Source organism: Anser cygnoides, chromosome 30 (assembly GCF_040182565.1).
Source record: "Anser cygnoides isolate HZ-2024a breed goose chromosome 30, Taihu_goose_T2T_genome, whole genome shotgun sequence".
Classification (NCBI taxonomy): Eukaryota; Metazoa; Chordata; class Aves; order Anseriformes; family Anatidae; genus Anser; species Anser cygnoides.
This window is the reverse complement of record NC_089902.1, coordinates 3168906-3239158: the sequence shown is the minus strand read 5'-3', so window position 1 is coordinate 3239158 and position 70253 is coordinate 3168906. Positions and strand designations below refer to the sequence as shown.

Sequence of the window (70253 nt, the reverse complement as noted above, 5' to 3'; positions counted from 1 at the left end):
AATTAGCTTATGGATGGGATTCAGGGAGTCTCGGTTGGTGCGATATTGCCGCCGGTGCACAGTTGTGGTAGCGATCGGCACTTGCTGTTCTTCAACCCTCAGCAACCCCACAACAGAAGGGTCCTCTGAGAGACCAGGCAAGGTAGACAACTGTTTAATGTCCTCTGTCTCCAAAGCAGCTATGCCAAAAGCCCTGTTTCTGTGCTTTCGTTTCTGTGTTTAAAGGACTGCCTGCTGGAAGTTGGAGCAGCAAACTTTTCAGAGAACCCCTTTTTCCCAATTGTTTTCGTTTGCAATTCACGTACCCGTGCCTCTAGGGTCGCAGTAGATTTTCCATCCCATTTTCTCATGTCCTCTCCATGGTCACGTAGGTAAAACCACAGGGTGGCGCGGTGTGTGTGCCCACCATATTGTCTTCCTTGCATAGATGAACGTTTACCCCTAATAGCTGAGACACTGGTTTGTACAGGTGGGGAGGAAAATAATCTCTCTTCAAGTTGGTGGATCTTTTCAGAAAGTTTCTCCAAGGTATTCTCTTTTAGCTGGTGGACACTGGTTCGTTCAGGTGAAGGGGAAGATAATCTTTCTTCAAGTTGGTGGATCTTTTCAGAAAGTTTCTCCAAAGCATTCTCTTTTAGCTGGTGGACACTGGTTCGTTCAGGTGAAGGGGAAGATAATCTTTCTTCAAGTTGGTGGATCTTTTCAGAAAGTTTCTGTAAAGCATTCTCTTTTAGTTGGTGGACACTGGTTCGTTCAGGTGGAGGGGAAGATAAATTCTCTTTAAGTTGGTGGACCTCTTCAGAGAGTTTCTCCACAGCTGAGACACAGGCCTTTAGGGAAGAGGAGAGATTTCCTTCGTACTGCCGGAGTATTTTAGTCACTTCATTCACTGTGGGATTCTCCTCCGTTTTCCAGGCTAGTATTGCCAATGAGTTGGCATATGATGATGGGGCACTCCGTACAAACTTCCGCCACATGGGTAGTGTACACCGGACTGCATCTGGATCTGCGGATGTTTGTGCATCGTCTAGGTCCTTATAAATTACTTCCCCTACGGCCAATTCCCTCAGGTACTGAATTCCCTTCTCCATGGTGGTCCATTTGCTTGGTAAACATACAAGTTCTTCCTTGAAGGGATACCTTTCCTTCACAGCTGACAGGAGACGCCTCCAGAGGCTGCGAGATTGTGCTCCATCTCCAATTGCTTTGTCAATGCCTGCGTCCCTAGCAAGGGATCCCAGCCGCCTGGCTTCCTTGCCCTCCAATTCCACATAATTGGCTCCCGTGTCCCAGCACTGGAGCAGCCAGGTGACAAGCTGCTCACCTACACAGCGACCAAAATCTTTTCGCACATCTCGTAGCTCACGCTGGTATAGAGTCCGGGTAATTACTGTTGATTTTTCGACATCCTCATCCTCATCTTCAGTCTTCTGCACCTTTGATGGCCGGTGTAGAGTCCGGGTAGTTACTGTTGATTTTCCGACATCCTCATCCTCATCTTCAGTCTCCTGCACCTTTGATGGCTGGTATGGAGTCCGGGTAGTTACTGTTGATTTTTCGCCATCCTCATCCTCATCTTCATCCTCTTGCACCTTTGATGGCCCAGCCTCGTCTTCACTACGCCCAGACTTAGCAGAAGACTGTCTGCGTTTTAAATGACCTGAGCCTCTATACCATTTTCTCACCTTGTCTACAGGGGCAACTTGCACTGCTACAGCTCGTTTCTCTGACCCAGCCACAGGGTCTGCCACAGGGGTTGGAATACCCTCTGCGGGGTCAACTTGTACTGCTACAGCTCGTTTCTCTGACCCAGACACAGGAGTGGGAGCAGCTGCAGGAGCTGGAGCGGCTGCAAGTTGGGTTAAACAACTACTCAGGAATCTCATCCGGAGATCTGTCTTGAGGCGGGATAGTTGCGAGTGGCAGGGAGTGTGGGAGGATAACTGGAACCAGGACATCCTCCTTTTATTTTTTTTATTTTATGAATTAAAAAAAATAATAATTATTATTTTTTTAATTATCCTTAATAGATAGGTTGGGCTCCAGTTAGTTTTTTGACCTTCTAATTTTGTCCCTGCACAGCCTCACAACATTTAGAATGCGGTTCCAAACAAAATGACAGCATACATGAGAAGGAAGCAGAGAAAAGGTAGAATCCAGTGGAATTCAATCCCCTATAATTCTGTGATAGTATGCTCCAGTTTTATTCCACTAAATCCTGTGTTGTCCAAATTCTCCTGCAATTGTTGATGCAGTTATCTTGTAATAGACAGCATAACCAGGGTGAGCCATCTGCCTGCAGATATTAACAGCTGAGAGAATGGAGCATCAGCGTGGAGGAACAACGAAAAAATGAAGGATTTCTCCTGCAGAAACCTCTTGACATTTGCAAGGAGAAGAGCCCAGTCCTGCAGCAGAGGAAGAGGAACCCCACACATCAGGGCAGACTGGGACCCTGCTGAGTGAGCAGTGCCCAGGAGGAGGAGGGCCTGGGCACCACGAGGGATGCCATACGAGCAGTGGTGCTGCTCCCCAGGAACCAGGCCAGCTTCCTACAGAGCTGCCTTACGAGGAGCATGGCCACCAAGAAGATCTGAGTTATCAGACTCAGCTCAGATCTGGTGTGACACCGCACAGATAAGAGTCTACAGCCAGCAGGGAAAGAAGTACAGGTCTGGGATTCCCTAGGACAGCCTAGTGTGGAGAGGAGCAAGGGATGTGGCAAGGCTGAAAGTCCCAACAGGACCCAGGTCTTTGTGTCCATGGCTCTGGCTGTTGTCTCTGCCACTGAGGCCTAGGAGGAGACAGCTTATCGGTAAAGCACCAGGGCCTCATTGCCTCCTCGCCCCCAGCCATGAACCAGGCAGGGCTCGTACCATTCTCCTGCACTTGGCCATGCACATCCCCATCTCCTCCTGCCCCACGAAGAGCCCTGAGCAGTGTGTGAAGGGAAAGGATCTCCCTTCCCAGGGGCTGGGGGTCAAGGCCTGGCCCTTGTGCTTGGTGACACACATCCAGTTCTCCTACACACCAGTGCCACCTTCACAGTGCCTTTGTCTCCTTGTCCTCACTGCCTCCAATGCTCTGCTCTAACGAGCTCCAAGGGAGGCTGTGTCAGTGCTGGCCCTCAGGGGGACACTGCAGGAAACTTGCCTCTGACTTGGACTCCTTGAGAGATGTCTTCAATTGTCTCTCAGTGCCTGAGGTTCGTGGGCTCGTCAGCAAAGCCCCCCGAGGGGGGATTCCAATGCCTTGGGCTGGGCGTGTGGTGCTGAGCTGGGCCGGGCTCCTGGGACAGAGAGAGCTCGTGGCAAGAGGGCCGTGGTGCAGAGAGACAGCTGTGCCCAGGAGCAGCTCCTGTGCACAGCGCAGCAGGGCTGGGGGCTCTGACCGCAGGTGGCACGGGGAGAGGGGAGAAGGAGAGAGGGCTTGGAGGCAGTGAGGAGCGCAGCAACAGAGGGCAGCGTGTGGCAGGACAGATCTGCAGGCTCTTGGCACCGTGAGTCTCTGGCAGCAGGGCCATGCAGGTGGGGTTGCCAGAGGGGTCTTCTACAGCTGGCACATCCGATGACTGACAGCATTTGTTGGGATAGTTGTCTCTCTGTTTCTCCAGCAAAGTGTAGAAGAAGTTATAGAGAATGGCATAAGAGGAAATTTCCAGAGGAGGACTGAGGCTTGGTTTATCTGAAAGGAAAAGATTTTTTGGACTTTGTTCTTTCATATTCCTGCAGTGGAGGGGAATCTGAATAAATCTGAGCACACAGCTTGTGGGATGGAACCTGTGAGCGTGTATGGGTAGGAGACGTGGGGACACAGAAGCGGCTCCCAACAGGGACACGGGCAGGCGGCAGGGACATGGGCAGGCGGTGAGAGGGAGCTGCTGCCAGAAATGCTGTGCGAGGGAGGGCTCAGGCACCGCCCTGCCAGCCCCTGCAGGGCAGGCGCCTTCCCTGGGACACCCTCTGCTCTCCTCTGCCACCAGCACAGCCTCTGCCCTCAAGCCCCCGCTGTCCCCAGCAGGAGCTGCCTCCTCTGCAGGCAGAGCTGCAGCACAGGAGGGTGTGCTGAGTGTCCGTCTGTCCCTCCCTGGCCTTGCCTCCCCTGGCAGCAGCACGCTGCCATTCCTCCTGGCTTCTCCACCTGGCCGTGCTGCTGCTGCTCTTGTTCCCAGGCTGCCTGGGGATGGGGGTTTCACGTGCCCATGGAGTGAGCCCTCGGGGTGCTTGGGGGAAGGGGAGTACGGGGACAGGGTGAGGGGTCTGGAGATGGGCACTTGGAGCCTGGATTCCTCTGCTCTCAGAGGCATCCAGTTTTTTTTGAGGTGCACTTCTGAGTGCAACTGCCCTGTAGATCAAAGAAACGCCAGCAGAGGGCAGCTGATTGCAGGACTGATGGACTTAGGGCCTTAAAACTCTAAAGGACTCTTGGCTGTAAGGGTACAGTCCCTTTGTCTCTGAGGATTCACAGGGTCTTACTTGGAGTGCAGGAGAGATGCCTGGACTTCTGACTTAAAAGCAGCCTTCACGTGTCTTGGGGCAGCTAGAATAAAAAATACAAAATGAAAATAAAAAATCCCAACAGCACTCCTCAGCAGTTGGTTTGAATATGAGCCAAACTGGGGCAAAAGTCTTTGATATTAGGAGTAAAGTAAAGCTGAGATGACACCAAATTCCTCTTTATGTCTGGCTGTAGGACAGGACTGTCTCTTTCATTGCCCACAGCAAAGTCTCCTGCTCCCAGGGACACCCTAAGGCAGGACCAAGTAGAACTCAGGAAAGGGACCTGCCATATGCCTGCCTGGATGTGGAGAATCATTTGGGGAGGTTTAAATGAGAAACGGTAGGAGTTTTACTCTGCTAAGTCGGTTGTACATTATTAATGTCTTTCTATGCTTTGAGCAGAACCCGATGCCTCTAAACAGCAGATGTCCAACAGCAGCTCCATCACCGAGTTCCTCCTGCTGGCATTCGCAGACACGCGGGAGCTGCAGCTCCTGCACTTCGGGCTCTTCCTGGGCATCTACCTGGCTGCCCTCCTGGGCAACGGCCTCATCCTCACCGCCGTAGCCTGCGACCACCGCCTCCACACCCCCATGGACTTCTTCCTCCTCAACCTCGCCCTCCTCGACCTGGGCTGCATCTCCACCACTCTGCCCAAAGGCATGGCCAATGCCCTCTGGGACACCAGGGCCATCTCCTATCAGGGGTGTGCCGCACAGGTCTTTTTCTTTCTCTTCTTTATAGCAGCAGAATATTCCATTCTCACCATCATGGCCTATGACCGCTACGTTGCCATCTGCAAGCCCCTGCACTACGGGAGCCTCGTGGGCAGCAGAGCTTGTGCCCAGATGGCAGCAGCTGCCTGGGGCAGTGGCTTTCTCAATGCTGTCCTGCACACGGCCACTACATTTTCCCTGCCCCTCTGCCAAGGCAATGCTGTGGACCAGTTCTTCTGTGAAATCCCCCAGATCCTCAAGCTCTCCTGCTCAGATGCCTACCTCAGGGATGTTGGGGCACTTGTGTTTAGTGTTTCTTTAGGATGTGGTTGTTTTGTTTTCATTGTGGTGTCCTATGTGCAGATCTTCAGGGCAGTGCTGAGGATGCCCTCTGAGAAGGGCAGGCACAAAGCCTTTTCCACGTGCCTCCCTCACCTGGCCGTGGTATCTATGACTGTTAGCACTGGCTTGTTTGCCTACCTGAAGCCTCCCTCCGTCTCTTGCCCATCCATGGAGCTGGTGGTGGTAGTTCTGTACTCGGTGGTGCCTCCAGCAGTGAACCCCCTCATCTACAGCATGAGGAACCAGGAGCTTAAAGATGCAGTGAGGAAACTATTTCTATACATTCTTCTTTATCATCAATAATGACTTAATTACTGTGATTATTATCATACCATTTTTGTCATTATACTTATTATCAAAATATAATATTAGAAATAATCCTAAGAGGACTACCTGGTTATTTGGGAAAATGAGATAATGATTTCGTTAAGTCTATTTTTATTAATATTTTAACAACATTTTATATTGATAGAAATAATGTTATTCTTATCCTTCTACATAACAAGTTTTAAAATTATTTTTAACCAGTCATAGAATCACAGAATCATTGCATGGCCTGGGCTGGAAAGGACCTCAAAGATCATCTAGTTCCAACCCCCCTACCATAGGCAGTGACACCTCCCAGGAGATCGTGGTTGCTCAGGACTTCATCTAACTTGCTCTTGAAGACCTGCAGGGATGGGGCATCCAATACCTCTGTGGAAAACCTGTTCCAGTGCCTCACCATCCTCTGAGTGAAAAATTTCCTGCTAACCTCTAATAGGAATTTCCCCTTTTAATTTAAAACCATTCCCCCTTGTCCTATCATTATCTACCTGAGTAGAGTCCTTCTCCATCCCTTTTATAAGGCTCTTTAAGTCTGCAACGACATCACCTTGGAGCTTTCTTTTCTGGTAGGCTGAACAGCCCCAACATTCTCAGCCTTTCTTCATAGGAGAGGTGCTCCAGCCCTCTGATCATCTTTGTGGCCTCCCTTTGGACCCACTCTAACAGCCCACACCCTTCTTGTGCTGGGGGCTCCAGACCTGGACGCAGGACTCCAAGTGGGGCCTCACAAGGGCAGAGCAGAGGGGGACAATCACCTGCCTCATCCTGCTGCCCACTCCTGTTGATGCAGCCCAGGATGCACTTGGCCTCCTGGGCTACAAGCACGCACTGCTGGCTCATGTTGAGCATTTCATGCAGCAGAACCCCCAGGTTCTCTGCAGGGCTGCTCTCAATGAGTTCTTCTCCCAGCCTATCCCCATGTTTGGGATTTCCCCGGCCCAGGTGCAGCACCTTGCACTTGAACTTTCTGAACGACTTCTTGACGCTCCTTAGGTTAACATGAGCCCATTTCTCAAACCTGTCCAGGTCCCCTTGGATGGCATCCCTGCCTCTGTTGCATTAACTACACCACTCAGCTTGGTGTCATCTGCACTCAGGGCCGCTGTCTATGTTGACGAAGATATTAAACAGTACTAGTCCGAGGATAGACCCCTGAGGGACACCACTCATCACCAGCCTCCACTTGGACATAGAGCCATTGACGACCACTCTCTGGTATGACCTTCAAGCCAACTCCTTATCCACTCAATGGTCCACCCATCAAATGTGTCTCTCTCCAATTTGGAGACCAGGATGCCATTTCTGACCGTGTCAAAGGTCTTACAGAAGTCCAAGTAGATGACATCAGTCGGTCTTTGCTTGTCGTCTGATGTGGTCACTCCATTGTAGAAAGCCACCAGATTGGTCCGGCACGATTTACCCTTTGGTGAAGCCATGCTGGGTGTCTCGGATCACCTCTTTGTCTTTCATGTGCCTTGAGATTGATTCCAGGAGGATCTTTTCCATGATCTTACCAGGCACTGAGGCGAGCCTCACTGTTCTGGAGATCCCTGGGTCCTCCTTTCTACCGTTCATCAAAAGGGGAGTGATGTTTCCCTTTTCCCAGTCACCAGGGACTTCACCCGACCGCCAGGACTATTCAGATAGGATGGAGAGAGGCTTGGCAACTACATCAGCCAGTTCCCTCAGGACCTGGGGTGCATGTCATAAGGCCCCATAGACTTATACTTGTTGAGTTTCATCAGGTGGTCTCGAACCTGCTCTTCACTTACACCAGGTGGGACTTTGACCCCCAGCCTCCATCTCTGGGTTCAGGGAAATGAAAGACTTGGGAAGCCTGACTGGCAGGGAAGACTGAAGAAAAGACATTGCTGAGTCCCTCAGCCTTCTCCATGTCTGTCATTACCAGTTCACCCTTCTCATCCATCAGAGGGGGTACACTCTCCTTGCCCTTTCTTTTCTGAGCCATATATCTATAGAATATGTTCCTTTTGTTCTTTGCATCCCCTCCCAAGCTCAGTTCCATCCATGCCTTGGATTTCCTTATCCCATCCCTGCACATCCGAAAAAAAACCATGCATGAGGGCCTGGGAAAAGAAACCCTGGACCATAGAAGCCATTCTGGAAACAAAACTTGTAGGTAGGAAGCACAGTTTTGTGGAGGTGCAGAGCTGATGGGCACATTGTGCAGGATGACCTTTGTGCCCTTTTCCCTCCTGACTACAATGCCACTTCCTTCTCAAGACTAGAGTAGCCAACAGAGGTGAGACAGATACTCTGGGATCAAGAATGTCATCAGAAAGCTGATCCCAATAAGATATGGGAGTTCAGCAGCAGCCTGGACAAGAGAGATGTGAGATTTTGGGGTGGGAAGAAGAGCTTGGCCAGAAGAAAATTATGATTTTGTAGAGGTAAGAGGGGTCATGTAATGTAGATGCTGCAGTAACACTGACTTAAAACAGTCATGTATGGCCCTTACCTTACTTGAACCAGGAATTTTAATCCCTAAACCTAAATGGTACTACAACACTCTCAAAGGAATCCGTTTTCTCTCTTGCTAACCCTGATCCCTTTCCTTAACACTAACATTAAAATGGTCTATTTAACCCTAGACTTCTTGGCAGACCTAAAAACCCTAAGCCGCAGAGCTTGTCCATACCTTAACCGCAGACTGACACCACAAGGTGAGCACCAAAGACTCCCACTAAAACTTTGCTTCATCTCTAACCCAGAAAGTGAAAAACAGGTGCCTAGGGGGCTAGAGAGAGGTCAGCTCTGCCTCAGGATCTCCTGCCCCAGCAGGAGGAATGTGACTGTGGCAGTGACTGGGAGGTCACTTCCTCACTGTGATTTGTGCTATTAGAGTGTAGTTGTCAAACATGTTGTCCTTTAACCTGGCAAGTTGCTCAGCACCACACAGCAGTTAGCTCACACCAACCCCCCAAATGCTTATGTGTTGAGATAAGGGCAGTTTAACGGACCGAAAGGGAAGAGAAATAATAACAGTAGCTTTTATGATGATGATGATTATTATTATTATTATCTTTGTTGTTGTTGTTTTATTATTATTATTATTATTGTTGTTGTTGTTGTTGTTATGTACAAAGCAAGCTGTGCACAGTGCAATTGCTCATTACTTACTGATGTCCAGCCCATCCCCAAATGGTAGAACATTGTGGTAACCACCTGCACCTGCTCTTGTTTGACCTTCAACAACTCCACAAACGGAAGGCTCCTCCCAGAGACTGGGCAAGGTAGATGTCCTGGTTCCAGTTAGGACAGAGTTAATTTTCCTCCTAGTAGCTGGTAGGGTGCTATGTTTTGGATTAGGATGAGAAGAGCGCTGATAACATGCTGATGTTTTAATTGTTGCAGAGCAGTGTTTACACCAGGGCAAGGACTTTTCGGCTTCTCGCTCTGTCCTGCCAGCGAGCAGGCTGGGGGTGCAGCAGGAGCTGGGAGGGGACAGACCCAGGACAGCTGACCCCAACTGGCCACAGGGGTATTCCATACCATCTGGCGTCATGCTAAACAATATATAGGGGTGGCTGGCCGGGGTGGGGGGCCGGCTGCTCGGGGATAAGCTGGGCATCGGTCAGGGGGTTGTGAGCAATTGCATTGTGCATCACTTGTTTCTTACACATTATTATTGTTAATACTATTATCATTATCACTATTATTATTATTATTGTTATTATTATACTCCTGTCTTAATAAACTGTCTTTATCTCAACTCACCGGCTTCACTTTCCCGTTTCTCTCCCCCATCCCAGAGAGGGAGGGGGGAGGGTGAGCGAACGGCTGTGTGGTGTTTAGCTGCCAGCCGGGTTAAACCACAACAGCCCTTTTGGCGCCCAACGTGGGGCTCGAAGGGTTGAGATATCGACAGATTTGACCTGAGTGTATTAAACTAAAATTGGTATAAGTATTGGACCTGCTTAATAGTTGCTAGTCACGATGTTGATTACCTTAATCTCCGGTCTGCTGTGCCTGTTTTCCAAATTGAGTTTTATAGCGCGTTGCTTTCTGTATGTGCTCCCTGTTGCACTGTTTATCCTTTCTGGGCCCTGGTTTAAGATTGTTATGGTACTGTGCGGTGTAACAATGGCTTATGAAATGATGAAATATCTGGTCACAACTCTAACCTGGTATTTGTACTCAGCACTGACGTCGACTCTATACTTTGGAAACCATATCTCGGAAACTATTAGCAATTACACCTATTGCCTGTTTTCGTTAGGGAGCCAATCTGTGAAGGGGACAGGGGAAGACATGTTTCCCTACCTGTTCACTCTCCCTTTCTCCTTCACCACCCTCTTATCCCCCGAGTTAGTTATGGTGGTTCTCCGAGATGTTGAATATCCTTGGGATACTCAGACCAGCCTGCTCTTGTTGTTATGTCTCCTGAATACGCTTCAGGTTTTGTTGAGGGTTAAACAACTACTTAGGAATCTCATCCGGAGATCTGTCTTGAGGTGGGATAGTTGCGAGTGGCAGGGAGTGTGGGAGGATATGGGCAGGTTTCTAGAGCAGTGGTCACCTCCAGTGTTTTGGACATTCACCCCTGAACAACTGCAAAATCCTAAAAAGCTGGCAGAATGTTTGAAAAAAGGTGTCATGACTCTGGCAGTTCCAAAGTGACACAAATCACTGTAGCGTGCTGGGGTCTGGCTTGTTCCTATCGAGCTGCAATTGATGCTACTATCAACCTAGCTCCAGCTCCTGCAGCTGCTCCAGCTCCTGCAGCCACTCCACTTCCAGCTCCTGCAGCCGCTCCAGTTCCTGCTCCCGAAGCCACTCCAGCCCCTGCAGCAGCTCCAGCTCCTGCAGCTGCCCCCACTCCTGTGGCTGGGTCAGAGAAAGGAGCTGTAGCAGTGCAAGTTGACCCCGCAGAGGGTATTCCAACCCCTGTGGCAGACCCTGTGGCTGGGTCAGAGAAACAAGCTGTAGCAGCGCAAGTTGCCCCTGTAGACAAGGTGAAAAAATGGTATAGAGACTCAGGTAGTTTAGAACGCAGACAGTCTTCTGCTAGGTCTGGGTATAGAGAAGATGAGGCTGGGCCATCAAAGGTGCAGGAGGATGAAGACGAGGATGAGGATGTCGAAAAATCAACAGTAACTACCCGGACTCTATACCAGCGTGAGCTACGAGATGTGCGAAAAGATTTTGGTCGCTGTATAGGTGAGCAGCTTGTCACCTGGCTGCTCCAGTGCTGGGACACCGGAGCCAATTGTGTGGAATTAGAGGGCAGGGAAGCCAGGCGGCTGGGATCCCTTGCTAGAGACGCAGGCATTGACAAAGCAATTGGAGATGGAGCACGATCTCACAGCCTCTGGAGGCGTCTCCTGTCAGCTGTGAAGGAAAGGTATCCCTTCAAGGAAGAACTTGTATGTCTACCAAGCAAATGGACCACCATGGAGAAGGGAATTCAGTACCTGAGGGAATTGGCCATACGGGAAGCAATATATAAAGACCTAGACGACGCACAAACATCCACAGATCCAGATGAAGTCCAGTGTACACGACCCATGTGGCGGAAGTTTGTACAGAGTGCACCATCATCATATGCCAGCTCATTGGCAATACTAACCTGGAAAGAGGATGAGCAACCCACAGTGGATGAAGTGGCTAAACAACTCAGGCAGTACGAAGGAAATCTCTCCTCTTCCCTACAGGCCTGCGTCTCGGCTGTGGAGAAACTCTCTGAAGAGTTCCACCAACTTAAGGAGAATTTATCTTCCCCTCCACCTGAACGAACCAGTGTCCACCAGCTAAAAGAGAATACTTTGGAGAAACTTTCTTAAGAGGTCCACCAACTTAAAGAGAGTTTATTTTCCTCCCCACCTGTACAAACCAGTGTCTCAGCTATTAGGGGTAAACGTTCATCTATGCAAGGAAGACAATATGGTGGGCACACACACCGCGCCACCCTGTGGTTTTACCTCCGTGACCATGGAGAGGCCATGAGAAAATGGGATGGAAAATCTACTGCGACCCTAGAGGCACGGGTACGTGAATTGCAAACGAAAACAATTGGGAAAAAGGGGTTCTCTGAAAAGTTTGCTGCTCCAACTTCCAGCAGGCAGTCCTTTAAACACAGAAACGAAGATTCTGACCAGGACTAGAGGGGCCCTGCCTCCAGCTAGGGGGAGGAAAGGGACAATCGAGTTTATTGGACTGTGTGGATTCGATGGCCTGGCACGTCAGACGCACAGAAGTATAAGGCTTTGGTAGACACCGGTGCACATTGTACTCTAATGCCATCAAGCTATAAAGGGCCAGAGCCCATCTGTATTTATGGTGTGACGGGGGGATCCCAGCAGTTAACTGTATTGGAGGCTGAAGTGAGTCTAACCGGGAATGAGTGGCAAAAGCACCGTATTGTGACTGGCCCAGATGCTCCGTGCATCCTTGGCATAGACTGTCTTAGAAGAGGATATTTCAAGGACCCAAAAGGGTTCCGCTGGGCTTTTGGCATAGCTGCCTTGCGGACAGAGGATGTTAAACAGTTGTCTACCTTGCCTGGTCTCTCAGAGGACCCTTCTGTTGTGGGGTTGCTGAGGGTTGAAGAACAGCAAGTGCCGATCGCTACCACAACTGTGCACCGGCGGCAATATCGCACCAACCGAGACTCCCTGAGTCCCATCCATAAGCTAATTCGTCAACTGGAGAGCCAAGGAGTGATCAGCAAGACTCATTCACCTTTTAATAGTCCCATATGGCCAGTGCGAAAGTCTAATGGTGAGTGGAGACTAACAGTGGACTATCGTGGCCTGAACGAAGTCACGCCACCACTGAGTGCTGCAGTGCCGGACATGCTAGAACTCCAGTATGAACTGGAATCAAAGGCAGCCAAGTGGTATGCCACAAATGATATCGCTAATGCATTTTTCTCCATCCCTCTAGCAGCACAGTGCAGGCCACAGTTTGCTTTCACTTGGAGGGGAGTCCAATATACTTGGAATCGGCTGCCCCAGGGGTGGAAATACAGCCCTACCATTTGCCATGGACTGATCCAGTCTGCGCTGGAGCAGGGGGAAGCTCCTGAATACCTGCAGTACATCGATGACATCATTGTGTGGGGTGACACTGCAGAAGAAGTTTTCGAGAAAGGGAAGAAAATAGTCCAAATCCTTCTGAAGGCCGGTTTTGCCATAAAACAGAATAAAGTTAAAGGACCTGCACGAGAGATCCAGGTTTTAGGAATAAAATGGCAAGATGGACGTCGTCAAATCCCAATGGATGTGATCAACAAGATAACAGCTATGTCTCCACCAACTAGCAAAAAAGAAACACAAACTTTCCTAGGTGTCGTGGGGTTTTGGAGAATGCATATTCCAAATTACAGTCTGATTGTAAACCCGCTCTACCAAGTAACCCGTAAGAAGAATGCTTCTGAATGGGGCCCTGAGCAACGACAAGCCTTTGAACAAATTAAGCAGGAAATAGTTCATGCAGTAGCCCTCGGGCCAGTCCGAACAGGACCAGATGTAAAGAATGTGCTCTACACCGCAGCCGGGGAGAATGGTCCCACCTGGAGCCTCTGGCAGAAAGAACCTGGGGAAACTCGAGGTCGACCCCTGGGGTTTTGGAGTCGGGGATACAGAGGATCTGAGGCCCGCTATACTCCAACTGAAAAGGAGATATTGGCAGCATACGAAGGAGTTCGATCTGCTTCGGAAGTGGTCGGTACTGAAGCGCAGCTCCTCCTGGCACCCCGACTGCCGGTACTAGGCTGGATGTTCAAAGGAAGGGTCCCCTCTACACATCATGCAACTGATGCTACATGGAGCAAGTGGGTTGCACTGATTACTCAGCGGGCTCGAATAGGAAACCCCAGTCGCCCAGGAATCTTGGAGGTGATTATGGACTGGCCAGAAGGCAAATACTTTGGGATATCATCAGAGGAGGAGGTGGTTCGTGCTGAAGAAGACCCCCTGTACAACAAGCTACCGGAAAAAGAGAAGAAATATGCCTTGTTCACTGATGGGTCCTGTCGTATTGTGGGAAAGCATCGGAGATGGCAAGCTGCTGTATGGAGTCCTACACGACGAGTTGCAGAAGCTGCTGAGGGAGAAGGTGAATCGAGTCAGTTTGCAGAAGTGAAAGCCATTCAGCTGGCTTTAGATATTGCTGAACGAGAAAAGTGGCCAGTTCTCTATCTCTGTACTGATTCATGGATGGTAGCAAATGCCCTGTGGGGGTGGTTACAGCAATGGAAGCAGAACAACTGGCAGCGCAGGGGCAAGCCCATCTGGGCTGCTGCATTGTGGCAAGATATTGCTGCCCGGGTAGAGAACCTGGTTGTAAAGGTACGCCATGTAGATGCTCATGTGCCCAAGAATCGGGCTACTGAAGAACATCAAAACAACGAGCAGGTGGATCAGGCTGCTAAGATTGAAGTGGCTCAGGTGGACCTGGACTGGCAACATAAAGGTGAATTATTTATAGCCCGATGGGCCCATGACACCTCAGGCCATCAAGGGGTGGACCTGACCATGGACACTATAGCACAGGTTATTCACGATTGTGAAACATGTGCTGCAATCAAGCAAGCCAAACGGTCAAAGCCTCTTTGGTATGGAGGACGATGGCTGAAATATAAATATGGAGAGGCCTGGCAGATTGATTACATCACACTCCCTCAAACCCGTAGCGGCAAACGCCACGTACTTACAATGGTGGAAGCAACCACCGGATGGCTGGAAACATATCCTGTGCCCCATGCCACCGCCCGGAACACTATCCTGGGCCTTGAAAAGCAAGTCCTATGACGACATGGCACCCCAGAGATAACTGAGTCAGACAATGGGACTCATTTCCGAAACAACCTTATAGACACTTGGGCCAAAGAACATGGTATTGAGTGGGTGTATCACATCCCCTATCATGCACCAGACTCTGGAAAAGTTGAACGATACAATGGACTGTTGAAGACTACACTGAAAGCAATGGGTGCTGGGACATTCAAAAATTGGGATACACATTTGGCAAAGGCCACCTGGTTAGTCAATACTAGGGGATCTGCCAACTGAGCTGGACCTGCCCAGTCAAGCCTGTTACGTACTGTAGAAGGGGATAAAGTCCCTGTAGGGCACGTAAGAAACATGCTGGGTAAAACAGTCTGGGCTACTCCTGCCTCAGGAAAAGGCAAACCCATTCGTGGGATTGCTTTTGCTCAGGGACCTGGATGCACTTGGTGGGTACTGCAAAAGAATGGGGAGGTCCGGTGTGTACCTCAAGGGGATTTGATACTGGGTGAGAATAGCCCATGAGTTGAATTGTAGTATGTTAATTATTATATAATACTGTTTGTCATCACTACCATGATTGCTATATATCATAGATGAAAATGGTGATTAATTACAAGGTATTGGAAAGAGTGTAACCTGAGCATGACATAAATGGTATGGAATAAGGGGTGGATATCTGTCCTGGTTTCAGTTAGGACAGAGTTAATTTTCCTCCTAGTAGCTGGTAGGGTGCTCTGTTTTGGATTAGGATGAGAAGAGCGCTGATAACATGCTGATGTTTTAATTGTTGCAGAGCAGTGTTTACACCAGGCCAAGGACTTTTCAGCTTCTCGCTCTGTCCTGCCAGCAGGCAGGCTGGGGGTGCAGCAGGAGCTGGGAGGGGACAGACCCAGGACAGCTGACCCAAACTGGCCAAAGGGGTATTCCATACCATCTGACGTCATGCTAAAGAATATATAGGGGTGGCTGGCCGGGGTGGGGGGCCGGCTGCTCGGGAATAGGCTGGGCATCGGTCAGCGGGTGGTGAGCAATTGCATTGTGCATCACTTGTTTTCTTACACATTATTATTATTAATACTATTATCATGATCACTATTATTATTATTGTTATTATTATTTTCATGTCTTAATAAACTGTCTTTATCTCAACTCACCGGCTTCACTTTCCCGTTTCTCTCCCCCATCCCAGAGAGGGAGGGGGGAGGGTGAGTGAAGGGCTGTGTGGTGTTTAGCTGCAGCCGGGTAAAACCACAACAGTTCCATGTTGCATTTTTGTGCTCAGTCTGTGAAGCTCAGGTACTGAGAGGAGAATGATGTAACCGCTTGAGAAGTTAAAGTGAGAAGGAAAAGTTGAAGTGACTTGGAGTATTAATGGGCCCCTCTGAGGGCTGTTACTAACAAAGCTTCCCCAGGGACTTGTTAGGGCACATAATTGGAGGCCATGATTCCAGACAGGCAAAGTGCTGTGCTGAGAAAATTCTTGGTTGGTTTTGGTGAAGCAGAAGGGCCAAGGCCTGACCGCAGCCACTGGGAGGGGAGATCCTGCACCCCTCCGTCTGGCTCAGGGTTCTTGTTGGGGTCTGTATGATGTGGTGGGCAGTGTGATTCCATGAGAAGAACGTCCTTGCGGCCTGTCAGCTAAGCAGACAGAAGTCACCTCACCAGCATCTCCCAAGCCCTGGGCCTGCTGCTGGCCTTGCAGCTTCTTGGCTAGACACAGCCAAGCCTTGGGCCTCCTGCTGTCCAGTCCTGGCCTCAAGCAGAAGGGACAGGACAAGCCCTCTGCGGGCCTTCTTTGTGTCTGGGTCCTCCTGGGGATGGAGGCAGAGGGGATCCCACAGGCAGCATGCCAAGCAGGGGCCTTCTGCTGGCCTAGCAGGGCCACTGGCAGATGTCATCCCCAAAGTGCAGATCCCAGGGAGAAGCCAAGGGTGACCTGCCACCTCCAGACACAAGGGACCTCACAGTCCCTTTGCGTGACACGTTCCTGCTGCTGCCCTATCAGCTGCAGAGACAGAAGTGACCTCCCAGTCACTGCCCCAGTCCCATTCCTCCTGCTGGGGCAGGAGATCCTGAGGCAGAGCTGAGCTCAGCAGAGCATTCCCACTTATCTCCTCCTTGTGGCCCACAAGCTGATCAGATCCACGGCCCCTCACATCCATCTCTGAATGTCATGTGACTGCACAACAACCTCACTCTTTCTGCCCTGCCCCAAGGGGCCAAGCACCTTACGTTAAGGGTTAAAAAGTGTCTGAAGGTGGGGAGGTTAATACACAGGAACAAGTGCTTTCTCTGTTTGGTGTTCAGGTTTTGATTAAGGACCTGGGCTCACTTTTCTGGGTTACAATTTAATCAAATATTTCATGGGCAGGTTTGGTTTTCTGCTTACGGTGTCAAGGTCTGTGGTTAGGGTATGACCAAGCTTTGTGATTTAGGGTTTTGTTTAGGTCTGCCAAGAAGACTAGGGTTAAATAAAGCATTGAAATCTAGTGTTAAGGGGAGGGATCAAGGTAAGGAAAAGTGTAAGGGTAAGGGAAAGTATTTTGGCTTCAAGGGTTTCTTTGAGGTCAAGCATTAGAGTAGTAGATCGCTGTTATGGTGTGGAGTAGCATTTAGGTTTGCGAATTAAGTTTACTGGTTGAAGCCGGTGAAGGGCTTCGTGTGACTGTTTTAAGTCACGGTTACAGCAGCATCAGCATAACCTGAACTTTCTTACCTCTACAAAATCCTTAGTTTCTGCTGGCCAAGCCCCTATTCCCTCCTCAAATCTCACATCTCTCCTGTCCATGCTTCTCCTGACCTCTCCATATCAGTCATCTTCTTAGGGGCACGTTAATGCTGGCTTTCATGATCTCAGCTTATCCATCACACCTCTGCTGGCTACTCTATTTCTGAGAAAAGTGGCACTTAAGACACGATGGAAAAGGACACAAAAGTCCATCAGAGCGCCCTGCACAATGTGCCCAGCAGCTCTGCACCTCCAGAAATGTGCTGTTCCTGCCTACAAGTTTTCTTTCCAGAATGGCTCCTATGGATCCAGGGTAACTTTTCCCAGGCCCTCGCTTCCCCAGGCCACACCACTCTTGCCCGCAGGCCCCACGTGTCTCTCCAACCCTCCTCTCTTCCCCTGCAGTAGTGGCACCTCACCGCAGCAGGTTGGGGCATCTCCAGGCTCAGGGGTGTTTCCTGAGGGCCTGCCCCGTGTGGGGAGTGGCGGGGAGGAGGAGAGCAAGGTCAGCTCCTGGGGCATGGCTGAGCACAGCCCAGCCATCCCGCACCGCGGGCAGGCCCCTTCTCCCAGGCTGAGGCACACACGCAAGGTGGACACTTCTCCATCAGCCCAGCTTCACGCAGGGCCCTTCAGCCCTGCCCCTGTGCTGGGACTCGCCTCCTCCTCCTCCACCCACAGACATACATTGCTTTCCATCTGGGGACCCAGGCAGGACTTTAAGGATCTGCTAAAGCCCTGAATTTCCATGTTTTTCATAGTCTTCACACAAGTCTTCCTCCTGCCATCCCCAATGCCTAGCCCTGCCTTCCGGGTGGAACTCAGTAACGTGGTGCTCAGCAATAAATAATGGGGTCATCTTTCCAAGAGAGGGTAGAAATTTCTTGGGGGCAGGCTGCAGAGATGATGAAGTATTGCGTCTTCTTCAGGGCTTTAAATAAGGTCTCCCCAATTACTTTGCAGTCTTATGGGCCTTCACCCGCTGGCTCTTCACAGCCTCCCCTGGCGTTGCAGAGCCCTCCTTAGCCTCTGGACACCTCAGATTCACTTTTCCCCCTAAAAGACTCTTCCTTGGATGGTCACTCATTTTAAGAGGTCCTAATCACTACCCACTGAGCACATTGTCCCTGCAGATCCCCTGACATCTGCTGCCAGCTCCAGATTCCTCTCCAGGCTGGAATCTGCCATCAGCCCCACTGCAGGGGGCACAGTCCCATGCAGATGAGTCCAAGACCAGTTGTCATCTGCTTGGGTAAGTGCCACCATAAAGGGAGTTCTTGGTCCAGCCCTTGGTCCCTCACAGACCGCCCTGGGACTTTCAGCCTGTGTCCTTCCCTCCATGAAGAAGCCCAGAAAACAGAAGAGCAGGGAGCAACCCCTTGGCTCTGTTCCTGATAGCACATTTGGAAGAGGTGCCCAGGCTTCTGGGTTTGCCCTGAGCAGCCCCTTTTGTTACTGTGGTGCTAGCCCGGAGGCCAGCTGTGAGCCAGGGCTGCACAGTGCCTGCTGCTGCCTGCAGCCACAGGGATGTCACTGCAGAGAGAACAGGACTGTCACCAAGGTACATGAGACCTCAAGACTAACACAGATACAAGAGCACAGGAGGAACACACTGGAAGGCAAAAGAGAGCAGCAGTTGAAAGGCCACGTCCTGCTGCTGGCCATGGCCATGGCTCCAGGGAAGCAGCAGGGGCCCTGAGCCCTCCTGCGTGCTGGGGCTGCTCCCCCAGCTCCAAAGCAGATGGGAAGAGACAGCAGCTGAGTGCAATGAGCTTCTGATGACTTCCTTATTGGGTATATCTATACAGGAAACTGGCATCTCTGGGAAAATGATTAACAAGTAGGAGGATAAAAAATATATTATTTAAATCAGAAACAAGATTTTCAGAATATAATAATACAGACAAATATTAACAAAAAATTGTCTTACATTTTTTTGAGGAAACATAGTAATTTTGATTTTATGCATATTATTATATGTAAATATATTGAAGAATTGTGTATTCTAGAACTGTCTTCACTGAATTCCTTAGTTCCTTATTCCTGATGCTGTAGATGAGGGGGTTCACTGCTGGAGGCACCACTGAGTACAGAAATGACAACACCATGTTCAGGGATGGGGAGGAGATGGAGGGGGGCTTCAGGTAGGCAAACATGCCAGTACTGATAAACAGGGACACCACTGCCAGGTGAGGGAGGCAAATGGAAAAGGCTTTGTGCCGGCCCTGCTCAGACGGCATCCTCATCACAGCCCTGAAAATCTGGACATAGGACAGCACAATGAAGACGAAGCAACCAATACCTAAACAGAAGGTGATTGCAGTAAGCCCAGCTTCCCTGAGGTATGCATCTGAGCAGGAGAGCTTGAGGATCTGGGGGATCTCACAGAAGAACTGGTCCACAGCATTGCCTTGGCAGAGGGGCAGGGAAAATGTAGTGGCCGTGTGCAGGACAGCATTGAGAAAGCCACTGCCCCAGGCAGCTGCTGCCATCTGGGCACAAGCTCTGCTGCCCACGAGGCTCCCGTAGTGCAGGGGCTTGCAGATGGCAACGTAGCGGTCATAGGACATGACCGTGAGAAGGGAAAACTCTGCTCCAAGCAAGAAGACTAAAAAGAGGACTTGGACAGCACATCCTTGATAGGAGATGGCCCTGGTGTCCCAGAGGGCATTGGCCATGGCTTTGGGGAGAGTGGTGGAGATGCAGCCCAGGTCGAGGAGGGCGAGGTTGAGGAGGAAGAAGTACATGGGGGTGTGGAGGCGGTGGTCGCAGGCTATGGCGGTGAGGATGAGGCCGTTGCCCAGGAGGGCAGCCAGGTAGATGCCCAGGAAGAGCGCAAAGTGCAGGAGCTGCAGCTCCCGCGTGTCTGCAAATGCCAGCAGGAGGAACTCACTGATGGCACTTCTATTGGACATCTGCTTTTTTGGGGATGTGGTCCTGCACAAAGAGAAAGAACAGTAATAACGTACAACAGACTTATCAGAGGAAAATTCAATTTTCTCATTAAAAGACATCAAAAAGATTGTCCACTTGCAGGCAGGTATTTTGAAGTTCCCTTTAATGACTTCGAACTGATTCTGAGTTTCTCTGCGAGAAGAGTACTCTTCTGTGGGCAATGGAAGAATCAGTCATAGCTGAAGGTAGCAACATGGTAGGAACATGGGGTAGTCTCAGATTCACTTCACTCCTGATATAGAAGAGATTTCCCCAGTTTTGCTCCTAGTTCATCACAGAGCAGACGTGTGGAGATTTACTTATTTATTTGTTTCTTTGTTTGTTTGATTTGTCCTCTTTGTTCAGCTGTCCCACCACACCTGAGGAGTGTTTCTAAGGCATAAATCCTGGGCTTTCTGCTGCACTCCAAGTGAAGCCCTGTAGGTCCTCAGAGTCACAGATACTGCCTTGTTAGAGCAGAGTGCCCTTCAGAGAGGAGAGGCAGTCAGTCCATCAGTCCTGGTCTCATCTGCCCTGTGTTGGCAGGTCTTTGAGCTCCAGGACAATTCTCCTCCTATTTTCCTAGAGTTGTAGAATCCTCTAGAAGCTGTAGAATATCCTGACTTGGAAGGGTTCCACAAGGATCATCAGATCCCACCCCTGAATCTGTACATGAACACCCAAAAATCAGTCCATATGCCTGAGGGGGTTGCCCAAATGTTTGTTGAATTCTGACAGCCTCAGCGCTGTGAACACTTCCCTGGGGTAGCTGTTCCAGTGCCTACAGAAGCTGGCTACTGCTGAGTTTTTCTAAAAGAGAAATCGTGGGCATTTCTCCTGCACTTGAAGGGAAACTTTGTGGATCCTCAGAAAAAAGGGACGGGCTCTATAGTGCAGTGTCCTTTAGTGATGACAGGCAATGTGTCCCTCAGTGCTGGTCTCAGCTGCCCTGTGAGAGCTGCAGGAAAGCTGTACTCAGTTGTTCAAATGAAAAGAACCAGGACACTGCTGAGAGCAGAGGAATCCTGGCTCCAAGGGCCCACCTCCAGACCCCTCACCCTGTCCCCGTACTCCCCTTCCCCCAAGCACCCCGAGGGCTCACCCCATGGGCAGGTGAAACCCCCATCCCCAGGCAGCCTGGGAACAAGAGCAGCAGCAGCACGGCCAGGTGGAGAAGCCAGCAGGAATGGCAGCGTGCTGCTGGCAGGGGAGGCAAGGCCAGGGAGGGACAGACGGACACTCAGCACACCCTCCTGTGCTGCAGCTCTGCCTGCAGAGGAGGCAGCTCCTGCTCATTGCAAACGATCTGTGCTCACCTCAAGCCTGCGGACACCTTCCAAAGGCAGGGCGTATCAGGGCTTTTGTAGCTCATAAAGATCACCTAGGATAAAGCCTGAGAGGACCACAGTGATGATGTTGGTGCAGTCTGTGGGCTGATGTGTGGGAAGGGACTTTATGAATTTCATTGATGACATATTGGTCCCTCACTGCCATGTTCCAGGAGTCTCAGTCTCCTGCAAAATCCTGACAACTCATTACCGTGAAACCTGCCTCCCCTCCACTGCAGGAATCTGAAAGCACATCCGACAGAAAAAGTCTTGCCTTTCTGGTAGCCCCTGCCTTGGTCTTTCTCTTGAAAAATGCAATCATAAATGCCATTCTCTAAAGCATTTTGTACTCATTTCTGGAGAAACAGAGAGACAACTATCCCGACAGATGCTATCAGGCATCGGATGTGCCAGCTGTAGAAGACCCCTCTGGCAACCCCACCTGCATGGCCCTGCTGCCAGAGACTCACGGTGCCAAGGGCCTGCAGATCTGTCCTGCCACACGCTGCCCTCTGTTGCTGCGCTCCTCACTGCCTCCAAGCCCTCTCTCCTGCTCTCCTGTCCCCGTGCCAGCTGCGGTCAGAGCCCCCAGCTCTTCTGTGCTGTGCACAGGAGCTGCTCCTGGGCACAGCTGTCTCTTTGCAGCACTGCCCGCTTGCCACGAGCTCCCCTTGGGCCCAGGAGCCCGGCCCAGCTCAGCAGCACAGCACCCGACCATGGCATCGCTTGCTCTGTGCCATTGGGCTCCCTCGAGGTGTCCCCAGTGCCTCAGGGCTGACAGCTCCCGAAGGCAGCAGGGTCTCTGCTGGGCTGTGGTGTCTGAAGCAGGCTGACATCATCGCCGACTGCTCCTCTTTGTAGAAGTCAGAGACTGATTTTTACAAGTGTGATTTGTGCTGTTGGACTGTGGTTGTCAAACACGTTGTGCTTTAACCCGTCAGCCACCTTAGCACCACACAGATGTTAGTTGACACCCACCCCCAAAAGAAAATGGGTTGAAATAAAGGTAGTTTAAATGGACAGAAATTGAATAGATAGTAATAACTTTAACAATACTACTAATAAATAATAATAATTTTTATTTTTATTATTATTATATGTATAAAGCAAGTGATGCACAATGCAATTGCTCATCACCCACTGACCGATGCCCAACCTTTCCCCAAGCAGGGGTCCCCCTGAACCTGACCAGCCTGCATTAGGATCTCCTGTGCAGATCCCTTGACCTTACTTTGGTTTAGGGCAATACAAGCTTTCAGAAGGATTAGGACTATTTTCTTCCCTTTCTCAAATACTTCTTGAGCTGTGTTGCCCCATGTGATGACGACATCAATGTACTGGAGGTGTTCAGGAGCTTCCCCCTCTTCCAGGGCAGTCTGGATCAGCCCATGGCAAATGGTAGGGCTGTGTTTCTACCCCTGGCGCAGTCCATTCCAGGTGGACAGGACGCCCCTCCAACTGAAAGCAAAGTGTGGCCTTCACACTGCTGCCAAAGGGATGGAGAAAAATGCATTAGCAGTATTAATTGTGGCAGAGCGCTTGGCTGCCTTTAACTCCAGTTCGTACTGAATGAAGTTCTAGCATGCCCAGCACAGCAGCACTCAGCGGTGGTGTGACTTCATTCAGGCACAGAAGCCCACCGTTCTCTTCCACTCACCATTAGAATTTTGCAGTGTCCATATGGGACTCCTAAAGGGTGAGCAAGTGTTGCTGATCACTCCTTGACTCTGCAGTCAATGAACCAGCTCATGCATGGGAATCAGGGAGTCTCTGTGAGTGCAATACTGCCTCAGGTGCGCTGTTGTGGTAGCGATTGGCACCTGCTGCTCATTGGCCATCAGCACCTGCACAGCAGAAGGTTCCTGTGAGAGAGTGGGCAAGGTAGACAACTGTTTGATGGCCTCCGTCTCCAGGGGAGTCATGCCCAAAGTCCATCCAGTAAACGTTTGGATCTTTGAAGTAACCTCTCCTGATTTAGTCTATGCCAAGGTTGCACAGAGCCTCCAGGCCAGTCCCAATGGGTTGCTTTTGCCACTCCTTCCCAGTTAGGCTCACTTCAGCCTCCAGTACAGTTAACTCTTGGGTTTGATGTGCCAGGCCAATACTCCTCAGAGTCCAATACACCCGATTGTCCCCTTCCTCCCCCTGGATGGAGGCTGGGCCCCTCTAGGCCTGCTCATAGTATTCATTATTCTGTTTGGAGGACTGTCTCCTAGAAACTGGAGCAGTAATTTTCTCAGAAGAACCACTTTTTGTGAATGTTTTTCTTGCGCTTCATGTATCCGTGCCTCTAGGGTGGAGGTAGGGTAGATTTTTGCATCCCATTTTCTCATGGCCTTTCCATGGTCACACAGTTAAAACCACAGGGTGGCACGTAGTATGCACGCACTATATCAACTTTCTTGAGCAAAGGGATGTTTACACCTGACAGCTGAGCTATTGGTTCGCGCAGGTGGGGAGGAAGATGTATCCTCTTGTAGTTCTTGCACCTCATGAGAAAGTTTCTCTCAAGATGAGATGCAGGCCCATAGGGAAGAAGAGAAACTTTCTTTGTAATGCCGGAGTTGGCTAGCCGATTCATCCATGTGGGTTCCTCTTGGTCTTTCCAAGTCACTAATGCCAGTGAGTTGGCATATGCTGATGGTGTGCTCTGTACAAACTTCTGCCGCATGGGTCGTGTGCACTTGACTTCACCTGGATCTTTGGATAGCTGTTCATTTTCTAGGTTTCTACAAATCACCTTCAGCATGGCTAATTCCCTCAGATACTGGATACCCCTCTCCATGTTGGTCTACTTTCCTGGTTGACCTACAAGGTCTTCCTTCAAGGGATACTTTTCCTTGACACCTGACAGGATTAAGTTTCTTGTGCCCTTTTGCAATGGCTTTGTCATTCACCCCTTCCTTAGGGGGGGATCCAAGCTGCTTGGCTTCCCTGCCCTCTAATTCCAGGCTATTGGCCCTGTTCTCCCAGCACTGGAGCAGCCAGGTGACAATGTGCTCACCAAGATGATGGCTGAAATCTTTTCCCATATCTCCTAGCTAACACTGGGATAGGGACCACTTGGTTTCTGATGCTTATATGTTTTCTTCTTTTTTGTCATCCTGCTTCCATGATGGCCCAACTTTGGAGAAACCTGCCTTATCTTCTTCCATATTTCTTGTCTTGGTAGGAGTTTCTTTCCTTTCTAAAGAAAAACTGACTTCCACACCCATTGGTTTCTCTTTCATAAAGAGGCAACCAACAGTGGCACAGGCTGGTTCTCTGGCCCATCGCAGGGGCTGGAGTGGCTGCAGGGCCCATCACAGGAGTTGTTCTGGCTGCAGGGCCTTTCAGAGGAGTTGGAGTGGCTGCAGAGCCTATTGCAGGTTTTGGAGTGGCTCTAGGGCCTGTCACAGGGGTTGGTTTAACTTTGGGCACACCTCAGGAGCTCAGAGGTGAAGTTCGAAAGCACTGGATGTGCCCACTGCTCTAGGTGCCTGCCCAGATCCTCCCACACTCCCTGCCACTCCTAACCCTCCTGCCTCTGGACAGATCTCTAGATGGCATGCTTAAGTGGTTGTTTGACTTTAAACAAAAGCTGAAACACATTCAGGAGACATAACAATAGGAACACGTTGGTTTGACCATCCCAAGGATATTCAAAGCTTTGAAGAGCTAGTGTAAGTAGCCTGGAGGAGAAGGGGAGGTGAAGGAGAAAGGGAGAGTGAAGCAGTGGGGAAAAGTGTCCTCCCCTTGTCTCCCCCATGCCTTGGTTTCCTGAGGAGAAAAGGTCAAGAGTGTAATTCTTAATAGTTTCTGAGAGATGGCTCCCAAGGTACGGAGGTAATGGCAATGCTGAGTACAAGTACCAGATTAGTTTCATGACCAGGAATTTTATCATATCATAAGCCAGTGTTACACGATACAAGAAAAGAATAAACTTGAAGCAGCCATCAGAAAAGATAAACAGCATGACAGGGGAGACATACAGGAAGTCATGTGCTGTACAACAAAGATCTGAAATTGAGCACAACAGACCTGAGATTAAAAAAAAAAAGAAAAAAAAAAAGAAAGAAAATCATCTTTGTGATCAGCAACTATTAAAATCGACTCATGCTTATAAAGGCTTTCTTTTAACATGCTGTGGTGAGATCTGTCATTGGCTCAAAGTTTGTGCTCCATGTCGGGCACCAAAAAGAGCGTGGTTTAACCCGGCAGGCAGCTCAGCACCACACAGCCATTCCCTCACACACACACCCTGCTACACCCCCAGCGGATGCAGGAGACAATGAGGAGGGGAAAAAAATAACAAAATAATAATAATAAAAAAAGCATGGGTTGAGATAAAGACAGTTTAAGGGAAGACAAATAATACGAACAATGATGATGATGATCGTGATGGTGATTGCCTATCCCGCAGCAGTGGTACCCCCTACCCTGGCCAGCCACCCCATATTGATTGTTCAGCATGACGGCTACGGTATGGAACATCCCTTTGGCCACTTGGGGTCAGCTGTCCTGCTTCTGTCCCCCCCAGCTTCTCAGGCACCCCCAGCCCTCCACTGCTGGGCAACAGCTAAGCCATCAGTGTGTGATAATCATTCTCCTCATGCTAAATGCAAAACACAGCATCATACCAGCTACTAGGAGGAAAATTAACTCCATCCTAGCCAACTCCAGGACACACACAGACCAAGGGCATGATATCTCTGTGTGTATATCAAAAGAGAAAAGGTGCTGGTGATTAATTAGAAAGTACTGGAGCTGAGCACGATGCAGATGGTGTGGAATATGGGGTGGATATTGTCCTCGTTTTGGCTGGGATAGAATTAATTTTCTTCCTATTAGCTGGCATGGTGCAGTGTTTGTATGTAAGACGCACTTCCAGACAAAATAACCGCATGCATGAGAAGGAAGAAGAGAAAAAGTGGAATCTGCCAGCCTTCTATCCCGTACCGTTAAATGAGTTTGTGATGCAATTCCATTCAACTGGTTACTGCGGTATTGTCCAAACTGTCCTGCAAATTCCTGCTGCTGTTACCTTGTGAGAGACGGCATAATCAGGGTGAGCCATCTGCCTGCAGACATTAACAGCTGACAGAATGCAGCATCTGTCCAGGGGAACCTTGAGAAACGGCAGGATTTAGCCTAAAGGAACATCTTGGCATTTACAAGGAGAAGAGCCCAGTCCTGCAGCAGAGGAAGAGGAACCCCACACATCAGGGCAGACTGGGACCCTGCTGAGAGAGCAGTGCCCAGGAGGAGGAGGGCCTGGGCACCACGAGGGATGCCATACGAGCAGTGGTGCTGCTCCCCAGGAACCAGGCCAGCTTCCTACAGAGCTGCCTTATGAGGAGCATGGCCATCAATAAGATCTGAGTTATCAGACTCAGCTCAGATCTTGTGAGATACCACACGGACAAGGGTCTAGAGCCAGCAGGAAAAGAGGTACAGGTGTGGGAGTCCTTAGGACAGTCTGGTGTGGAGAGGATCAAGGGCTGTGACAAGGCTGAGAGTCCCAACAGGACCCAGGGCTTTGTGTCCATGGCTCTGGCTGTTGTCTCTGCCACTGAGGCCTAGGAGGAGACAGCTTCTCGGTAAAGCACCAGGGCCTCATTGCCTCCTCGCCCCCACCAATGAACCAGGCAGGGCTTGTACCATTCTCCTGCACTTGGCCATGCACATCCCCATCTCCTCCTGCCCCAGGAAGAGCCCTGAGCAGTGTGTGAAGGGAAAGGATCTCCCTTCCCAGGGGCTGGCGGTCAAGGCCTGGCCCTTGTGCTTGGTGACACACATCCAGTGTTCCTACACATCAGGGTCACCTTCACACTGCCTTTGTCTCCTTGTCCTCACTGCCTCCAATGCTCTGCTCTAACAAGCTCCAAGAGAGGCTGTGTCAGTGCTGGCCCTCAGGGGGACACTGCAGGAAACTTGCCTCTGACTTGGACTTGTTGAGAGATGTCTTCAATTGTCTCTCAGTGCCTGAGGTTCGTGGGCTCCTCAGCAAAGCCCCCCGAGGGGGGATTCCAATGCCTTGGGCTGGGCGTCTGCTGCTGAGCTGGGCCGGGCTCGTGGGACAGAGAGAGCTCGTGGCAAGAGGGCCCTGGTGCAGAGAGACAGCTGTGCCCAGGAGCAGCTCCTGTGCACAGCGCAGCAGGGCTGGGGGCTCTGACCGCAGGTGGCACGGGGAGAGAAGAGAAGGAGAGAGGGCTTGGAGGCAGTTGGCAGTGGGAGGATGCTGAGAGCTGCCTGCAGGAGAAATCTGCACAGCCCTTGACAAGGTACGTCTCTGGCTGCAGGGCCATGCAGGTGGGGTTGCCAGAGGGGTCTTCTACAGCTGGCACATCCGATGCCTGACAGCACCTCTCTGGATAGTTGTGTCTCTGTTTCTCCAGCAAAGTGTAGAAGATGCTGTAGAGAATGGCATTTATTAGAGGAAATTTCCAGAGGAAGACTGAGGCTTGGTTTATCAGAAGGGAAATGGCTTTTTTGGATTCTGTGCTTTCAGATTCCTGCAGTGGAGGGGAATGTGAGTGAATCTGAGCACACATCTTGTGGGATGGGGTCTGTGAGAATGGACAGGGAGGAGACGTGGGGACAGAGAAAGAGCTGCTGCCAGGGATAGCTGTAGGCAGCAGGGACATAGGCAGGTAGTGAGAGGGAGCTGCTGCCAGAAATGCTGTGCGAGGGAGGGCTCAGGCACCGCCCTGCCAGCCCCAGCAGGGCAGGCGCCTTCCCTGGGACACCCTCTGCTCTCCTCTGCCACCAGCACAGCCTCTGCCCTCCAGCCCCCGCTGTCCCCAGCAGGAGCTACCTCCTCTGCAGGCAGAGCTGCAGCACAGGAGGGTGTGCTGAGTGTCCGTCTGTCCCTCCCTGGCCTTGCCTCCCCTGGCAGCAGCACGCTGCCATTCCTCCTGGCTTCTCCACCTGGCCGTGCTGCTGCTGCTCTTGTTCCCAGGCTGCCTGGGGATGGGGGTTTCACGTGCCCATGGAGTGAGCCATCGGGGTGCGTGGGGGAAGGGGAGTACGGGGACAGGGTGAGGGGTCTGGAGATGGGCACTTGGAGCCTGGATTCCTCTGCCCTCAGCAGTGTTCAAGCTCTTCTGAGGAGAACCTACTTAGTGCAATTGTCCTGCAGTCAAAGACATGCCAGCACAAAGCAGCTGAATGTATTGCAGGAAATGGATCTCCCAATTGTTTGCGTGTAATTGGGCAAGTGCTTTGAGGGGATCAATTTAGAAATGTAAATCGTTTTCTCAGATCGCTTCGCTACATTATTACTGTATTTCTGTTCCTTTGGCAGGACCCCATGCCCAGAAGCAGGAAATGCCCAACAGCAGCTCTGTGAGCGAGTTCCTCCTGCTGGCATTCGCAGACACGCGGGAGCTGCAGCTCCTGCACTTCGGGCTCTTCCTGGGCATCTACCTGGCTGCCCTCCTGGGCAACGGCCTCATCCTCACCGCCGTAGCCTGAGACCACCGCCTCCACACCCCCATGTACTTCTTCCTCCTCAACCTCGCCCTCCTCGACCTGGGCTGCATCTCCACCACTCTGCCCAAAGCCATGGCCAATGCCCTCTGGGACACCAGGGCCATCTCCTATCAAGGGTGTGCTGCAGAGGTCTTCTTTTTTGTCTTCTTCATTGGAACAGAGTATTCCCTTCTCACCATCATGGCCTATGACCGCTACGTTGCCATCTGCAAGCCCCTGCACTACGGGAGCCTCGTGGGCAGCAGAGCTTGTGCCCAGATGGCAGCAGCTGCCTGGGGCAGTGGCTTTCTCAATGCTGTCCTGCACACGGCCACTACATTTTCCCTGCCCCTCTGCCAAGGCAATGCTGTGGACCAGTTCTTCTGTGAAATCCCCCAGATCCTCAAGCTCTCCTGCTCAGATGCCTACATCAGGGAAGTTGGAGCACTTGTGTGTAGTGTTTCTTCAGCTTTTGGCTGTTTTGTTTTCATTGTTTTTTCCTATATTCAGATCCTCAGGGCTGTGCTGAAGATCCCCTCTGAGCAGGGCCAGCACAAAGCCTTTTCCACGTGCCTCCCTCACCTGGCCGTGGTCTCCCTGTTTGTCAGCACTGTCATGTTTGCCTACCTGAAGCCCCCCTCCATCTCTTCCCCATCCAGGGACCTGGTGGTGGCAGTTCTGTACTCGGTGGTGCCTCCAGCAGTGAACCCCCTCATCTACAGCTTGAGGAGCAAGGAGCTCAAGCATGCGCTGTGGAAATTGATGAGTAGATGTGTTTTGAAAGCAATAAATTTTCATTCTACATCTGCAGATGACTAATAATGTCAATGACTGGAAGAACAACTAATATTATATATATGATTTTTTCTTGTGTGTTTGTCTATTTATGAGTGTTTTGATTACAGGACTTTGTTTTAATACGGCTAAAGTTGCCCCCTAAAATGATATGATTCATCTCATTTCTTTTACAGTATGTACCTGTCGGGTATAGCTCAGAGATTCTGTATATCAGGAGCCAGGCCCTCTGTGAATTGAAATAAAAGAAAGGAGCCTGCACTGCCTTCCTTGTGTGACGTCCTTCCTCTGAGAGCTGCTCTGGCTCTGCAGGGGCAGTGCCATGTGCAGGGCTGCAGAGGAAAAGAGTCCCATCCCAGCAGCACGGGCAGGGAGCACCAGCGCTTGGGGCATGCCGAGCTGCTCTCTTGCCACTGCCCCCCTCTCGTGCTGAGCCCTGCTGGTGGGGTCAGGCCCGGCTGCTCCTGTAGCTTGGTGCCAGTGCTGCTGTGGGGCTGTGCTGGGACTGCAGGCAGGGACAGGCAGTGGGCACGGCAGTGGCACAGCCGGCCTGCGCTGCAGCACTTCCCTCCTAAGGGGGGATCTCCTCCGAGGTGGACTGACCACAGCTCAAGGGCTCAATCTGCTGTGAGCAGGCAGAGGAGAGCTCTGCAGCCCCAGGGCACGCAGCAGCCCCAGCCAAGGAGTCTGGCGAGTGATTTGACTGCAAGGTCCCTCCTGCCCTAGCACCTCCCAGAACTGGCACGGCACTGGCTCCTGTGTGTCAGAGAGGCTGGGAGCCCAGGAGGTGTGCCATGGGCTGGAAGGATCACAACCAGATCACTTCTACCTGGGCAGATTCTGGGCCAAAAAGGGGGTGTTTTGTAGGTGTGGTATTATGAGCTCAGTGGTGCCTCAGAAGCTCCAAGTCCAGCAGGAAGCTAGTGGCTGTTAAGTGGCCTGTGAGGTGACTTTTTTCAGAAGCAGCTGACAGGTCATCCCTTGACTCCTGGCTGGGATCTGTGCCTTTAGACTCACATCTGCTGGTCTCCATGACAGGCCACCAGATGCATCTGCTCTGCACACAGTTTGTGAGATCCTCTCTTCCTAAGTAGCTGGTAGGCCCCATAGAGGAAGAGGTCTTAAATAGGTGTTGTCATATCAGAGGTATCCGCTTTTGCCTGAACTCATCCTTCAGGTTTGCTTTTGTGGCGGTGCAGAGCTGCTGGGCACATTGTGCAGGGTGCTCCTACAGCTTTTGTGTCCTTCTCCGTGCTGGCTTGGGAGCTGCTTCTTTCTCAGGAGCAGAGTAGCCAACAGAGGTGAGACAGATACTCTGAGTTCATGAAAGCCATCAGAAAGCTGCCCCTGAGAAGATGACTGATATGGGGAAGTGAGGAGAAGCCTGGCCAAGAGAGATGTGAGATCTGGGGGAGGGAAGAGGAGCTTGGCCAGGAGAAGCTAATGATTTTGGAGAGGTAAGAATGCTCAGGTAATGTCGATCCCACCATAACACAGACTTAAAGCAGTCATGTGAGGCCCTTACCCTATTTTAACCTGTAACATTAATATGTAAATCTAAATGCCACAACACACCCTGACAGGAATCCACTGCTCTAATTTTTGACCACAATATCCCTTGAGCCAAAATAAGTCCATAACATCTTTCCCTTACCTTTACTCTCTTGCTCACCCTGATTCCAGCCTTTAACACAAGCATTAAAAGGCTCTATTTAACCCAAGTCTTCTTGTAGACCTAAACAAAACACTAAAGCAAAGAGCTTGCACATACCCTAACCACAGACCTGACACCCCAAGCCCAACACCAAACCCTCTCCTTCAATTTTTCCTTAAGCTCTCACCCGGAAATGTTTGTCGTACTCCCTCATGTCATACGTGAACAACTAACATCCAAACCCTGTCCTCCTGTGTATTAACCTCCTCACATTCAATCCCTCTCCTAAACCTTATCTTTAGGTGCTTGGCCCCTTGAGAAAGGGCAGGAACCATGAGGTCGCTGTGCAGTCCCATGGCATTCAGAGACGGATTTGAGGGGCCATGGATCTGGTCAGTTTGTGGGCCACAAGGAGGAGATGGGTGGGAATGCTCTGCTGAGCTCAGCTCTGCCTCAGGATCTCCTGCCCCAGCAGGAGGAATGGGACTGGGGCAGTGACTGGGAGGTCACTTCTGTCTCTGCAGCTGATAGGGCAGCAGCAGGAACGTGTCACGCAAAGGGACTGTGAGGTGTCTTGTGTCTGGAGGTGGCAGGTCAGCCTTGGCTTCTCCCTGGGATGTGCACTTTGGGGCCGACATCTGCCAGTGGCCCTGCTAGGCCAGCAGAAGGCCCCTGCTTGGCATGCTGCCTGTGGGATCCCCTCTGCCTCCATCCCCAGGAGGACCCAGACAGAAAGAAGGCCCGCAGAGGGCTTGTCCTGTCCCTTCTGCTTGAGTCCAGGACTGGACAGCAGGAGGCACAAGGCTTGGCTGTGTCTAGCCAAGAAGCTGCAAGGCCAGCAGCAGGCCCAGGCCTTGGGAGATGCTGGTGAGGTGACTTCTGTCTGCTTGGTTGACAGGCCGCAAGGAGCCTGATGGGTTGGGATGCCTGCTTCAGGAGTGGTTTCCACCCTGATGGAGCTTTCTTTGGTAGTAGGAAAGAGCAGGAGAGAAAAAACTGACACAAAGTGCACCTTGAAATGTTGGAACTGCCCATGATGAGGAAGAAATGTCCCTCAAAGGGTCTTGCTGTGGTGAAAGAGGTCACCGAAAGAGAGTCTATGATCAGACCCACGCTTTTTGTTCATCAGGGAATAGCTGGTGAGGGTTGATGAGACATGGGTGAGATGATGGAAATACTGGGATGAGAGCAAGGTGTTGGACAGAGATGGGTGTCTGCAGACTTCAAGGAAATAGGGCAAAGTGTGGGACAGCATAGGAAAGCCTGCAGAGGAGAAGGCAGAGGGTGCTGGCAAGAATGGAAGGCCCCAACAGCCCTGACGTTTTTGTCCCTTTGCCTAGAGCTTCTGAGGAGACGAGATAGAGTCATTGCAATGGGGCCTCTTTGCTTCCTTGATACCCTGTGCAGGGGTGGGGAGGTGTCCTAATGAAGTTCTTCTCATGGCATCACACTGCCCACCACATCATACTGAGCCAGACGTGGGGGTGCAGGATCTCCCCTCCCAGTGGCTGGGGTCAGGCCTTGGCCCTTCTGCTTCACCAAAACCAACCAAGACTTTTCTCAGCACAGCGCTTTGCCTGTCTGCAATCATGGCCTCCAATTATGTGCCCTAACAATTCCCTGGGGAGGCTTTGTTAGGAACAGCCCTCAGTGGGGCCCATTAATACTCCAAGTCACTTCAACTTTTCCTTCTGACTTTACCTTCTCAAGCGGTTACATCATTCTCCTTCATAGACTGAGCACCAAAATACACCATGGAACTCATTAAAATGCAGAATGTCCTAAGCAGCCATATCTCTCCCACAGTTCTCTTCATGTCTTCAAGACTTGTAGAGCTAATTGGAGAGCTTTCATGGTGTAGTTAAGGAGGAAGATTTCAAAGAGCATCTAATAGAAATCTTTCCTCTTTTTAGAGACTGAATTTTGCTGCATTTCAGTTTGGAGCATCATTTTCCTATAGATATTGGTCTAGGGTTACTCCTTTGAAGCCATGCATAGGCAGGAAGAGCAAGGTTTTTCCGATTTAAAAACAAGCAGCAGGAAATCATGCTGCAACTTTCAAAAAAATGAAACTCAAGTTCCTCATTTTTTTGCCTCCAGTGATGTTTACCTTCCAATAAGGATGACTGTACATGATCTATTTTACACTGAGTAATAGGAAATTTAAAATAATAGTGTTAATAATAACCCATATCATACTAATTCAATGAGAAATGATGAGTTTCTTGCTAAGGAAACCACTAGACAGACTGCTGAGAGATGGGCGAGCTGGAACTCACTGAAACTCAAAGCAGCAACTGGGTTGGTGAGAGCGGTCTGAATGATCAAAGAGTAAGGGGAGGGCAGAGCAGGAGAACCATGGGAAGTGCATAGGTCCAGACAGGCGGCTGGAAAGGGGACATTCAGCAGGGTGTTGTGGTTTAACATGGTAGGCAGCTAAACACCACACAGCTGTCTCTGTAATCAAGTCAGGTTTTGTGCCTGGAAGATGAGGGAGCACACCATGACAGACAAAGCGATGACAGTGTAAGTACAGGTGAACATCAGTATTTCTCCTCCTGCGAAGAATATACATCCTGAAAATTCACATGTCTTCATGATAGAAATTATCATTCACGTGAGATATTTGACGGAAGGGGTTGAATCGTTTGAGCTGATGTGTAGTTGCTTTATTAGTTAAGTACTAAAAAAATTACGGGGTATTCAGGCAGAGCTTTGCTGTCTGACCATGAGCATAACCAGGGAAAACCTCCTGTGGCCCCGTTGTGTTTGAGGCACTTCCCTGGACCAGCAGATGTCAGATAAGACCTGCAGGAGACCGGAGCACGTTGGGAAAATCAGGTGGAGCCAGGTGGAGTTCCCAGGGCACCTCCACTGCCAGCAGTGGTCTTTGTCCCTGTAACTGCAGCCCAGCCCGGCCCAGGAAACCCCTTCAAAGACAACACCCTAGTTCAGTGGGTTCCTGGAATTGACCTAAATCTGAAATGGCCATTGGAAACCCGTGATACTCTCCCTTATTCCTACTAGACACTTGAACATCCGTTTCCCTTCCTGCGTCATCTTTAGCAAATTCTGGCTGAAAAACTCAAGTATAGCGTGCTTCAAATGGCTGAAGCAGAACACTTCTGCTTGCCCCACTTCGGAAATAATCCCTATCCAGCTCAGGTTTTCAAAGTGAAAAATGTGAAATGACCCGTCAGGTCAATGCGCAGAGTAAGGGAAAGTCACACATATTGTGCTGGAGTAGCAGAAGGCAAAAAGCACTGCACTGTGCCTCAGAATAATCAAGGAGACCTAATCCAGTTCATCCGTGAGATAAAGCAGAGTGAAGGACGTTGAGTTGTGTCCTAACATGTAGAAGGATGTACATCACTGGTGAAGGAGCTGTCTTTTTGTGCCATCACCAATGCAAATTACACAAGAACTACATCAAATAAAGGTAAGCTGTCCCACCCTGGCCCTGTCACACCACGGGGCAGCGGAGGGACCTTTTTCACTTTCAGCCTCTTCTTCAGAGAGGCTTTGCCCTCTCCCTGCGCACCACGGGGCAGAGCCTGGCCCTGGACGCTGCGTGAGCGCCGTGCAGGTCGTGGCAGGCTGTGGTGAGGGGACGAATGTCCTGGGCCCCCTTCCTGCTCTGCCCAGGCCAGCAAGGGCCCCGAGCGGCCTCGTGTCCCCTGCCCCTGCAGCTCTGGGCTCCCTTCCCCAGCCCTGGCTCTGCAGCACCAAGCCCTGCTGGGAGCCCTCCCCTGCATGCTGCCACCGCTCCCTGACGCTGCTGCTGCCCTCTGCCGGGCACTGCCCAGCCCAGCCCAGCCCCTGCCCACCTCTCCCCACTCCCCTGCCCTTGCCTGGTCACCCAGTCTTGGCCCTTTCCTACTGTTCACTGAAGGCCTCTGAGACCTTTGTGCTGTGGCCTTGCTGTGTGTCCTGGCATTGCAGAGCTCCCATCAGCCCGGGCATCCTTTGGCTTAGCTTTACTGTGAAGACCCACTTGCTGCCCACCCAACACAAGGCACACGGCACCCCAGGAGAACCCTTAGGGTAACCTGGTGGCTCCCGATACCTCCCTGATGCCACCAGCCCTGTCACGTTTCAATCCCAGGAAGCTGCTTCTTGACCAGTCAGCGCCTCCAGGGGCACTGGGATTCCACCAGGGACGACTCAGTCCAGCCCTGACTCCCTCACCCAGCACCCCGTGCCCTCATGCCCCTGTGTCCAGGTGGCACCCAAGCACAAGAGTGAGGCCTTGAGCCTGGCATTCCCTGAGCGCCTTCTGCACTCCAGTTTGGGAAGAAGAGCCCTGAGCAATGAGCAACTTCACTTTTATTGACAAGATGCCACAATGGAGGCCAGGTGTCATTTAGGAATAAACACATTCAGAGAAAGCCTCTGGGTCACACAGAGGGTTGGTCATCTAGAAAAGAGGAATGAAAACAAACATTTAACTGCAAACAAAATTACAATCAATACTATACATAAAGGTCAAAAATTGCCTGAGATTAACCTCAGTTAAACAAGAAAAGTGAGACAGCCAATTCATTGCTAAGTAAATATTACCACTAGAATCATTTTCTTCAGTGTGTCTTTGAGGTCCTGGTTCCTCATGCTGTAGATGAGGGGGTTCACTGCTGGAGGTACTACCACATATAAAACTGCCACCACCAGGTCCAGGGATGGGGTGGAGATGGAGGGGAGCTTCAGGTGTGCAAACATGATAGTGCTGATAAAGAGGGAGACCACGGCCAGGTGAGGGAGGCACGTGGAAAAGGCTTTGTGCCGGCCCTGATTAGAGGGCATCCTCAGCACAGCCCTGAGGATCTGCACATAGGACACCACAATGAAAACAAAACAGCCAAAGACTAAAGAAACACTAAACACAAGTGCCCCAACTTCCCTGAGGTAGGCATCTGAGCAGGAGAGCTTGAGGATCTGGGGGATTTCACAGAAGAACTGGTCCACAGCATTGCCTTGGCAGAGGGGCAGGGAAAATGTAGTGGCCGTGTGCAGGACAGCATTGAGAAAGCCACTGCCCCAGGCAGCTGCTGCCATCTGGGCACAAGCTCTGCTGCCCACGAGGCTCCCGTAGTGCAGGGGCTTGCAGATGGCAATGTAGCGGTCGTAGGACATGACAGTGAGAACTGAATATTCTGCTGATATGAAGAAGAGAAAGAAAAAGACCTGTGCAGCACACCCTTGATAGGAGATGGCCCTGGAGTCCCAGAGGGCATTGGCCATGGCTTTGGGGAGAGTGGTGGAGATGGATCCCAGGTCAAGGAGGGCGAGGTTGAGGAGGAAGAAGTACATGGAGGTGTGGAGGCGGTGGTTGCAGGCTACGGCGGTGAGGATGAGGCCGTTGCCCAGGAGGGCAGCCAGGTAGATGCCCAGGAAGAGCCCGAAGTGCAGGAGCTGCAGCTCCCACGTGTCTGCGAATGCCAGCAGGAGAAACTCGCTCACAGAGCTGCTGTTGGCCATTTGCTGGCTCTGGGCATGGGGTCCTGCCCAAGGAGCAAAAGCACAGTAAGATAGTACAGAATTACCTGATAATAACTAATTCCGCTTTGTCCTCTCAAGCAGACATCGGTCAGGTCCCTTTCATGAGTTTTAACTGACAATGACTGAGGATGTCCCTGGAATAAGGAGACTTTACTGTTGTCAACGTAGTGATCAGTCCTCACCTATAACAATAAGGAAAGGGGTACATGTGGTAATCCCTGATTAAATTCACTCCTGATATCAAGTGATTATCCACATTGCTGTTCCAAATTCACCCAACTGCATAGCAGGGTTGTGAGAATTTCTTTTTCTTTAATATTTTCATTCCTTCTGCACTCCAAGTGAAACCTTGTCGATCCTCAGATACAAAGGGACTGTCCCTTTAGTGCAGACTGCCCTTCCGAGGGGACAGCCAGTCTGTCAAAAAAGGCTGGTCTCTTCTGCTGGCATGTCTATGAGCTGCAGGATAACTACATGTCCACCTGCAAAGAACCAGGACAGTGCTGAATCAGGGCTCCACATGCCCATCTCCAGACCCCTCACCCTGTCCCCGTACTCCCCTTCCCCCAAGCACCCCGAGGGCTCACTGCATGGGCAGGTGAAACCCCCATCCCCAGGCAGCCTGGGAACAAGAGCAGCAGCAGCACGGCCAGGTGGAGAAGCCAGGAGGAATGGCAGCGTCTACCTCACATTGGAGAAACAGAGAGATCTGTCCTGTCAGATGCTATCCGCCATGGGATGTGTTGGCTTCAGAAAAACTCTTTGGAAATCCCATTTACATGTTCTGCTGCCAGAGACTCACGGTGTCAAGAGTCTGCAGATCTGTCCTGCCACACGCTGCCCTCTGTTGCTGCGCTCCTCACTGCCTCCAAGCCCTCTCTCCTTGTCTCCTGTCCCCGTGCCAGCTGCGGTCAGAGCCCCCAGCCCTGCTGCGCTGTGCACAGGAGCTGCTCCTGGGCAGAGCTGTCTCTCTGCACCAGGGCCCTCTTGCCACGAGCTCTCTCTGTCCCACGAGCCCAGCCTAGCCCAAGGCATTGTAATCCCCCCTCGGGGAGCTTTGGGGAGGAGCCCATGAAGCTCAGGCACTGGGAGACAATTGAAGACATCTCTCAACAAGTCCAAGTCAGAGGCAAGTTTCCTGCAGTGTCCCCCTGAGGGCCAGCACTGACACAGCCTCCCTTGGAGCTCGTTAGAGCAGAGCATTGGAGGCAGGGAGGACAAGGAGACAAAGGCAGTGTGAAGGTGACCCTGATGTCACTTTTCCAAACTGGATGTGTTTCACAAAGCACAAGGGCCAGGCCTTGACCCCCAGCCCCTGGGAAGGGAGATCCTTTCCCTTCACACACTGCTCAGGGCTCTTCGTGGGGCGGGAGGAGATGGGGATGTGCATGGCCAAGTGCAGGAGAATGGTACGAGCCCTGCCTGGTTCATGGGTGGCGGCGAGGAGGCAATGAGGCCCTGGTGCTTTACCGAGAAGCTGTCTCCTCCTAGGCCTCAGTGGCAGAGACAACAGCCAGAGCCATGGACACAAAGACCTGGGTCCCGTTGGGACTTTCTGCCTCGGTAGAACCCTTGCTCGTCTCCACACTAGACTGTCCTAGGGACTCCCAGACCTGCACATCTTTCCCTGCTGGCTCTAGACCCTTGTCCATGTGGTATCTCACAGGATCTGAGCTGAGTCTGATAACCCACATCTTCTTGGTGGCCATGCTCCTCGTAAGGCAGCTCTGTAGGAAGCTGGCCTGGTTCCTGGGGAGCAGCACCACTGCTCGTATGGCATCCCTCGTGGTGCCCAGGCCCTCTTCCTCCTGGGCATTGCTCACTCAGCAGGGTCCCAGTCTGCCCTGATGTGTGGGGTTCCTCTTCCTCTGGTTCAGGACTGGGCTCTTCTCCTTGTAAAGGTCAAGAGGTTTCTGTAGGCAAAATCCTGCAGTTTTTTAAGGTTCCCCTGGACAGATGCTGCATTCTGTCAGCTTTTCTTGTCTGCAGACAAACAGTTCAACCTTCCTGTGATTGTGCTATCTCTGACAAGCAGCATCAGGAGCTGCAGGGAAGTTTGGATAACACAGGAGTAACCAGCTGAATGGAACTGCAGCACCGAGTCACAGAAGGGCCGGGGACAGAAGGCTGCCAGGTTCCACCTCTTCTGTGCGTCCTTCTCATTCATGTTGTCAGTTTGTCTGCAGCTGTGTCCTGAATGTTATGGGGCTGTGCAGGTCAAAGTTAGAAGGGCCAAAGCGCTGGTAGAGCTCAATCTGTCTATTACTGTCAAAGACAATAAAAACCGTTTATATAAACACTTTAATAAAGGAGGATTAAGAAGACTCATCATCCTTTAATGGATGTGGGGGAAACCTGGTGACAAGAGATGAGGTAAAGGCTGAGGCACTTAATCTCTTCTTTGCCTCAGGCTTTGGCAGCAAGACCAGTTGTTCCCGTGGACTTTTCTTCTTCCTCATGGCCCGTGCTAATTTTCCTAAGTGAATTCTGTGGCACTTTTTTCTCTCCTGCTCTTTCCTACTACCAAAGAAAGCTCCATCAGGGTGGAAACCACTCCTGAAGCAGGCATCCCAACCCATCAGGCTCCTTGCAGCCTGTCAGCCAAGCAGACAGAAGTCACCTCAGCAGCATCTCCCAAGGCCTGGGCCTGCTGCTGGCCTTGCAGCTTCTTGGCTAGACACAGCCAAGCCTTGTGCCTCCTGCTGTCCAGTCCTGGACTCAAGCAGAAGGGACAGGACAAGCCCTCTGCGGGCCTTCTTTGTGTCTGGGTCCTCCTGGGGATGGAGACAGAGGGGATCCCACAGGCAGCATGCCAAGCAGGGGCCTTCTGCTGGCCTAGCAGGGCCACTGGCAGATGTCGGCCCCAAAGTGCACATCCCAGGGAGAAGCCAAGGGTGACCTGCCACCTCCAGACACAAGGGACCTCACAGTCCCTTTGCGTGACACGTTCCTGCTGCTGCCCTATCAGCTGCAGAGACAGAAGTCACCTCCCAGTCACTGCCCCAGTCCCATTCCTCCTGCTGGGGCAGGAGATCCTGAGGCAGAGATGAGCTCAGCAGAGCATTCCCACCCATCTCCTCCTTGTGGCCCACAAGCTGATCAGATCCATGGTCCCTCTGAATGCCATGTGACTGCACAGCGACCTCGCAGTTCCTGCCGTGCCCCAAGGGGCCAAGCACCCAAAGTTAAGCTTTAGGAGAGGGTCTGAAGGTTCGGAGGTTAATGCACAGGAACGAGGGCTTTGGTCAGTGTTTACGTTTGGGATTAGGGACCAGGGCTCACCTTTCTGGGTTAGAGTTTAAGCAAAGGTTTTGTGGGCAGGTTTGATGTTCTGCTTGGGGTGTCATGTCTGTGGTTAGGGGATGGGCAGGCTTTCTGGTTTAGGGTTTTGTTTAGGTTTTTGTTTGTTGTTTAACCCTAGAAATCTAGGGTTAAATAGAGCAATTACAAGCTAGTGTTAAGGACAGCGATCAAGGTAAGCAAGAGAGTAAATGTAAGGGAAAGAGGCTATGGGCTGAGTTTTGGCTTCAGTGTATACTTTGAGGTTAGGCATAAGAGGAGTGGATTTGTGTCAGGGTGTGGGGTAGCAGTTCGATTTATGAATTAAGGTTACTGCTTGAAACTGGGGAAGGGCCTCATATGACTGTTTTAAGTCACTGTTACAGCAGCATCAGCATAACCTGAACCCTCTTACCTCTAGAAATTCCTTAATTTCTTCTGGCCAAGCCCCTATTCCCTCACCCAAATCTCACATCTCTCCTGTCCATGCTTCTGCTGACCTCCCCATATCAGTTGTCTTCTAAGGGGCAGCTATCTGATGGCACTCGTGATCGCACAGTTCATGATCTCTGTCTCACCTCTGTTGGCTCCTCCATTCCTGAGACAGAAGTGGCGTTGTAGTCAGGAGGGCAAAGGCACAAAGGTCTGTAGGAGCACCCTGCACAAGGTGCCCAGCAGCTCTGCACCACCACCACAGTGAGCTTCCTGCTTACGTGTTTTGGTTCGGGAATGGCTTCTGTGGATCCAGGGTAATGTTTCCCAGCCCATCATGCAGATCTCAGATGGCCCCCTGGGCATCTGGGAGGCAGTGGCCACCTCTGTGTAGAAAGCTGCAAGCAGCCCTGAGGGATGACTTCAGGCAAAAGTTGGAATCTCTGACATGACAACCAGAGGAGCTGCTCTGCAGAGCAAGGGGTCGTGCAGAGGGAGGGCTGTGCTGGGCAGGTGGGGAGGCAGACCCACCTCATGGTGTTTAGCGATATGCACTGCTGGGCAAAAACTAAGCCATCAGTGTGTGATAATCATTCTTCTCATGCTAAATGCAAAACACAGCATCATACCAGCTACTAGGAGGAAAATTAACTCAATCCTAGCCAACTCCAGGACACCCACAGACTAAGGGCATGATATCTCTGCGTGTATATCAAAAGAGAAAAGGTGCTGGTGATTAATTAGAAAGTACTGGAGCTGAGCACGATGCAGATGGTGTGGAATATGGGGTGGATATTGTCCTCGTTTTGGCTGGGATAGAATTAATTTTCTTCCTATTAGCTGGTATGGTGCAGTGTTTTGTACATGGGACACAGCTCCAGACAAAATAACAGCATGCATGAGAAGGAAGAAGAGAAAAAGTGGAATCTGGCAGCCTTCTATCCCGTACCCTTAAATGAGTTTGTGCTGCCATTCCATTCAACTGGTTACTGCGGTATTGTCCAAACTGTCCTGCAAATTCCTGCTGCTGTTACCTTGTGAGGGACGGCATAATCAGGGTGAGTTATCTGCCTGCAGATATTAACAGATGACAGAATGCAGCATCTGTCCAGGGGAACCTTAAAAAACTGCAGGATTTTGCCTACAGAAACCTCTTGACCTTTACAAGGAGAAGAGCCCAGTCCTGCAGCAGAGGAAGAGCAACCCCACACATCAGGGCAGACTGGGACCCTGCTGAGTGAGCAGTGCCCAGGAGGAGGAGGGCCTGGGCACCACGAGGGATGCCATACGAGCAGTGGTGCTGCTCCCCAGGAACCAGGCCAGCTTCCTACAGAGCTGCCTTACGAGGAGCATGGCCACCAAGAAAATGTGGGTTATCAGACTCAGCTCAGATCCAGTGTGACACCTCACGGACAAGGGTCTGCAGCCAGCAAGAAAACAGGTACAGGTCTGGAAGTCCCTAGGACAGCCTAGTGTGGAGAGCAGCAAGGGCGGTGACAAGGCTGAGAGTCCCAACAGGACCCAGGGCTTTGTGTCCATGGCTCTGGCTGTTGTCTCTGCCACTGAGGCCTAGGAGGAGACAGCTTCTCGGTAAAGCACCAGGGCCTCATTGCCTCCTCGCCCCCACCAATGAACCAGGCAGGGCTCGTACCATTCTCCTGCACTTGGCCATGCACATCCCCATCTCCTCCTGCCCCACAAAGAGCCCTGAGCAGTGTGTGAAGGGAAAGGATCTCCCTTCCCAGGGGCTGGGGGTCAAGGCCTGGCCCTTGTGCTTGGTGACACACATCCAGTGTTCCTACACATCAGGGTCACCTTCACACTGCCTTTGTCTCCTTGTCCTCACTGCCTCCAATGTTCTGCTCTAACGAGCTCCAAGGGAGGCTGTGTCAGTGCTGGCCCTCAGGGGGACACTGCAGGAAACTTGCCTCTGACTTGGACTTGTTGAGAGATGTCTTCAATTGTCTCTCAGTGCCTGAGGTTCGTGGGCTCCTCAGCAGAGCCCCCCGAGGGGGGATTCCAATGCCTTGGGCTGGGCATCTGGTGCTGAGCTGGGCCGGGCTCCTGGGACAGAGAGAGCTCGTGGCAAGAGGGCCGTGGTGCAGAGAGACAGCTGTGCCCAGGAGCAGCTCCTGTGCACAGCGCAGCAGGGCTGGGGGCTCTGACCGCAGGTGGCATGGGGAGAGAAGAGAAGGAGAGAGGGCTTGGAGGCAGTTATCAGTGGGAGGATGCTGAGAGCTGCCTGCAGGAGAAATCTGCACAGCCCTTGACAAGGTACGTCTCTGGCTGCAGGGCTATGCAGGTGGGGTTGCCAGAGGGGTCTTCTACAGCTGGCACATCCGATGCCTGACAGCACCTCTCTGGATAGTTGTGTCTCTGTTTCTCCAGCAAAGTGTAGAAGATGCTGTAGAGAATGGCATTTATTAGAGGAAATTTCCAGAGGAAGACTGAGGCTTGGTTTATCAGAAGGGAAATGGCTTTTTTGGATTCTGTGCTTTCAGATTCCTGCAGTGGAGGGGAATGTGAGTGAATCTGAGCACACATCTTGTGGGATGGGGTCTGTGAGAATGGACAGGGAGGAGACGTGGGGACAGAGAAAGAGCTGCTGCCAGGGATAGCTGTAGGCAGCAGGGACATAGGCAGGTAGTGAGAGGGAGCTGCTGCCAGAAATGCTGTGCGAGGGAGGGCTCAGGCACCTCCCTGCCATCCCCAGCAGGGCAGGCGCCTTCCCTGGGACACCCCCTGCTCTCCTCTGCCACCAGCACAGCCTCTGCCCTCAAGCCCCCGCTGTCCCCAGCAGGAGCTGCCTCCTCTGCAGGCAGAGCTGCAGCACAGGAGGGTGTGCTGAGTGTCCGTCTGTCCCTGCCTGGCCTTGCCTCCCCTGGCAGCAGCACGCTGCCATTCCTCCTGGCTTCTCCACCTGGCCGTGCTGCTGCTGCTCTTGTTCCCAGGCTGCCTGGGGATGGGGGTTTCACCTGCCCATGGAGTGAGCCCTCGGGGTGCTTGGGGGAAGGGGAGTACGGGGACAGGGTGAGGGGTCTGGAGATGGGCACTTGGAGCCTGGATTCCTCTGCTCTCAGCAGTGTTCAAGCTCTTCTGAGGAGAACCTACTTAGTGCAATTGTCCTGCAGTCAAAGACATGCCAGCACAAAGCAGCTGAATCTATTGCAGGAAATGGATCTCCCAATTGTTTGCGTGTAATTGGGCAAGTGCTTTGAGGGGATCAATTTAGAAATGTAAATCGTTTTCTCAGATCGCTTCGCTATATTATTACTGTATTTCTGTTCCCTTGGCAGGACCCCATGCCCAGAAGCAGGAAATGCCCAACAGCAGCTCTGTGAGCGAGTTCCTCCTGCTGGCATTCGCAGACACACGGGAGCTGCAGCTCCTGCACTTCGGGCTCTTCCTGGGCATCTACCTGGCTGCCCTCCTGGGCAACGGCCTCATCCTCACCGCCGTAGCCTGCGACCACCGCCTCCACACCCCTATGGACTTCTTCCTCCTCAACCTCGCCCTCCTCGACCTGGGCTGCATCTCCACCACTCTCCCCAAAGCCATGGCCAATGCCCTCTGGGACACCAGGGCCATCTCCTATCAAGGGTGTGCTGCACAGGTCTTTCTATTTCTCTTCTTGATTACAGCAGAATTTTATGTTCTCACCATCATGTCCTACGACCGCTACGTTGCCATCTGCAAGCCCCTGCACTACGGGAGCCTCGTGGGCAGCAGAGCTTGTGCCCAGATGGCAGCAGCTGCCTGGGGCAGTGGCTTTCTCAATGCTGTCCTGCACACGGCCACTACATTTTCCCTGCCCCTCTGCCAAGGCAATGCTGTGGACCAGTTCTTCTGTGAAATCCCCCAGATCCTCAAGCTCTCCTGCTCAGATGCCTACATCAGGGAAGTTGGAGCACTTGTGTGTAGTGTTTCTTCAGCTTTTGGCTGTTTTGTTTTCATTGTTTTTTCCTATATTCAGATCCTCAGGGCTGTGCTGAAGATCCCCTCTGAGCAGGGCCGGCACAAAGCCTTTTCCACGTGCCTCCCTCACCTGGCCGTGGTCTCCCTGTTTGTCAGCACTGCCATGGTTGCCTACCTGAAGCCCCCCTCCATCTCTTCCCCATCCAGGGACCTGGTGGTGGCAGTTCTGTACTCGGTGGTGCCTCCAGCAGTGAACCCCCTCATCTACAGCTTGAGGAGCAAGGAGCTCAAGCATGCGCTGTGGAAATTGATGAGTAGATGTGTTTTGAAAGCAATAAATTTTCATTCTACATCTGCAGATGACTAATAATGTCAATGACTGGAAGAACAACTAATATTATATATATGATTTTTTCTTGTGTGTTTGTGTATATATGAGTGTTTTGATTACAGGACTTTGTTTTAATACGGCTAAAGTTGCCCCCTAAAATGATATGATTCATCTCATTTCTTTTACAGTATGTACCTGTCGGGTATAGCTCAGAGATTCTGTATATGAGGAGCCAGGCCCTCTGTGAATTGAAATAAAAGAAAGGAGCCTGCACTGCCTTCCTTGTGTGACGTCCTTCCTCTGAGAGCTGCTCTGGCTCTGCAGGGGCAGTGCCATGTGCAGGGCTGCAGAGGAAAAGAGTCCCATCCCAGCAGCACGGCCAGGGAGCACCAGCGCTTGGGGCATGCCGAGCTGCTCTCTTGCCACTGCCCCCCTCTCGTGCTGAGCCCTGCTGGTGGGGTCAGGCCCGGCTGCTCCTGTAGCTTGGTGCCAGTGCTGCTGTGGGGCTGTGCTGGGACTGCAGGCAGGGACAGGCAGTGGGCACGGCAGTGGCACAGCCGGCCTGCGTTGCAGCACTTCCCTCCTAAGGGGGGATCTCCTCCAAGGTGGACTGACCACAGCTCAAGGGCTCAATCTGCTGTGAGCAGGCAGAGGAGAGCTCTGCAGCCCCAGGGCACGCAGCAGCCCCAGCCAAGGAGTCTGGCGAGTGATTTGACTGCAAGGTCCCTCCTGCCCTAGCACCTCCCAGAACTGGCATGGCACTGGCTCCTGTGTGTCAGAGAGGCTGGGAGCCCAGAAGCAGTGCCACGGGCTTGAAGTGTCACAACCAGATCACTTCTACCTGGGCAGATTCTGGGCCAAAAAGGGGGTGTTTTGTAGGTGTGGTATTATGAGCTCAGTGGTGCCTCAGAAGCTCCAAGTCCAGTAGGAAGCTAATGGCTGTTACGTGGCCTGTGAGGTGACTTTTTTCTGAAGCAGCTGACAGGTCATCCCTTGACTCCCGGCTGGGATCTGTGCCTTTAGGCTCACATCTGCTGGTCTCCATGATAGGACACCAGATGCATCTGCTCTGCACACAGTTTGTGAGATCCTCTCTTCCTAAGTAGCTGGTAGGCCCCATAGGGGAAGAGGTCTTGGATTGGGGTTGTCATGTCAGAGGTATCTGCTTTTGCCTGAACTCATCTTTCAGGGCTGCTTTTGTGGTGGGGCAGAGCTGCTGGGCACATTGTGCAGGGTGCTCCTACAGCCTTTGTGTCCTTCTCCGTGCTGGCTTGGGAGCTGCTTCTTTCTCAGGAGCAGAGTAGCCAACCGAGGTGAGACAGAGACTCTGAGATCATGAAAGCCATCAGAAAGCTGCCCCTAAGAAGATGACTGATATGGGGAAGTCAGGAGAAGCCTGGCCAAGAGAGATGTGAGATTTGGGGGAGGGAAGAAGATCTTGGCCAGAAGAAGCTAATGATTTTGGAGAGGTAAAAATGCTCAGGTAATGTCGATCCCACAATAACGCAGACTTAAAGCAGTCATGTGAGGCCCTGTTTTAACCTGTAACATTAATACCTAAATCTAAATGCCACTCCACACCCTGACAGGAATCCACTGCTCTAATTTTTGACCACAATATCCCTTGAAACCAAAATTAGTCATAACACCATTTCCATTACCTTTACTCTCTTGCTCACCCTGATCCCTGCCCTTAACACTAGCATTTAAATGCTCTAATAAAATCTAGTATCCTTGCAGACCTAAACAAAATGCTAAACCAAGGAGCTTGCACATACCCTAACCAGAGACCTGACACCCCAAGCACAAACCAAACCCTCCCACTCAATAGTTGCTTAAGCTCTCACCCAGAAATGTTCACCGCAGTCCCTAATGTCATACATGAACAACTAACATCCAAACCCTGTCCTCCTCTACATTAACATCCTCACCTCCAACCCCTATCCTCCCTGGGTCTCCTCCCCTCACCTCCGCGCCCTCTCCTGTAGCAGGGCAGGAACCGTGAGGTTGCCGTGTAGTCCCATGGCATTCAGAGATGAGTGTGAGGGGCCATGGATCTGATCAGCTTGTGGGCCACAAGGAGGAGATGGGTGGGAATGCTCTGCTGAGCTCAGCTCTGCCTCAGGATCTCCTGCCCCAGCAGGAGGAATGGGACTGGGGCAGTGACTGGGAGGTCACTTCTGTCTCTGCAGCTGATAGGGCAGCAGCAGGAACGTGTCACGCAAAGGGACTGTGAGGTCCCTTGTGTCTGGAGGTGGCAGGTCACCCTTGGCTTCTCCCTGGGATGTGCACTTTGGGGCCGACATCTGCCAGTGGCCCTGCTAGGCCAGCAGAAGGCCCCTGCTTGGCATGCTGCCTGTGGGATCCCCTCTGCCTCCATCCCCAGGGGGACCCAGACAGAAAGAAGGCCCGCAGAGGGCTTGTCCTGTCCCTTCTGCTTGAGGCCAGGACTGGACAGCAGGAGGCCCAAGGCTTGGCTGTGTCTAGCCAAGAAGCTGCAAGGCCAGCAGCAGGCCCAGGCCTTGGAAGATGCTGGTGAGTACCTATGATCAGACTCTAGCTTTGTGTTTCAAGGAACAGCTGGTGAGGGTTGATGAGACACAGGTGAAATGATGGAAATGTTGGGATGAGAGCAAGGTGGTGGACAGAGATGGGTGTCTGCAGCCTTCAAGGAAATAAGGCAAAGTGTGGAACAGCATAGGAAAGCCTGCAGAGGAGAAGGCAGAGGGTGCTGGTAAGAATGGAAGGCCCCAACAGCCCTGACCTTTTTGTCCCTTTGGCTAGAGCTTCTGAGGAGACGAGATATAGTCACTGCAATGGGGCCTCTTTGCCTCCTTGATACCCTGTGCAGGGGTGGGAAGGTGTCATGATGAAGTTCTTGTCGTGGCATCACACTGCCCACCACATCATACAGACCCCAAGAAGAACCCTGAGCCAGACGTGGGGGTGCAGGATCTCCCCTCCCAGGGGCTGGGGTCAGGCCTTGGCCCTTCTGCTTCACCAAAACCAACCAAGACTTTTCTCAGCACAGCGCTTTGCCTGTCTGCAATCATGGCCTCCAGTTATCTGCTCTAACAAGTCCCTGGGGAGGCTTTGTTAGGAACAGCCCTCAGTGGGGCCCATTAATACTCCAAGTCACTTCAACTTTTCCTCCTGACTTTACTTTCTCAAGCAGTTGCGTCATTCTCCTCTCAGTACCTGAGCTTCATAGACCGAGCACCAAAATACACCATTGAGATCATTAAAATGCAGAATGTCGTAAACAGCCATATCTCTCCCATGATTTTCTTCAAGTCTTCAAGACTTGTAGAGCTAATTGGAAAGCTTTCATGGTGTAGTTAAGGAGGAAGATTTCAAAGAGCATCTAATAGAAATCTTTCCTCATTTTAAAGGCTGAATTTTGTTGCATTTCAGTTTAGAGCATCATTTTCCTATAGATATTGGTCTAGGGTTACTCCTTTGAAGCCCTGCTGAGGTAGGAAGAGTAGGGTTTTTCCAATTTAAAAACAAACAACAGGAAACCATTCTGCATTAAAAAAAAAGAAAAAGCAGCAACTGGGTTGGTGAGAGCGGTCTGAATGATCCAAGAGTAAGGGGAGGGCAAAGCAGGAGAACCATGGGAAGTGCATAGGTCCCGACAGGCAGCTGGAAAGGCGGCATTCAGCAGGGTCTGTGTAATCAAGTCAGGTTTTCTTCCTGGAAGATGAGGGAGCACACCATGATAGACAAAGCGATGACCAAGCAAGTACAGGTGAACACCAGAATTTCTTCTCCTGCGATGAATATAGAAAACAGAAAATCACATTTCTTCATGATATAAATTACACTTCATGTGAGACATTTAACGGAAGGGATTGAGTCATTTGAGCTGATGAGTAGTTGCTTTTTTAGTTAAGTACTAAAAAAATTACTGGGTATTGGGGCAGAGCTTTGCTGTGTGACCATAAGCATAACCAGGGAAAACCTCCTGTGGCCCCGTTGTGTTTGTGGCACTTCCCTGCACCAGCAGATGTCAGAAAAGACCTGCAGGAGACCGGAGCCCTTTGGGAAAATCAGGTGGAGCCAGGTGGAGTTCCCAGGGCACCTCCACTGCCAGCAGTGGTCTTTGTCCCTGTAACTGCAGCCCAGCCCAGCACAGGAAACCCCTTCAAAGACAACACCCTAGTTCAGTGGGTTCCTGGGACTGACCTAGATTTGAAATGGTCATTGGAAACCCATGATACTTTCCCTTATTCCTACTAGACACTTGAACATGCATTTACCTTCTCGGGTCACCTTTAGCAAACTCAGGATGAAAAACTCAAGTATAGCACGCTTCAAAGGCTGAGAAGGAACCCATCAGCTTTCCCCACTTTCGAAATAGTTCCCGTCCAACTGAGGTTTTGAAAGTGAAAAATGTGAAATGACCCGTCAGGTCAATGCGCAGAGTAAGGGAATGTAATAGGCATTGTGCTGGAGTGTCAGAAGGCAAAAAGCACTGCATTTTGCCTCAGAGTAATCAAGGAGACCTAATCCAGTTCATCCGTGAGATAAAGCAGAGTGAAGGACGTTGAGTTGTGTCCTAACATGAAGAAGGATGTACATCACTGGTGAAGGAGCTGTCTTTTTGTGCCATCACCAATGCAAATACACAAAACTATATCAAATAAAGGTAACAAGCCCGACTCTGGCTCTGTCACCCCACAGGGCACGGGAGAGGGAGCTGACAGCCAAGGGACGCATTTGGGTGTGGAAGGTGGGGCCCAGCAGAGACAAGGATCCAAGGCAGGAGCTGCGGGAGGCCAGGTGAAGCAGCCCAAGGGGTGGTGCTGCTTGTGAGGACACGTTTGTGCCAGCAGCCTGAGTGGGCAGCAGCTGTGCACAGGCGAGGGGAGGCCAGGAAGCGCATGCCAAGAGCGCTCCTGCCAGCAGAGACAAGGCCGGGGCCGAGGGCAAGGGGAGGGGCAGGCCCAGGGCAGGGGGCTGCAAGGGCCATGCTGAGCTCCCTGCCCCTGCAGCAGCCGCACTGGCCCTCAGCAGATGTGCTGGCCGGCACGCACGGGGAGGTGCTGGCGTGCATCAGAGAGCAGCGAGGAGGGCGCTGGAGAGGGCCGGGGTGAGGCGGGTGGCAGAGCCCCATGCAGGGGCTGGCTGGGGGTCCCCTCTGCTGCAGCCACCGCATGCGGCGTGGCAGGAGGAGGGCTCCCTGTGCACCACGGGGCAGAGCCTGGCCCTGGGCTCTTCCTGACGTCCCTGCAGCTCCTGGCAGGCTGCGGTGAGGTGCCCCTCAGCCTTCCCTCCTGTGCTACCAGGGCGCACAGCTGCCTCCTGCCCAGCTCACTGCCCACCAACAATGTCCAACAGGGCTGCTTCCCAAGCTGGGCCTTGCCCAGGCTCAGTCCCCTGCAGGGGCAGAAACTGGCCCTTGTCCTGGTGGCTTTTCATGGCCTTCCTCTCAGTACGTGCTCTTCTCATGCTTGATCTTTTTAACTGAATTCAGAGGCTTAAGAGAACTTCTTGGTACAGACTACTGCAGAGAAAACTTCGAGTCCCTCAGCCACATCTCTGCTTTTCCTCCACATTGCAGCTGGGCTCTTCAATCCCACAACCTCTGCTGTACCTGAAGAGAAATCATGAGAAGGAAGAGTCACTGAAAATGACTACCTGCTGGTTCCTTTATTTCGTTAAATACCAAGAGCTTATCAGCACCTGTACATCAGGTCTGTGGGTTAAAAATAAATAAATAAAAGGTAGAAGAAGTGAGATAGAAGTGAGATGAAGAAAAATACTTTAATTGGAATAATTTTGCAAAGAATGAAAGGCAGTTTTGAACTACATGAACAAAGGTGTTTCTGCCTTGCCTGGGTATATGTGAGGAAGATGTGCAGGTACCTCATTGATGGGGAAATGCTGTATATTCGAATAACATCCTCAGTGCCTCCTTCAGCTCCTTGTTCCTCGTGCTGTAGATGAGGGTTTCACTGCTGGAGGCAACGCTGAGTACAGAAATGAAACCGCCAGGTCCAGGGATGGGGAGGTGATGGAGGGAGGCTCCAGGCAGGCAGCCATGGCGGTGATGCTACGCAGGGAGACCACTTTGACCCAAAACACAGCACATCTTTACACCTGCTGAGGGTGCACTCACTCTATTCCATCATCAAGGTCATTGACAAATAAGTTGAGCAGGACTGGACTCAGTGTAGATCCCTGGGGGACACTGCTGGCTACAGGCCTCCAACTACACTCGGCTCCACTAAGCACAACCCTCTGAACTCTGCCATCCAGCCAGCTCACAATCCACCTCACTGACCACTCATCCATCCCACACTTCCTGAGCTGGCCTGTGAGGATGTTATGGGAGACAGTGCTGAAAGCCTTGCTGAAGTCAAGGTACACAACATCCACTGCTCTCCCTCACCCACTCACCTAGTCAGTCCATCATAGAAGGCTATCGAGTTGGTGAAGCACGGTTTCCCTTGGTGAACCCATGATGACTGCTCCTGATCACCTTCTTCTCCTCCACATGCTGGAGATGACCTCCAGGATGAGCTGTTCCATCGCCTTTCCAGGGATGGAGGTGAGGCAGACCGGCCTGTAGTTGCCTGGGGCCTCCTTCTTGCCCTTTTTGAAGACCAGCATGACATGAGCTTTCTTCCAGTCTTCAGGCACCTCTCCTGTTCTCCATGACCTTTCAAAGGTGATGGAGAGTGGGCCAGCAGTAACATCCGCCAGCTCCCTCAGCACTCATGGATGTGTCCCATCGGGGTCCATGGACTTGTGGGTGTCAAGTTTGCCTAAGAGATCTCTGAGCTGATCCTCTTCAACCAAGGCAAAGTCCTCGTTTCTCCAGAGTTCCTCCCTTGTCCCTAAGGTCAGAGATTCCAGAGGGCTGGTCTTAGCAGTGAAGGCTGAAGCAAAGGAGGCATTCAGTAATTCTGCCTTCCCTTTGTCCTTTGTCACCAGGGCACCCACCTCATTAAGCAGTGGGCCCACATTTTCCTTCCTCTTCCTTCTGTGACTGATGTGTTGGAAACAGCCCTTTTTGTTGTCCTTGACACCCCTTGCAAGATTTAACTCCAAATGGGCCTTGGACTTCCCTGTCGCTTCCCTGCATCCTCGGACAATGTCCCTATATTCTTCCCAAGTGGCTCGTCCCCTTTTTCACATTATGTATGCTTCCTTCTTCCATTTCAGTCACCCCAGGATCTCCTTGATCATCCAAGCAGGTCTGCTGCCCCCTTTGCCTGACTTTTTGCTCACAGGAATACACAGCTCTTGAGCTTGGAGGACTTGGAGGTCAGTGCGCTATTGCTCCCGGTGCACCGTTGAGGCAGCCATCGGCACCTGCTCTGCTTCGGCTCTCAGCAACCCCACAACAGAAGGGTCCTGTGCGAGACCAGGCAAGGTAGACAACTATTTGACGTTCTCTCTATTCAAGGCAGTTATGCCAACAGCCCTCTGGTGCCCTTTTGCTTAGTTGTTTACCCTTGGAACAAGCCAGAAACACAGTCTGGAGGCATGTCGTTAGGGTTACCCAATGATGTTCACGGTACTCACGAGCTATCATGACTGGCCCCAAAGAAAGAAGGGGAAGGTGCCCTGCCTTGTGCCCTCCACCAAGTGGATTCATGAGTGTCGTACCAGTAGCACCTCAAATAGTATTTATTGGTGCCGATTTAGGGAAAGCATCACAAGCCCATATTTGCTTTCCTAGTGGTAACTTAGAAGTTTCTTGCAACATGTAGTTGCTTTACAGGTAGGGATTTGTAGCAATTTGTAATAAAGACGTTCATGAAGACAGAGCAACGAGGTGTCCGTGTCCTTGTGTACTATGGAATCCTACCAACCTCCTGCTGCGATCCATGGGCGGGCTGACCCTCCTAGGTCCTGAGCATCAACCACAGACCTGGGGCTTGGTGACAGCCCTTTGCTGCAGAGAACAGACCCAGCCACAGGGGCTGGACAATTCAGATGCCCCAGTGCCATGAAAATGGCTTTTTTTCTGCTCAGGTCTGCTCTCCCTCACACACACCAGACCTGTGGCTCATCTCCCTGTGGAGGAGGAGGAGGCAAAGCGCTGCTGGTGCGCGAGTAAGGGAGAAATACTCCACCTGTGGGAGGGCAGGGCTGGCGGGGAGGTGGCACAGGACAGGCACTGGCCTCTTTCTTCTATTCCCCACCCAGGGAGCCTTGAGACCACAGGTCAGTGTCCGTACTGCCCAGAGGTGTCTGCAGTCCTGTATCATCAGGATCCACCTTCTCTCCTTCTGTACGTAACATTTTTAAATTTTTCTCACAGTTTGGGGCCAGCATTGGTGGACCTGGTACGTGGCACTGCAAGGCTGTGTCTCACACCGTGGTTTTTTTCATGAGTTTTTCCCATTGCAGCAGCAGAGCAGCAGCTAATTGCTTCTGGAAGACAACTGAAACAGTTTCTTCAGTGCATGATTGAGCTCCTGGTTCCTCATGCTGTAGATGAGGGGGTTCACTGCTGGAGGCAACACCGAGTACAGAAATGACAACACCAGGTCCCTGGATGGGGAGGAGATGGAGGGGGGCTTCAGGTAGGCAAACAGGACAGTGCTGACAAACAGGAAGACCACGGCCATGTGGGGGAGGCACGTGGAAAAAGCTTTGTGCAGGCCCTGCTCAGAGGGGATCCTCAACACTGCCCTGAAGATCTGCACATAGGACAGCACAACGAAAACAAAGCAACCAATACCTACACAGAAGCCGATTGCAGTAAGCCCAACCTCCCTGAGGTAGGTATCTGACCAGGAGAGCTTGAGGATCTGGGGGATTTCACAGAAGAACTGGTCCACAGCATTGCCTTGGCAGAGGGGCAGGGAAAATGTAGTGGCCATGTGCAGGAGAGCATTGAGAAAGCCACTGCCCCAGGCAGCTGCTGCCATCTGGGCACAAGCTCTGCTGCCCACGAGGCTCCCGTAGTGCAGGGGCTTGCAGATGGCAACGTAGCGGTCGTAGGACATGATGGTGAGAACATAAAATTCTGCTGTAATCAAGAAGAGAAATAGAAAGACCTGTGCAGCACACCCTTGATAGGAGATGGCCCTGGTGTCCCAGAGGGCATTGGCCATGGCTTTGGGGAGAGTGGTGGAGATGCAGCCCAGGTCGAGGAGGGCGAGGTTGAGGAGGAAGAAGTCCATGGGGGTGTGGAGGCGGTGGTCGCAGGCTACGGCGGTGAGGATGAGGCCGTTGCCCAGGAGGGCAGCCAGGTAGATGCCCAGGAAGAGCCCGAAGTGCAGGAGCTGCAGCTCCCGCGTGTCTGCGAATGCCAGCAGGAGGAACTCAGTGATGGAGCTGCTGTTGGACATCTGCTAATTCTGGTCATGAGGTCCTGTACAAGGAGGACAGAGGCAGTGATAATGTACCACAAGCATATAAGAGGAAAACTCTTTCCATTTTCTCATTTAAAATCACCCCAAATTGCCCATTTCTAGGCAGATATTTTGAAGGTCTCTTTCATTGATTCTGCCTGGGAGTGTCTCTGGGAGCAGGGGACTCATCTGTGGGCAATGCAAGAATCAGTCCTGCACTGTAGCCAGAGGTAGTAGCATGGTAGTAACATGGTAGGAACATGGTAGGAACAGGTAGGAACATGGGGTAGTCTCAGATTCACTTTACTACTGATATCAAAGAGATTTCCCCAGTTTTGCTCCTAGTTCACCCAACTGCAGAGCAGAGGTGTGGAGATTTAGTTATTTAATTATTTGTTTTCTATTTTTCATTTTAGCTGCCCCACGACACCTGCGGAGTGATTCTAAGGCACAAATCCTCGGCGTTCTGCTGCACTCCAAGCAAAACCTTGTGGATCCTCAGAGGCAAAGAGACTGTCCCTTTAGTGCAGAGCGTCCCACAGAGCTGACAGCCAGTCTGTCCATCAGTGCTGGTCTGAGCTGTGCTGGCATCTCTTTGAGATACAGGACAATCGCCTTCAGAGGCTGTCCTGAGAAGAACCTGGAAACTGTTGAGGGAAGAAGAAGCGAGGCTCCACGTGCCCATCTCCAGACCCCTCATCCTGTCCCCATACTCCCCTTCCCCCAAGCACCCCGAGGGCTCACTCCATGGGCAGGTGAAACCCCCATCCCCAGGCAGCCTGGGAACAAGAGCAGCAGCAGCACGGCCAGGTGGAGAAGCCAGGAGGAATGGCAGCGTGCTGCTGCCAGGGGAGGCAAGGCCAGGCAGGGACAGACGGACACTCAGCACACCCTCCTGTGCTGCAGCTCTGCCTGCAGAGGAGGCAGCTCCTGCTGGGGACAGCGGGGGCTTGACGGCAGAGGCTGTGCTGGTGGCAGAGGAGAGCAGGGGGTGTCCCAGGGAAGGCGCCCGCCCTGCAGGGGCTGGCAGGGAGGTGCCTGAGCCCTCCCTCGCACAGCATTTCTGGCAGCAGCTCCCTCTCACCGCCTGCCCATGTCCCTGCTGCCTGCCGGTGTCCCTGCTGGGGGCTGATTCTCTGTCCCCACGTCTCCTCCCTGTCCATGCTCACAGACCCCATCCCTCCCGCTGTGTGCTCAGATTCACTCAGATTCCCCTCCACTGCAGGAATCTGAAAGCACAGAATTCAAGAAAAAGCCTTTCCCTTTCAGATAAACCAAGCCTCTTTCTTCCTCTGGAAATTTCCTCTTGTAAATGCCATTCTCTACAGCATCTTCTACACTTTGCTGGAGAAACAGAGACACAACTATCCCGACAGAAGCTGTCAGGCATCGGATGTGCCAGCTGTAGAAGACCCCTCTGTCAACCCCACCTGCATGGCCCTGCAGTCAGAGACGTACCTTGTCAAGGGCTGTGCAGACTTCTCCTGCAGGCAGCTCTCAGCATCCTCCCACTGCCAACTGCCTCCAAGCCCTCTCTCCTTCTCTCCGGTCCCCGTGCCAGCTGCGGTCAGAGCCCCCAGCCCTGCTGCGCTGTGCACAGGAGCTGCTCCTGGGCACAGCTGTCTCTCTGCACCAGGGCCCTCTTGCCACGAGCTCTCTCTGTCCCACGAGCCCGGCCCAGCTCAGCACCAGACGCCCAGCCCAAGGCATTGGAATCCCCCCTCGGGGGGCTCTGCTGAGGAGCCCACGAACCTCAGGCACTGAGAGACAATGGAAGACATCTCTCAACAAGTCCAAGTCAGAGGCAAGTTTCCTGCAGTGTCCCCCTGAGGGCCAGCACTGACACAGCCTCCCTTGGAGCTCGTTAGAGCAGAGCATTGGAGGCAGTGAGGACAAGGAGACAAAGGCAGTGTGAAGGTGACCCTGATGTGTAGGAAAACTGGATGTGTGTCACCAAGCACAAGGGCCAGGCCTTGACCCCCAGCCCCTGGGAAGGGAGATCCTTTCCCTTCACACACTGCTCAGGGCTCTTCATTGGGCAGGAGGAGATGGGGATGTGCATGGGCAAGTGCAGGAGAATGGTACGAGCCCTGCCTGGTTCATGGGTGGGGCAAGGAGGCAATGAGGCCCTGGTGCTTTACCGATAAGCTGTCTCCTCCTAGGCCTCAGTGGCAGAGACAACAGCCAGAGCCATGGACACAAAGCCCTGGGTCCTGTTGGGACTCTCAGCCTTGCCACAGCCCTTGCTCCTCTCCACACCAGGCTGTCCTAGGGACTCCCAGACCTGTACTTCTTTCCCTGCTGGCTGTAGACTCTTATCTGTCCAGTGTCACACCAGATCTGAGCTGAGGCTGATAACTCAGATCTTCTTGGTGGCCATGCTCCTCGTAAGGCAGCTCTGTAGGAAGCTGGCCTGGTTCCTGGGGAGCAGCACCACTGCTCGTATGGCATCCCTCGTGGTGCCCAGGCCCTCCTCCTCCTGGGCACTGCTCACTCAGCAGGGTCCCAGTCTGCCCTGATGTGTGGGGTTCCTCTTCCTGTGGTGCAGGACTGGGCTATTCTCCTTGCAAATGTCAAGAGGTTTCTGCAGGAGAAATCCTTCATTTTTTCATTGTTCCTCCACACTGATGCTCCATTCTCTCAGCTGTTAATATCTGCAGGCAGATGGCTCACCCTGGTTATGCTGTCTATTACAAGATAACTTCATCAACAATTGCAGGACAATGTGGACAACACAGGATTTAGTAGAATAAAACTGGAGCATACTATCACGGAATTATAGGGGATTGAATTCCACTGGATTCTACCTTTTCTCTGCTTCCTTCTCATGTATGTTGTCATTTTGTTTGGAACCGCATTCTAAATGTTGTGAGGCTGTGCAGGGACAAAATTAGAAGGTCGAAAAACCAACTGGAGCCCAACCTATCTATTAAGGATAATTAAAAAAATAATAATTATTTTTTTTTAATTCATAAAATAAAAAAAATAAAAGGAGGAGTAATGAGAATCTTCATCCTCTATTGGTTGTGGGGGGAAACATAGGTAAAGGTGATGAGGAAAATGCTGAGGTTTTTATTGCTTCCTTTGCCTCATTCTCCAGCAGCAAGAACAGTTGTTCCCCTGGTACTCAGACTCCTGAACTGATACATAGGGACAGCGAGTGACATGAAGCCCTCATAATCCATGAGGAAAAGTTTTGAGACCTGCTACTCCACTTAGATGTACGCAAGTCTATGGGGCCAGGTGGGATCCACGTGTTGGTACTGAGGGAGCTGGCAGAAGTGCTCACCAGGACACTTTCCATCATTTATCAGCAGTCCTGGCTATCAGGCAAGGTCCCAGTTGAGTGTCGACTAGCCAATGTGACGGCCACCTACAAGAAGGGGCAGAAGGAGGATCTGGGGAACTACAGGCCTGTCAGTCTGATCTCGGTGGTGGCGAAGCTCATGGAGACGATTATCTTGAGTACCACCACGTAACACTTCCAGGACCACCAGGTGACCAGGCGCAGTCAGCATGGGTTTACCAAAGCCAGGTCCTGCTTGGCAAATCTTATCTCCTTCTAAGTCAAGGTGATGTGCTCAGTGGAGAAGAGAAAGGCTGTGGATGTGGTCTACCCAGACCTCAGTAAGGCTTTTGAAACTGTTTCCCCCAGCATTCTCCTGGGGAAACTGGCTGCTCAAGGCCAGGAGGGATGTATGCTTTCTTGGGTTAAAAATTGGCTGTATCTTCTTTTTCAATAATTTCATCAGTGATCTGGATGAAGGGATCGAGTGCACCCTCAGTAAGTTTGCAGACGACACCAAGTTAGGTGCAAGTGTAGATCGACTCAAGGGTAGGAGGGCTCTGCAGAGGGATCTGGATAGGCTGCACCCATGGTCTGAGATCAACTGTATGAAGTTCAACAAGGCCAAGTGTCGGGTCCTGCACTTGGGGCACAACAGCCCAACATAATGCCGGGGGAAGGGTGTCTGGACAGCTGCCCAGGGGAAAGGGACTTGGGGGTATTGGTGGATAGTCGGCTGAATAGGAGCCAGCAGGGTGCTCAGGTAGCCAAGAAGGCCAACAGAATCCTGGATTGTACCAGGAATACTGCGGTCAGCAGGAGTAGGGAAGTGATTGTCCCTCTGTACTCGGCCCTGGTGAGGCCACACCTTGAGTACTGCGTTCAGGTCTGGGGCCCCCAGCACAAGAAGGACATGGATCTATTAGAATGAATCCAAAGGAGGGCCATGAGGATGATCAAGGGGCTGAAGACAGGCTGTCTCCTCTGAAGACAGGCTGAGGGAGTTGGGGTTTTTCAGCCTGGAGAAGAGAAGGCTCAAGGGAGATCTTACAGCGGCCTTCCAGTACCTAAAGGGGCCAACAGGAAAGCTGGGGAGGGACTCTTCATCAAAGAGAGCAGTGATAGGACTAGGGGTAATGGTTTAAACTGAAAGAGGGTAGATTCAGATTAGACATTAGAAAGAAGTTCTTTACTCAGAGGGTGGTGAGGAAGAGGCTGCCCAGAGAAGATGTGGAAGCCCCATCTGTGAAAGTGTTCAAGGCCAGGTTGGATGGGGCTTTGAGCAACCTGGTCTAGTGGAAGTTGTCCCTGCCCAGGGCAGGTGAGTTGGAATGATGTGATCTTTAAGGTCCTTTCATACCCAAACTGTTCTGTAATTCTGTAAATATGAAACACAGCACCATACCAGCTACTAGGAAGAAAAATTTGCTCTATTGCAAGGCAAAACTAGGACAATATCCACCCCTCATTCCATACCATGTCTGTCATGCTCTGGTCTGACACTTTCCAATTAATCACCAGCACCTTTCCTGTCTTACGATATGCACTCAAAAATATCATGCCCTTAGTCTATTAGTGTCTAGAACATTAAAATTAACATTAACAATAATAATAATAATGTCTTCCTTTTGTGTCCTATGAAACTGCCTTTATCTCTACCCATGAACTTTTACATTTTTTTTCCTCCCAGTTCTTTCCTCCATCCCAGTGGATGAATAGCTTTGTAGTGCTGAGCTGCCTGCCTGGTCAAATCACAGCAAGTCTTCTTGGTGCCTAGCATGGAGCACAAAGGTTGAGATGACAGATCTGTGAAAAAAGAAAGTGTACGGCTGCTGGAAGGAGGGTCTGGTGACGTGGAAGGAATACAGGGACACTGTTTGCGTTTGTAGGGAGAAAATTTGTGTGGCCAAAGCCCAACTACAGTTGAAGCTGGCCAAGTCTGGGGGAGGCAATAAAAAGGTTTTTTTAGATATGTGAACAGAAAAAGGAAGACCAAAGAAAACATAGGTCCGCTACTAGAAGGGGAGGGTCTCCTCGCAGACAATGACATAGGCAAAGCAGAGACGTTTAACGTTTTCTTTGCCTCTGTCTTCAACACTGATGATGGACTTCGGGACCCAGGGTGCCCTGAGCTGGAGGAACATGACAGTGGGAATGACAAACTCCCAACTGACCTTGAATGTGTGCGGGATTTGCTGCTCCACCTGGATCCATACAAGTCCATGGATCCGGATGGAATTCATCCCAGGGTGCTTAAAGAGCTGGCTGATGTCATCACAAGACCTCTCTCAATTATTTTTCAACGATCTTGGGAATCTGGAGAGGTCCCATTGGACTGGAAGCTGGCTAATGTTGTGCCAATTTTCAAGAAGGGCAAGAAAGAAGACCCTAGCAATTACAGGCCTGTCAGTCTCACGTCAGTGCCTGGTAAAATTGTGGAGAGGATGATCCTTGAAGTTATTGAAGCGCACGTGGGGGACAATTCAGTCACTGGTCCCAGCCAACACGGGTTCACAAGGGGTAGGTCCTGCCTAACAAATTTGATTTCCTTTTATGATAAGATCACCCATCTAGTCGATCAAGGGAAACCAGCTGATGTGATCTTTTTGGACTTCAGCAGAGCTTCTGACACGGTTCTGACATAGACACGGTTCTGACATAGGATCCTACTGGACAAAATATCCAGCATACAACTAAACAAAAACATCATACGATGGGTGAGCAATTGGCTGACGGGCAGGGCTCAAAGGGTTGTGGTAAATGGGGCCACATCTGGCTGGCGGAGGGTCAGTAGTGGGGTCCCTCAAGGCTCCATTTTAGGGCCAGTCCTCTTCAATGTTTTTATAAATGATTTGGATGTAGGACTAGAAGGTGTTTTGAGCAAATTTGCCGACAACACTAAACTTGGAGGAGTTGTGGACTCGGATGAGGGTGGAAAGGCCTTGCAGAGAGATCTGGACAGACTGGAGAACTGGGCGATCACCAACCACATGAAGTTTAACAAAAGCAAGTGCCGAGTCCTGCACCTGGGATGGGGCAACCCTGGCTATACGTACAGACTGGGCAATGAGATGCTGGAGAGCAGCCCTGCAGAGAGGGATCTGGGGGTTGTGGTTGACAGCAAGTTGAATATGAGCCAGCAGTGTGCCCTGGCAGCCAGGAGGGCCAACCGTATCCTGGGGTGCATCAAACACAGCATTGCTAGTCTGTCGAGGGAAGTGATTGTCCTGCTCTACTCTGTGCTGGTGCGGCCTCACCTCAAGTACTGCGTGCAGTTCTGGGCACCACAGTACAAAAAGGACATTAAACTGTTGGAGAGTGTCCAGAGGAGGGTGATGAAGATGGTGAAGAGCCTAGAGGGGAAGACATATGATGAGCGGCTGAGGTCACTGGGCCTATTCCGCCTGGAGAGGAGGAGGCTGAGGGGGGACCTCATCGCAGTCTACAACTTCCTCACGAGGGGGAGTGGAGAGGCAGGTGACCTATTCTCCGTTATCACCAGGGACAGGACCTGCGGGAACAGTGTCAAGCTGAGGCAGGGGAAGTTTAGGCTGGACAAAAGGAAGAGGTTCTTCACCGAAAGGGTGGTTGCCCACTGGAACAGGCTCCCCAGGGATGTAGTCACTGCACCAAGCCTGTCTGAATTTAAGAAGAGATTGGACTGTGCACTTAGTCACATGGTCTAAACTTTTGGGCAGACCTGTGTGGTGCCAGAAGCTGGACCTGGTGATCCTTATGGGTCCCTTCCAACTCTGGATATTCTATGATTCTATGATTCTATAATATCCAACCTAAACCTCCCCTGGTGCAACTTTAGCCCATCCCCCCTTCCTATCACCAGACACATGGGAGAATAGACCAACCCCTACCTCGCTACAGCCTCCTTTAAGGTACCTATAGAGAGCGATAAGGTCGCCCCTGAGCCTCCTCTTCTCCAGGCTGAACAACCCTAGCTCCCTCAGCCGCTCCTCGTAAGACTTCTTCGCCAGACCCCTGAGTGAACCGTCTGTGGTTTAATTTGGTAGAGAAAGGTAAAGCAAAAGGTGAAACTGAGGAGCCCATGGGTTAAAGAGGGCTCTGCAATTCCAGAAGGGTTTAGAGGAGCCAGCTGGCAAAGGCACATGAAGGTCCAGTGTGGTTAAGGACAACCTCTCTGAAACCCCACAATTGCGACCTAGTGTAGCACTCGCCTGCTATTTATGCCCTTAGAGAAACCCCACGGTCCTGCCAAAGCACTGCCCTATGCTGCTGAGCCATAACGGGAGATGGAAAGGGGCTAAGCAGTAGAGATCCCCACGGAGTTCAGTCTGCTGCCCACCCTGAGCAGAATGAGCAGAAGGGAACTCCCTGGATGACCAAGGGCACCAAAACCCCTGGCTCTGCAGAGCAGCACCACCAGCTCTATGCCCTCCATCTCCTGAGCCGTGGCTGGCCCCAGCCCATGGGCTGCTGGGGAGGCCCAGAGCCGCCTTTGTGCCAGCAGCTGCGGTGCCTTGCGAGGGGCTGGGGCTGTGCTGGCCGTGCCCAGAGCCCTGCAGCAGGCTGCGGTGGGCACTGGCCTGGGGCCAGCCCAGCCTGGGCTGCTGGGCTGGGGAGAGGTCCGGGAGCTGGGGAGAGGTGGGCAGGGGCTGGGCTGGGCTGGGCAGTGCCCGGCAGAGGGCAGCAGCAGCGTCAGGGAGCGGTGGCAGCATGCAGGGGAGGGCTCCCAGCAGGGCTTGGTGCTGCAGAGCCAGGGCTGGGGAAGGGAGCCCAGAGCTGCAGGGGCAGGGGACAGGAGGCCGCTCGGGGCTCTTGCTGGCCTGGGCAGAGCAGGAAGGGGGCCCAGGGCATTTGTCCCCTCACCGCAGCCTGCCACGACCTGCACGGCACCCTGGAGTGTCCAGGGCCAGGCTCTGCCCCGTGGTGCGCAGGGAGAGGGCAAAGCCTCTCTGGAAAAGAGGCTGAAACCGAAAAAGGTCCCTCCGCTGCCCCGTGGTGTGACAGGGCCAGGGTGGGACAGGTTACCTTTATTTGATGTAGTTCTTGTGTAATTTGCATTGGTGATGGCACAAAAATAGAGTTCCTTCACCAGTGATGTACATCCTTCTTCATGTTAGGACACAACTCAACGTCCTTCACTCTGCTTTATCTCACAGATGAACTGGATTAGGTCTCCTTGATTACTCTGAGGCACAGTGCAATGCTTTTTGCCTTCTGACACTCCAGCACAATGCCTATGACTTTCCCTTACTCTGCGCATTGACCTGACGGGTCATTTCACATTTTTCACTTTCATATCCCTAGTTGGAAGGGGATGATTCCCCAAAGTGGGACAAGCTGATGGGTTCTGCCTCAGCCATTTGAAGTGTCCTGCTCTTGAGTCTTTCAGCCTGAGTTTTCCACAGATGACCTAGGTCGGTAAATGGATATATAGGTGCCTACTACGAAGGAGGGAGAGTGTCTTGGGATCCCAATGGCCATTTCAAATTTAGGTCTAATCCCAAGAAACTGCTGAAGAAGGAATTTGCCTTGAAGGGGTTTCCTGTGCTGGGCTGGGCTGCAGTTTCAAGGAGAAAGAGCACTGCTGGCAGTGGAGGTGCCCGGGAAACATCACCTGTCTCCACCTTATCCAACAACGGGCTCTGGTCTCCTGCAGGTCCTTTCAGACAGCTTCCATTCCAGGGAATTACTCTAAATGCACCAGAGCCGCTGGAGGCCTAATGATTTCATTGAAAGCATAACCAGGAAATGGGATTTCGAGGAAATATTTCAAGTATGAATAAACTACTCTGAAGGCCTTGGCACTGGTTGCTTATGGTCAGACAGCAAAGCTCTGCCTGAATACTCATTATTTTTTTTAGTACTTTTATTGTATTTATTAGTACTTTAGTACTAATCAAGCACCTACTCATGAGCTCAAATGATTCAATCCATTCCGTAAAAAGTAATGAAATGTCGTGAAAAGACGTGAAATGTAATTTCTATCATGAAGAAATGTGAATTTCCATCATCTATATTCAACGCAGGAGAACAAATACTGATAATCTCCTTTACTTGCAATGTCATCGCTTTCTTTATCATGGTGTGTTCCCTCATCTTCCAGGCTCAAAACCTGACTTGATTACACAGAACATGCTGAATGTCCCCTTTCCAGCTGCCTGTCTGGACTTATGCACTTCCCATGGTTCTCCTGCTTTGCCCTCCCCTTACTCTTTGATCATTCAGACCGCTCTCACCAACCCAGTTGCTGCTTTGAGTTTCAGTGAGTTCCAGCTCGCCCATCTCTCAGCAGTCTGTCTAATGGTTTCCTTAGCAAGAAACTCAACATTAATCATTGAATTAGTATGATATGGATTAATATTAACACTATTATTTTAAATTTCCTATTAATCAGTGTAAAATATATCATGTACAGTCATCCTTTTGGGAAGGTAAACATCACTGGAGGCAACAAAATGAGGAACTTGAACTTTGTTTTTTTTTGAAAATTGCAGCATGATTTCCTGTTGTTTGCTTTTAGATAGGAAAAACCCTGCTTTTCCTACCTATGCAGGGATCCAAAGGAGAAACCCTAGACCAATATCTCTAGGAAAATGATGCTCCAAACTGAAATGCAAGAAAATTCAGCCTTTAAAATGTGGAAAGATTTCTTTTAGATGCTCTTTGAAATCTTCCTCCTTAACTACACCATGAGAGCTCTCCAATTAGCTGCACAAGTCCTGAAGACATGACGAAAACTGTGGGAGAGATATGGCTGCTTAGGACTTTCTCTGTTTGAATGAGTTCCATGGTGTATTTTGGTGCTGAGTCAATGTAACTTGGGTACTGAGAGGAGAATGATGCAACTGCTTGAGAAAGTAAAGTCAAAGGGAAAAGTTGAAGTGACTTGGAGTATTAATGGGCCCCACTGAGGGCTGTTCCTAACAAAGCCTCCCCAGGGACTTGTTAGGGCAGAAAACTGGAGGCCATGATTCCAGCCAGGCAAAGCGCTGTGCTGAGAAAAGTCTTGGTTGGTTTTGGTGAAGCAGAAGGACCAAGGCCTGACCCCAGCCCCTGGGAGGGGAGATCCTGCATCCCGACGTCTGGCTCAGGGCTCTTCTTGGGGTCTGTATGATGTGGTGGGCAGTGTGATGCCACGACAAGAAGGCCCCATTGCAATGACTATATCTTGTCTCCTCAGAAGCTCTAGGCAAAGGGACAAAAAGGTGAGGGCTGTTGGGGCCTTCCATTCTTGCCAGCACCCTCTGCCTTCTCCTCTGCACGCTTTCCTATGCTGTTCCAGACTTTAGTCTGGACACTTTAGTGCAACTTTAGTCCAACTTTAGTTTAAAGACATTAGAAAGAAGTTCTTTACTCAGAGGGTGGTGAGGAACAAGCTGCCCAGAGAACTTGTGGATGCCCCATCTCTGGAAGTTTTGAAGGCCAGGTTGGATGGGGCTTTCAGCAACCTGGTCTAGTGGAAGGTGTCTCTGCCCATGGCAGGGGAGTTGGAATGATGTGATCTTTAAGGTCCTTTCATACCCAAACTGTTCTGTAATTCTGTAAATATGAAACACAGCACCATACCAGCTACTAGGAAGAAAAATTTACTCTTCTGCAGCAAAAACTAGGACAATATTCACCGCTTATTCCATACCATGTCTGTCATGCTCAGGTCCAACACTTTCCAATTAATCACCACCGCCCATCCTTTCTGTCTTTTGATATGCTCACAAAAATATCATTTCCTTAGTCTATTTGTATTTATAATAATAATAAGAATAATAAGAATAATAAGAATAAGAATAAGAATAATAAAAGAATAATAATATATTAAGAATAATAATATATTAAGAACAATAATATATTAAGAATAACAATATATAATAATAACAATATATTGTTATTATGCTTTTATACCAACCCATAAACTTTTACTTTTTTTTTTTTTTTTTTTTTTCTCCCAGTTCTCTCCTCCATCCCAGTGGATGAATAGCTTTGTAGCGCTGAGCTGCCTGGCGGGTCAGACCACTGCAAGTCTTCTTGGTGCCTAGCGTGGAGCACGAAGGTTGAGATGACAGATCTGAACAGAGCGTTTTAAAAGTAAGTTGTTCTAAGCATTAGATCAGTTTAACAGTTGCTGATCACAATGTCGATCTTTTTGATCTGGGGTCTGTTGTGCTTGTTTTCAGAATTGTGTTGTATAGCACATTGCTAACTGTCTGTCTTCCATGTCAGGCTGTTCATCAATTCTGGGGGCTGGTTTAAGGTACTCTTTTGCTGTATTGGACAGCACTGACTTATGATAGGATAAAATTATTGCCCCCTCAATACCTCAGGAATCATCTCTTCATTTCTTAGAAATTATTTAGAATTACGCTCTTTTATACTCTTTGCCTTTTCTCCTCAGGGAGTAAATCTATGCAGGGCGGGTGGTGATGGTGGGTGGAACTGGTATGGACAGTGGGGGATGCTTTTCACCACTTCTTCCCTCTCCCTTTCTCCTGCACCTCCCCCTTCTCCTCCAGGACAGGCATATAGCCTTTCCAAAGCCACTCCAAACATTGCAACAAGCATTGCAGGCACTCCAGATCCTGAGGTGCACCCAAAGTTTAATTGACCCCTGTGACAGGCCCTAGAGCCACTTCCAAACCTGCGATAGGCCCTGCAGCCACTCCAACTGCTCTGAAAGGCCCTGCAGCCAGAACAGCTCCAGTGATGGGCCCTGCACCCACTCCAGCCCCTGCAATGGGCTCCATGGCTGGGCCAGAGAACCAGGCTGTGCCACTATTGGTTGCCTCTTTATGAAAGAGAAAACAATGGGTGTGGAAGTCAGTTTTTCTTTAGAAAGGAAAGAAACTCCTACCCAGTCAAGAAAGGAGGGAGAAAATAAGGCAGGTTTCTTCAAAGCTGGGCCATCGTGGAAGCAGGATGACAAAGATGAAGAGATCATATAAGCATCAGAAACCAACTGGTCCCTATCCCAGTGTTAGCTAGGACATATGGGAAAAGATTTCGGCCATCATCTTGGTGAGCACATTGTCACCTGGCTGCTCCAGTGCTGGGAGAACAGGGCCAGTAGCCTGGAATTAGAGGGCAGGGAAGCCAAGCAGCTGGGATCCCCCTCTAGAGAAGGAGTGATTGACAAAGCCATTGGAAAAGGGCACAAGGAACTTAATCCTGTCATGCTTGAACGAAAGGTATTCCTTCAAGAAAGATCTTGTATGACAACCAGGAAAGTGGACCACCATGGAGAGGGATATCCGGTACCTGAGGGAATTAGCCATGTTGGAGGTGATTGATAGTGACCTAGACAACAAACAGCTGTCCAAAGTTCCAGATGAAGTCAAGTGCCCATGACCCATGTGGCAGAAGTTTGTACAGAGCGCACCATCATGATATGCCAACTCATTGGCAGTTATGACCTCGAAAGACCAAGAAGAACCCGTGGTGGATGAATTGGCTAGCCAACTCTGGCATTACAAAGAAAGTCTCTCTTCTTCCCTATGAGCCTGTGTCTCATCTATGGAGAAACTTTCTCATGAGTTCCAACAACAACAAGAGGATACATCTTCCTCTCCACCTGCACAAACCAATAGCTCAGCTATCAGGTGTAAGTATCCATCTGCTCAAGAAAGTTGATATAGTGGGTGCATACTACGTGCAACCCTGTGGTTTTAATTGTGTGACCATGGAAAGGCCATGAGAAAATGGGATGCAAAAATCTACCTCCATCCTAGAGGCACGGATACATGAAGTGCAAGTGGCCAGGTTCAGGGGGACCCCTGCTTGGGGAAAGGCTGGGCATCGGTCAGTCTGTGATGAGCAATTGCATTGTGCATCACTTGCGTTATACGTGGAATAATAATAATAATAAAATGTGTTATTCTTTATTATTATTGTTAATGTTATTATTATATCTTTATTTTCTGTCTTGTTAAACTGTCTATATTTCAACAAATAAGCTTTTGAGTGGTGGGTGTGATCTAACAGCTCTGTATTGCTTCCGTGCCTGACAGGTTAAAGCACAACATGTTTGACAACCACAGTTCAACGGCACAAATCACACTTGTAGAAGTCATCTCTCCTGTGTTCAGTGAAGGGCAGTCGGTGATGACTTCAGTCTTCTTGAAACACCACAGCCCAGCAGAGACCCTGCTGCCTTCGGGAGCTGTCAGCCCTGAGGCCTTGGGGACACCTCAAGGGAGCCCAATGGCACAGAGCAAGCGATGCCATGGTCGGGTGCTGTGCTGCTGAGCTGGGCCGGGCTCCTGGGCCCAAGGGGAGCTCGTGGCAAGAGGGCCCTGGTGCAGAGAGACAGCTGTGCCCAGGAGCAGCTCCTGTGCACAGCGCAGCAGGGCTGGGGGCTCTGACCGCAGCTGGCACGGGGAGAGGAGAGAAGGAGAGAGGGCTTGGAGGCAGTGAGGAGCGCAGCAACAGAGGGCAGCGTGTGGCAGGACAGATCTGCAGGCTGTTGGCACCGTGAGTCTCTGGCAGCAGGGCCATGCAGGTGGGGTTGCCAGAGGGGTCTTCTACAGCTGGCACATTTGATGCCTGATAGCATCTGTTGCGATGTCTGTTTCTTCAGCGAGGAGTAGAAGATGCTGTAGAGAATGGCATTTATAAGGAGGCATTTGAAGGGGAAGACTGAGGCTTGGTTAATCTGAGATTTTTGGATTCTGTGCTTTCAGATTTCTGTTGTGGAGGGGAATCTGAGTGAATCTGAGCACACAGACTGTGGGATGGGGTCTGTGAGCATGGACAGGGAGGAGATGTGGGGACACAGGACCAGCTCCCAGCAGGGACACGGGCAGGCAGCAGGGACATGGGCAGGCGGTGAGAGGGAGCTGCTGCCAGAAATGCTGTGCGAGGGAGGGCTCAGGCACCTCCCTGGGACAATCGCTGCTCTCCTCTCCCACCAGCACAGGGCAGCTGAGACCAGAACTGATGGACAGACTGGCTGTGCTCTCTGAAGTACACTCTGCACCAGAGGAACAGTATCTGTGACACTGAGGATCCACAAGGTTTCACTTGAAGTGCAGCAGGAATGACAGTATAGAAAAAAGAAATCGCCACAGCCCTTGTCTGCCGTTAGGGGACTTGGGAGTAAAAATTTGTTCACATCAAGAGTTAAAATAATCTGAGAATACTCCATGTTCCTCTTTACTTCTTTTTATAGGTAAGAACTGTTAACTACACTGCCCACAGCAGAGTCCCCTCCTCCCAGGGACAGCCTCAGGCAGCCCCAGTCAGAGCTCGTGAAAGGGACCTGCCTAATGTCTGGTTAATAGGCTAAAATTGAATTACATATTAACAGACAATTCTGTTGTATTTTGTTACTGCCTTTTCCCTCCTTGGTCAGAATCCCATGCCCAGAACCAGCAAATGGCCAACAGCAGCTCTGTGAGCGAGTTCCTCCTGCTGGCATTCGCAGACACGCGCGAGCTGCAGCTCCTGCACTTCGGGCTCTTCCTGGGCATCTACCTGGCTGCCCTCCTGGGCAACGGCCTCATCCTCACCGCCGTAGCCTGCGACCACCGCCTCCACACCCCCATGGACTTCTTCCTCCTCAACCTCGCCCTCCTCGACCTGGGATCCATCTCCACCACTCTGCCCAAAGCCATGGCCAAAGCCCTCTGGGACACCAGGGCCATCTCCTATCAAGACTGTGCTGCACAGGTCTTTCTGTTTGTCTTCTTGATTGGAGCAGAATTTTATGTTCTCACCATCATGTCCTACGACCGCTACGTGGCCATCTGCAAGCCCCTGCACTACGGGAGCCTCGTGGGCAGCAGAGCTTGTGCCCAGATGGCAGCAGCTGCCTGGGGCAGTGGCTTTCTGCACGCTGTGCTGCACACTGCTAATATATTTTCACTACCTCTGTGCCATGGTAATGCCTTGGACCAGTTCTTCTGTGAAATCCCCCAGATCCTCAAGCTCTCCTGCTCAGACTCAGACTACTTCAGGGAAGTTGGGTTCATTGCATTTAGCTTCTGTTTAGGTGTTGTTTGCTTTGTTTTCATTGTGCTGTCCTATGTGCAGATCTTCAGGGCGGTTCTGAGGATGCCCTCTGAGCAGGGCCGGCACAAAGCCTTTTCCACGTGCCTCCCTCACCTGGCCTTGGTCTCCCTCTCTATCAGCACTTCCACATTTGTCCACCTGAAGCCCCCCTCCCTCTACTCCGCACACCTGGACCTGGTGGTGTCAGTTCTGTACTCGGTGGTACCTCCAGCAGTGAACCCCCTCATCTACAGCATAAGGAACCAGGAGCTCAAGCACGCACTGAAGAAGCTATTTCAGTTGTCTTCCAGAAGCAGTTAGCTGCATCTGTGCTGTTAAAATGGGAATAAGTCACAAAAAAAATAATCACAGAATCATAGAATATCCCGAGTTGGAAGGGATGCATAAGGATCATCAAGTCCAGCTCCTGGCACCACACAGGTCTACCCCAAAATTCAGACCATGGGACTAAGCGCACAGTCAAAATGCTTCTTAAACTCTGAGAGGCTTGGTGCAGTAACTAGTTCCCTGGGGAGCCTGATCCAGTGGGCGACCATCCTCTCGGTGAAGAACCTCTTCCTGATGTCCAGCCTAAACCTCCCCTGACTCAGCTTGACACCATTCCCGTGGGTCCTATCACTGGTGACTAAAGAGAATAGATCGGCGCCTGCCCCTCCACTCCCCACCGTGAGGAAGCTGTAGACTGTGATG

General features: G+C 51.3%; 3 protein-coding genes and 1 pseudogene across 3 annotated transcripts; 2 read left to right on the top strand and 2 right to left on the bottom strand.

Annotated features, from left to right (window-relative positions):
- Positions 1-19338: 19338 nt before the first annotated feature.
- On the bottom strand, positions 19339-20280 carry LOC136787712 (olfactory receptor 14A16-like). Its single transcript, XM_066985026.1, has one exon. The coding sequence runs from the start codon at positions 20278-20280 to the stop codon at positions 19339-19341; it is 942 nt and encodes a 313-aa protein (XP_066841127.1).
- Positions 20281-28935: 8655 nt separating this feature from the next.
- On the top strand, positions 28936-29898 carry LOC136787710 (olfactory receptor 14C36-like; annotated as a pseudogene).
- Positions 29899-36073: 6175 nt separating this feature from the next.
- On the bottom strand, positions 36074-38733 carry LOC136787709 (olfactory receptor 14C36-like). The gene is made up of 3 exons (XM_066985025.1): positions 38560-38733; positions 37179-37206; positions 36074-37026 (listed from the first exon to the last, which is right to left on the bottom strand). The coding sequence occupies exons 1-3, from the start codon at positions 38731-38733 to the stop codon at positions 36074-36076; spliced, it is 1155 nt and encodes a 384-aa protein (XP_066841126.1).
- A 5321-nt stretch (positions 38734-44054) lies between these two features.
- LOC136787708 (olfactory receptor 14C36-like) lies at positions 44055-45017 on the top strand. The gene has a single exon (XM_066985024.1). It carries the CDS (start codon positions 44055-44057, stop codon positions 45015-45017), a length of 963 nt encoding a protein of 320 aa, XP_066841125.1.
- The last annotated feature ends 25236 nt before the right edge of the window (positions 45018-70253 follow it).

Excerpts from the sequence above, each read along its gene's own strand:
- LOC136787712 (XM_066985026.1), bottom strand. The coding sequence starts at position 20,280 with ATGTCCAATAGAAGTGCCATCAGTGAGTTCCTCCTGCTGGCATTTGCA.
- LOC136787709 (XM_066985025.1), bottom strand. The coding sequence starts at position 38,733 with ATGGCCACCAAGAAGATGTGGGTTATCAGACTCAGCTCAGATCCTGTG. Across the intron at positions 37,207-38,559 it reads AAAGTCCCAACGGGACCCAG|GTGAGGACTGATCACTACGT; the intron begins GTCTTTGTGTCC and ends TTATTGTTATAG. Across the intron at positions 37,027-37,178 it reads TGATCACTACGTTGACAACA|GACCCCATGCCCAGAGCCAG; the intron begins GTAAAGTCTCCT and ends CTCCTTGGGCAG.
- LOC136787708 (XM_066985024.1), top strand. The coding sequence starts at position 44,055 with ATGCCCAACAGCAGCTCTGTGAGCGAGTTCCTCCTGCTGGCATTCGCA.